The sequence below is a fragment of the Anastrepha ludens genome, chromosome 2, assembly GCF_028408465.1.
Source record: "Anastrepha ludens isolate Willacy chromosome 2, idAnaLude1.1, whole genome shotgun sequence".
Taxonomy (NCBI): domain Eukaryota; kingdom Metazoa; phylum Arthropoda; class Insecta; order Diptera; family Tephritidae; genus Anastrepha; species Anastrepha ludens.
In genome coordinates, this window is record NC_071498.1 from 2271863 (window position 1) to 2343951 (window position 72089).

The following is a 72089-nucleotide window of genomic DNA, read 5'->3' on the forward strand; positions in this document are numbered from 1 at the left end:
TATCCTTGGGGAGGGTTACGAGTTTTCTAAACATTTTTTGGTTGTCCCCCCCAATAAGGATTTCGCCGGGAGTAGCCTCATAGTTTAGTACCAGCTAACCTCCCTTAGCCTTAACTCTTCACACTGAAAGACCCGTGAGGACTAGCAATTCGCTCATTGCTGAGATTCCTGTCGAAATTGATCTCTGGACCTCCGCTTGGAAGATGCTTGGAAAACTACCTATCGGCACAGATCGTTTGGTTCTGGGGCCGTACATTCCAGCGCCTATGTCTTCTGGTGCCTTCGAGCCATTTGTGTACCAATGTAGGGTATATTCGTGGAGTTTTCTTTCAAATCCAGGTGTAATCCAGTTTACTTTGTCGTCCAGTTTGATTCTGAACTTCTTTTGGATGACTTTAGTTATATCATCCCTGGAGAGCCGGGCAATCCACGGTGGGTCTTGACTTTGATTTAACTTATGGTGCCGTCTTAATCTTTTGGATACCATTCCCTAGATACTTTTCACAAATTTTAGTTTTCACTTTTTATTTCTATGTTATTTTTTGGGCTGTAAAAAACTATTTTTATAGACAATAATTGATTAAAGAAATAATAATCAATTCTTCTGGAAACATTTTGTGATAGAAATAGAATTTATTAAAACTTATTTGCTTTAGAAATATATGTTTTCAACATTGATTGTTATACTGACACAGACTAGCAAATACCGTAACCCTTATCTTTCGATAGGGGGATTAGTATGGTTAGAAATTATTCACTAGTTTAAGGCTGAACACACTATCCCAAATCAATGTCCTCGGAAACTTATTTTTTCCACATACTGTATTTCCATATAATTCCATTTATTTATATATACTTACGTATGTACACACTTACATTTGACTGACCACCATGACTTGTTACGCGCGGCAAGTTTTTTTGCGCTTCCGAAACTCACCAGTTTTCCCCCCGGTAGTAGCACTGATGTGCATATAAATATATGTGTTTCTGATCATAGTGGCACCATCTTTAGACGGGTAATTTTTTTCTTTTTATTTCTCTTTGTTAGCGAGCCCCTTGCTTTGTCTATTGGGGGCGTGAAATAGCCAATGATGCCATAAAACGATTTCGATTTTCAAACTCTGTCCAACCGTTTGCTCGATGGTCAATTGACTCTGTAGCCACTGGTGTTTGTATACGTGTGGGATGGTGCATATTTGATGAAGTTACTTTTCCAAATAACTACAATAAATTGAATGAAATAAACTCGAAATTGCTTAAAGTCATTTAAAAGTTTGAAATTGTGAAATGAGACGAAATATGTAAAATTTGTATAATCTACGAGTATTAAAGACTTAAAGGGACGTTTATAGAATTTTTACACAAAGGTTAGATACGGATACAAATGGAGGAAAATTCAGAGGTTGATCTTTCAATTTGAGTTTAAAGCAATACAAAGGGGTGGATGATATGTGGAAAGGCGTAGCAAGAAAAGCTAATTCAGCAAACAACTGCCGGTACACGTGATTTTCCTTCTATGATTACAATGAAATTAAATGTAAAAACTTACAGTAGCTTATTCTACAATACTTTTTTAAAATTTTGTAATAGTTTTCAATGAAATGAAACGGAAGATTTTATTATAATTTTTTTATTTTTTTATTTTAGCACTCGGGGGGCTAAGATGAAGCTCTAACTTGTTTAAATAGGGGTGGGGTAAAAGTAGTACATTTGCCGAAGACTTGGTCCTACTACTATCAGAACCCTTCCCCTAAATTTTTGAAGGAGCATAGGCTGTACTCATCGATGGGCTGCAAGTTGCGGTCCTAAAGTCAACTCTGAAAAAACGGAGTTGATGCTATTCACCAGAAAATACAAACCTCCACCTTTTAGACTTCCCAGATTAACAAACAGTTTCTTACACTCTCGTCAGAGTTATATTGATGTAATACTTGACCTCAAGCCCCATTAAAGCTGCTACACCCCGAAAATAGAGTTAAAGGCCAGCTTACTACTCCTGCTAGTCTATGTTCGACAAAACATGGTATCTCAAACTACGAGTCGCACTCTGGATGTACAACTTAATGGTTCTGCTAATTTTGACATATGGCTGCCTGATGTGTGGGTAGCTCTTCGGAAAGAATATAGCATAACTAAATTAGAGAGAATGCAGAAGACTACATGTACTGGCATCACTAGGCCGTGTAGAAAAAGACCTACTGCCGCTCTTAAGGCTGATATCCAAGTTCAATCCATTGCTGGTCAGAGTGCTATTGAAGTTGAAGGGGGTTGGCCTTTGAAGGCAATCTCCTGTAAGACGTGGTAGCATTTTCCTCTGTACTTCGTACAGATCTCTCCATCCACAAACTGGGTTTTGAGGGTTGTGCGAAGGCTCTCTTTCCAAGCGAGCTGGAATGGAAGGAGAAGAGAGTCTGCACGGACATAGGCACCTCTGTTTTCAGCGACGGATACAAGATGGAATCTGTCGTTGCAGCGAGGGTTTTCTCTAAATCAGCCAAAATTTCAGTCTCCTTTAAACTATCGAAATCTAGTACTGTTTTTCAAATTGAAATTTCTAATGAACTTGCCAAGGAAAGGGAAACTCCACAATTTCTTTCTTAAAAACGCAGAAAAAGACAGATGGAGTTCTATCTTTTCGTGTACTCTCTCAAAAATACTTTGGCTTTACCACGATAGAAACAGGACGCTGAAAGTGCCAAACTCATAGCGTTGTTCCCCAGTCACTAGGTAATCGGAGTTCATGTGGAGAAGCTTGGACTTCCGTACAACACCCATTGCAGAAGCTGTGGATATCCCGCAGAGAAATAGACTGTTGAACACTTTATTTGTAAACATCTGGATTTGGCGGCTAGGCGCTTGAGGTTACGTAATGTACCTTTTGGCGATAGCCTAAGACATTTCTCCAGCCTAAGTAAAAACGCGAACGAAAAATGGCATGGACTACCTACCAACACGAATCTATTAAAGGTGGAATCGGTAAATCCGCCGATTTGTTTTTTTTTCCTTTCGCCGTGTCCACGTGGCTAAAACAAGGCGAATCCATTCTTTGTTTTGTACTTTGTCGTGACAATCAAACCTACAAAACATTGTTGTTGGTCAAGTACTACTACCTTTAATGAATGCGCCTGGGCTACTTAGTTATGTTCCCTCTCTTCTCTTCTCTTGCCATTCTCCAATCATGACTAGCCTACTTTTTCCTTAAAGCTCATGGTGAAAATTTTATCGGCCAATCGGAAAATCTGCCAAAAACTAACTGCACACATACATACATACGTATGCAATAACGTAAGACTTTAAATGAACGATTTGCCATAAAATTCTCTACTCAAAAATATGCTATCGCTCATAGTGTTATTAGCCGGCGAAAATAGCTAAGCATTCATTATCCTCAGACAAATGAGCCCAAACCCATACATGAACACCAGACCGGACTTTACACAGGCACGCGCACGCACACACACACTCACACATACAAATATTCAGCTAATCCCACACTTTTCTGGCCGTCAACGCAGCCGACGCCATTTGAAAAATTCCAACTCATTTGTTTCAAGGGATTTACTTGTTTGTGATTAGATGAAACACTGGCAATACTGCTAAGACAGACGCTGCTGCTGTTCGAAGTTCAAGGCTGAGCTGCGCATGAAGAAGTGAGCAAAGAATTTATAAATGAAATTTATCACAACACGCAAACAAACGCTGCTCCTTGCAATTTGCCAAAATATCTACTATTATTGTTATTAAATAAATGGATTAGCGCATTTTTGTACACAAATACATGCATGCATACATACATACAAAGGTGTGAAAGTGTTATTGGCTTAGTTAAGAATTATTTCGAATGGTAGAGCTATTTTGATTATCGTCATTGGCTTTACTGCTAATGTTGTTGTAGTTGTATTCGTTGTGTTACGTACCAGATGAGACAATGGACGAGGCCTTATGCACTGCGTTAAGTAACTATAGCAAAAAGTTACTTACAGACGGACGGGTTCCAGGACAACGCGGTGTTCAAGGAAATGAAATTGCCGCTGAATTGGCCAACTGCGGATTAGCGATTACACCACAGGAACCAGAGCCAATTGGAATCAGTTCTGCAGAAATCAAGAAGTACAATAGCGATTATTTGTACAATTTACCTAAAGGGCGATGGTCCAATCGACAAAGCTGCAGTACTGCAAAGGGTTTTGTGACCAGAAAACTGTCGACTTTCTTCAAAAACTTGATAGAAAAGACGTCCGGGGGGTATTATTACAGGGCACAACCCATTGGGTCAGCATATGATCACCATTGGAATCATTGAGGACCCGATTTGCCTGTCTTGCTTAGCCGGTTAGCACTAAGCATTTTCTTTGTGAGTGTCCGGCCTTTGCTAGAACAAGGCTACGAATTTTTGGTTCCGATGTCATGAAAATGAATAAAATTCGTTCTCTCAAACCAGTGGATATTTTTAAATTTGCCAAAGAATCTTGACGGTCGCCGTAGCCGAATGGGTTGGTGCGTGACTACCATTCAGAATTCAGAAGAACTTACATTCGAATCTCGGTGAAAGACCAAAAAGAAAAACATTTTCCTAATAGCGGTCGCCCTCGGCAGGCAATAGCTAACCTCCGACTGCATTTCTGCCATGAAACAGCTCCTCATAAAAATATCTGCCGTTCGGAGTCGGCTTGAAACTGTAGGTCCCTCCATTTGTGGAACAACATCAAGACGCACACCACAAATAGGAGGAGGAGCTCGAACAAATACCCAAAAAGGGTATACGTGCCAATTATATACATATATATATTGCTTATGTGTTTATATACAGCAGCTGTTAAATTCACAAGTGTCAAATATAAAGGGTGATTTTTTATGAGCTATAGGAAAGTTTTTCAAAAAAACACACGTAAAATTCAGAAGCATGCATGAAATTTTTATTTAAATCGCTGTACTATTCTATATAATTCAATGTTTGAAGATTATTTCATGCAAATGTTGACCGCGGCTGCGCTTCGAATGGTCCACCCACTTAGTCCAATTTCGTCATACCCTTTCCAATGTTTCGGCCGGTATCTCACATATAAATGCTTTAATGTTGTCTTCCAACGCGTTTATTGAACAGGCTTGTCTGAATAGACATGAGCTTTAACATAGCCCCACAAAAAATAATCTAAAGGCGTTATACCGCACGATCTGGGTGGCCAATTGACAGGTCCCGAACGTGAAATAAAATGTTCACCGAACTCGCCTTTCAACAAGTTCGACTTGTCATGCAAGTCAAGCTCTTGCATTTTGGGCAAAAAAAAGTTGGAGATCATTTCACGGTAGCGCTCACCATTCACAGTTATGTTACGATTCGCAGCGTCTTTGAAGAAGTACGGTCCAATGACACATCCAACCCTTAACCGCACCAAACTGTGACCTTTTCTGGATACATTGGTAGCTCTTGCAATTCTTCTAGCTGATTTTCACTCTAAAATCGACAATTCTGCTTATTTACGTACCCCGTAATTGATCCAAAAATGAGCTTCGTCGCTGAACACAATTTTTCGATAAAAAAGTGGATCTTAAACTTTCTTAACAGAACACGCATTTTTATAATAAAATTCAATGATTTGCAAGCGTTGTTCGTTTGTAAGACGATTCAGGGTTAAATTATAGACCAAACTGAAGATGTTTGACAGTGAAACAAAACACGAAACGTGCGTCAGCTGTTTAAACCAACTGTTTAAAACGATAATAGCTAAAAAATCACCCTTTATAATAAGAATCTGGAAAATTCTCACAGGACTAGCTATCTCTGCCTCTGTCTCTATTCTATTCTATCCCTTTCTCTCTGTCACTTCTATCCTCTGCCCCTTTTACTTTCCAGAGCTACGAATACAATAGGCATTTTAGCCTGAGTGCTTAAGGACTTACGATTCTCTCGGTGCTTCTTTGATCGCCTTTTTCAAACTAAAGCACAAGAACTTTTTGGCAATACAATCTCATAACCCTCCATGGAGACTTCACTACATTTTCTCCTTAAATGTGATTCTTAGCGCGGAGAAGGTTGATACATCTGGGCGAAGTGCAGCCAGAAGGAAGGCACATATGCTCAGACCAACCCAGTTCTATCTTAAGTTTAATAAGGGAACTGGGTCTGGATGAGATAATGTGATGAGTAGAGCGCACAAAAGCCCATGAGGTCGAAGTGCAAACTTCAATTCAAATCTGATCTAGTCTAGCCTAATAGTACAGGAACTTATTGTTTGTCATTTAATTTTAATATTTTTTTTATGAATATATAGTTCATCCTCCTACAAGAAGCATATAAATTCAAGTTTCAAACTTTAGGTAAATTAAAAAAAATTCCATCACCGACTAAAAGCCATTATTTTCGCTAAAAAATACTGCACGGAGTGTGGCTTCCACTGAAGATGTCATCGTGCCTTATTTTTTCGAAATCGTCGTCTGCCAAACAACTACTATGGTCGGCAAGAGCTGCTCACAGCTCTCTTTTTCCGCAATCGGATGATTTGGGACTGGAAAACACGTGCCTCCAAAGGCGCATACTGCAAGAGCCACAATTGAAATTCTCTAGTTAACATAGAGAAAACGAAATATTTGCACTTTGCAAAGAAAACAAGAGATGATGCGCATATTGAAATCGGCTGAGAGTGCATAGAGAGAGTTGATAAGTTTAAATATTTAAGCCAACATATATTTAATAATACTGACATATTTGCAGCAATAAACGAGCGAGTAAACGCCTCAAATAAAGCTTTCTTCGCTCACTTGAAGCTATTCAAATCTCGATTGCTAGCAAGAGCTCAAAGAATGAAAATGTAGAGTAGAATGGGGTAAGATAGGTCATTTTTTTTAGAGAGCTCTTGCTACGGTGTTTTTGCATTGATTTTGAAAAATAAGCAAGATTTTGAAAGGTTATTTATCTGCTAACATTTTGGTTATACTGACTTATGTTTGGCTAAATATTTTGGAAGCTGCATTCAATAAGACAAAGGTACTTTTTTTTCGATATTTTCAAAATCGGGGGGCACGAAAGGTCACTATATGTGAGGGGAAAAGAACAATGTACATGGCTTGGAAATTAATGTTTTAACTTTTATTTATAGAGTATGAACACTGCACATGTTACAAAAGTTAGGAATTTTTCTTTAATTCATCACGCGAGCACGTAATGTTTTGAACGGAATTTTAAATTGTTTAGAGGCTGATCGAACACTAGCGCCATCTCGGACTGCCGCGATTGCGTTTTTTACGACCTCTTCACTTCGTTTCGGCGTTTTTCGCACATAATTACGCACCATTTTGCTGCAAAAACAATTAAAATTTATTTTATTCAATTAAAAGTAGTGACCTATAATGCCCCCAGACGGCTGACCTATAGTGCCCCCAAGCACATGTTTTATGTTAGTGTCGATATTTTTTTTAAAAACAAAAATATCAAAAAACTAACACATTATTCGTGTTCAGCATTATTTTCTACGTAAAATAAAACTCACCTCACAAATATTTACATACATTAAATGCACTGGACCGTAGAATAAAAAAAATGCTATGTCGGAGAAAAGCTCACAAAAAACTGAACGACGCCAGAACTAGGATAACTAATCAATGGTGACGGCCGAAATGACAGTCGCGAACGTTGTTCCCCACCACGTATTCAATTCACATAAGACGAGTGACCTCTGCAAAAACAGTGCGACGAAAACCACACCTACCTATTGTGCCCCCATAACTATCTTACCCCATTCTACTCTACATATGAAGCGCTAGTGAAGCCCATACCAGAGAATGTTAATGCAACATTCTCTGCTGCGAGGTATGGAAACTTAGGTTAGGTTAGGTCAGAGTTAGGTTAGCCAGATGGCTTTTCTAAGACAAAACACTCGATAGCCCTAAGGCCTATTGTGATACCTGCATTTGATTTCCATGGGTATAGGAAAAAATGTATTTTCGTGCGTCCTCGTAATAATGTTAATTTTCGTCAATTAACAAATTGAAATGCTATTCAAAAAGTGATTTTGCGTCTGACTGTGCACGAACTCGAGCTAACTTAAGGCAAAATTCAGATAGCAAAGTTCGACCGAAGTCCACCGCAAAGAATAATTTAATTCTGAAACGATAATTAATTCAATTTCCCATGAATACTCAATTTTGTCTGTCTCAGATGATGACCGTTTTTTACGCTCTCTGTCATTAGTTGCAGCAAAGTCAAACACCTTTTTGCTTATTTGGCGCAGTTATTCGCTCTACTTCATTTCCACACTTAGATGGCGCTTTGTCGATTCAATTTATTGCCACCGGAAGTTAAACGAACTGTAGAACCAGAAAATATTAATGGACTTACTTCATGCCCACAGCGAAGCGAATGAATTTGAGATTGGGAAAGATAAATAAGCAGTCAATTCATGGCGTAGTTGGTAAAGTCGCCGGTATTGTTTGTATGATGCTTAAGGCTGCGTATTTAGTCCAGGTTCAAGTCCTGAATAGTCACACGTTTTTTCTCGCTTTATTTCTTTTTTACAATTCAGTTTGGTAAAATTGTTGAGTTTAATTTAATTATAATTGCTTGGAAATACTGTTTTAGGTTTGTTAGAATTTGATATTCAGAAATTTTTTTTTCTGTATAAAATAGTTCATACAGGATATGAACTGATTTTATATAAATCAAAAAGGAAATATGTAGATATAAACATGCATATATTTAATCTCTTTAATCAAATCTAAGCTATATTGATGACAAAATATCATTCTAATATCCGTCCAGAAAGCCAAATCCGCATACACACATACATATGTACATATGTATATAAGTACGCATACACACTTTCAACGAACGCAAAATGTGTGCATATAAAACAGCAAATCGAATAAATGACCGATTTAGAAAGTTAAATTAACCATTATAGATTAGGGCAAGCATGAAAGACATGTCTAGGCGTACTACATCGTTCCGTATTTGACTCAGGTTCAAGTCCTGTACACACTTTTTTTTCTTTGTTCGATATTTTTATTTAATTTTTTGTACAGGTTTTTCTAATACCTGTTATTTAGAAATTTATTTTCTATATAAAATTATTCATACTTTTTTGAATTGATTTATATGTAAAACAGCTATAAAGGCAATCATATGAATATGCATTCCTATATTTAATCTCTTCAGTAAAATCTGAACTACTTACATACACATATTGATGACAAAATATTCTAATATCCATGGATGCATCCAGAAAGCCAAACGCGCATACACGCATATGTATATAAATATAAATAAATATATACAAACCTTCAACGAACGCAAAATGTATGCATATAAAAAACAACAAGTGCGACCGCCTTCTTGTCCGTCAGTGAAAAGATGGGATATGTATACCCTATGAGCAAAAAGAACCGGGAAGGTGATGTTGACTGTTTCCTTTGATTGCCAAGGCATAGTCCACCATGAGTATCTTCCATCGGGCCAGACAGTCAATAAAGAATATTATTTATCCGTTTTGAAGCCTTTGAGAGATGCTGTATGTTACAAACGGCCGGAAATGTGAGCAAACAATTCTTGGATTTTGCGTGATGATAACGCGCCATCGCACCGATCAAAAATATCAAAGAGAATACGACGAAGGAGCTGAAGGCCATGTCGGCCTGCCGGGGGTGTTTGGAGGACTGGGTTAAACGTTGACACATGTGTGTTGCTTCAGACGGGTCATATTTTGAAGGAGATAATATAAATTTGCCTTAAATTTAATTCTGTTTTGTTTAATTTAAACATTCCCGGTATTTTTTGATCATAGGGTACATATATGCGGCTTTGCGGACAGAAGTGTGTGATTTGCTGGAATTGTTCAAGGAATCTAAGTCGCATTAACTCGCGACTGTCGAGCAGTTAGAAGACATATTTACATACATATAAGGGTGCATACATACATACGGAGCCGCGGCCACTCGACATGACAAAAATTCAAGATTTATCAAATACATATTGGCAAATAATTCCACGCGAAATATTCCAATATTGACTATTTTCGAATGGTCGCGAAAATTGGCATATGGGCGGCTCGTTTTATGAATGAAATTGAAATATGAGCTCGAACTTATGAATGAACTTTTTGTTTTTGTTCTAAATTGTTCAGCGCCGTCGTTGGTAGAATCATGGCCGCTGCGACTGCGTCTACGAATGTATTTTGTTTTCATAGTCGCTAGGCTTAGATTTTAGCTTTGGGCGACATGCGCATGTGAGGTATGTGTTTTTGTTGTGTTCTAGAACATTTTAGAATGTGCGGTGGCAAAGCAGCCATCGCGTTGCGCTTGCTGTTGCTTTTCCGTCTATCAAAGTATTGTGTTTTTGTAAGTACAATATTAGGAATATCGACTGGTGAAAGTCAAAAGTACACGGAAGCAAGAAGGGAGCGCTGTGCTCGCGCATATATGCATGAATGTATGAACGTGCATGGATGTAGTAACATATGAATACAATTATTTTGTAGGAAGTTTAGAAGGCAAGTAGGTATATATGCTAGGACATAAAGTGGGTATATATACATACATAGAGCAGAATTGTTTTTGCACTTGTTAGGAAGAAACTCGTTCACTAGTGCGTATGTGTATTTGATTTCTTGTAAGAATGTGATGTGCTGTGACATGTGTACATACATAAGTCAAGGTTATTTGGGCATACATGCATATGTACATATGTATGAAAGGATAATTATGTTCTTGCGCTTGTGCATTATGGTTTTTCATATACAAATCGTCCCCTTAGTATTAAAATAGCCTATAAATTTTTTGATGTTTTGAGAAAATGAATTTCAAACTTTTTGTCGAAAGTAGCTCTCACTCAAATCTCGTTATGTCTGTAAATATTTATTATTTTTTGACTGACGTTTTGGCCCACTTTGTGGAACTAGAATTTGACAAAATTTTGACCACATATAAAATGGATGGAGAATCCAAAAATTCAATAAAAAAATAATAGCCTATGAGCACATAGGCTATTGTTATACTAAGGGGACGAAATGTACATACATACATATGTATGTAAATGCTGTCGAATACATAAACTATAAATTGACATACAATATAAAATAAGTGTTGATTTATCTTAAACCGTTCTTTTTTTCTGAATGCAAATACCTCCTATTGACATGTACATACATATTACGTATATTGTCCTATACCATCATTTATAAACATATAGAGTATACGTTCATTTCAGAATTTATTAAAACTTATTCGCGTCGCGCGCATACATATCTACGTAGACATCGCAAACCTTTTGTTCACAACGCAGGCGCAGAAATAAACGCTCTGCGTATTTATCCTCCCCACGTGACTCGCCATCAATTCTCGGCGCAAATTTTTTTTTTTCGTTTTTAAATTTTGTTTTTTTTTAATGTAATCGTAAAAAAATTTGTAATAAATTTTATGTATCCGCTTATCATTTCAAAAGTAACAAAATGGTAAAAAAATAAGCAGTCGAAGAAATATACACACCGCCAAATCTTTCAAATCTCAATTGTACTAAAAATTCTTAACAGCAACATTTGCACCTTCTCATTCCATTAACATTCTCTGCCGAAACTTTGTGCAGGCCTTTTATTGTCGCTTTTGTAACAGTGTAGCTAACCCTATTAATATTATAAAATTTATTATAATAAATAAATTTTCCTTAATATCAATTTGAAACAAATTTTTAAAACCTATTGGAATTCGCTTTTCAATGAAATCCGCGAAATATCTTTTGAATATTTACAATTTTGCATAACAAATTTTTGACAAAATGTAGCTCCGCTCTTTACTTCATAACATGTAAATGGAGCATACAGACTTTTAGTAATTAAACTGCAAACATAAAAACTTAAAGAGCTAGAGCTTCAACGCCTGATGCACGCTTGTACATATTTTTTAAATTTATATTTATGCATTAATTAAAAATATTTCATAAGTTAAATTAATTAATTAAATTTAAAAAGAATTCTTTGCAGTTTAAATCGTGAACATACATTTTCTGCATTCACTTTTTGATACCGTTTAGTGGAATTCCTAATTCCCTCCCTAATATTTATTTACTTGGAACACTGCTTCTGCGATACACGAGAGTCATTCAATTGCTCCCCTCTCAACTCATTGCATTAATTTTTGCTCTGTTCTCCTGTCTCTCTCCTGCGACGTATAGCAGTAGCAGTATAGCAACCCGCCAACAATGCCATCGCTGCCTTCGCCCAGAGGTAGCTGCGGCGCGACGCCGCAGCACCAGCATTGGCGACGACGCAGCGACCAATTTGAAAAAATCGTGATGTGATTTTTTTTGCTGGTAGCGACAGTCAAGTTTTTGCTTTGGCAAAGAACGGACGCGATTTTAAGAGTAATATTAACTTGTGGAACCCCACTGTGCGTGTGTTTGTATGTGCTGTAAGAAAAAAGTTACACCAACAACAAGAAATTGTACTGAAATCAACATTTTGTAACGAATAAAAAAAAGTAAACTACTTTTGCACGTAAACTCATCTATGTTGCAGGAATTTTTCGCACGTGTTTTTGCACAGTTCAAAAAAATCCAAATAGAATTTTATTTTTCGGGAGTTAGTGCCAATAAGCGCGGCCATTTTTTTACTTCGCGTAGTTCTTTTTTTATGGATGGCTAATTGTATGTGAGCGCGTTTTTACGTATTTCATGCGACGGTGTGCCGAAAACAAAGAAAGAATGGTAAAGAGAAAATAGAATTGAAGGAGGAGAAGCAGGAGCAAAAACAACAACACCAACAGTAAAAAGAGTGTCGAGTTTTTTTTTTTTTTCTTTACTCTACTTGCTTCTGTTTTTGTGCGCGTTTGCCGTAGGCGTTGAATGAGCGGGAAGTGGCGTAGTGGAGCTGAAGTTGTAGAAGCAGCTACCAGCTAAAAACATACATACATACACAGGTATTCGCCGCCAAAGCGCAATATTCGTTTTATTGCAAGTGTTGCAAAAATCAACAAACCACAAAATATTGAGAAAAGCAAAAACAAAAAAACCACCAACGCAAAAGCACAATTGATAAAAGGGGCCAGCCACTTGGAAGCAAGAAAATTTTATAAAACGTATAAAAAACGGTATCGCGAAAGCATAACAAAGGAAACTAAAAAGAGCTAAAATATAGGAACATTGAAAGCGCAAGCAATAAAAACTGAGATTCTTTTTATTAGAAAAATGCGTTGGCGTAAGATTATCGAAATTCTGCAGTGAAATTTGTAAGAACAAAAAACCCAATAAACGCTTGGCCGATTTACATTTGTTTGCCTGAGTGAGGAGTAAAAATAAATTTTTGACCGCCGCATAACACGTGCCGTTTGATCAATTAGTGCCGGTGTATTTAAACTGTGTCACTACGAAGCTGGAAGCATCACTCATCGCTTTTCGGCTACTGTGAAATTGTGAAAAAGCGTACCGGGGTTAGTATTTGATTTATTTTATTTCTGATGGGAATTTGTAATTTGATAAAATTTCAAAGTTAACCGAAATTATAAAACAATTAAGAATTCCACATTTAGTGCAACGTTTCCAAATGAACTGATTTTAAGTAGAAATTTGAAATGTATCATGCGAAAAAAATCATCAAGCAACAACCCATTCAGACATTAGTAAAATCTGTGGACTATTGACTAAATAACGAAAATTAACCAACAATAAATGAATTACGGGACTTAAATGCAATATTCATAAAATTTTTTTTTTTCATTTCTTGTTGGCTTACAATCAATTTCAATATTAACTGATTTAAAACATTAAAAAATTAAGGAAACGAGGCGAAATGTACAAATACTGGACAATAAATCCTTCAGGTCGCAGTGCTAAATTACCTCATAATAAAAATAATACTCCCGTATGGCTTGCAAACGAATGGGGAGGTGGCAATGGTACATGATAGCGGGTGTTTTTTCTAAGAGCTAGAGAATTTAAAATGATAATAGAAACCAGAAATATTGTTGAACAACATTTTTTTATTATATTCTGGTAGATAATTTCATGGAATTTTTGTTTGTTTTAACATTTCGGCGATGTTGTTGTTGTAGCGGCATAAACATTCCCTATACATGTACGGGAAATGCTGCTGGAGTGACAGTCAGTCCTTGGCCGTATATAAATCCATTTCGGCGTCTTATTCAACTTTTCGCTTTTTTTTTAAGTAGTTTTTCACAATTTATAAGCGTTGTTCTGGCATTAAGCGATTCATGATGACTTGCCAAACCTTATCGAACAGAGATGTTAACACTGTTTGCCATTCTCAGCGATAATTCTCATGCAGCTAAAAAACACCCGATACTACTCAACCCTCCAACCCCTTGGAAACCAATTGAAGTAGGATGTTTTTTGAGACTACAAAAAAAAACATTATCCCGACTTTTTTAAATTTGTTGTCTAAGAATATTTTAAATAAAGGTAGGATCATGTAGATACAGTGGCTCACACCGCAATTCGAGTAAACGTTTAATGTTGGTATTTTTTGTGGCGAAACTAATTTTTTTTTTTTCCAAGGGAGTGAGTTGTTTTAAAACATCAATTATTAGAGAACGTTTAACAACATGGTTTGCTAGACAGCAATCCAATGAAATTAAAATAAGATTTTCATTAGAAATAATGCATAATTGAATATCAACAAGTATCATTTTCATCATATTTTTTTTTTGTTATTATTTTTTTATTTCTATTATTTTTTTCCAATTTTTTTTTTTTTATTTATTTATTCTTACTTCTTTTATTTATTTGTTATTTATTAATTAATTTAATTATTTATATGTACATATATATATATTTTTTATTTATTAAATTTTTTTTTTTCAATTTTTATTTTATTATTTATTTAATTATTTATTCTTATTTTTTTTATTATCTTATCTTATTTCTTTATTTTTATTTTTTTTTATTATCTTATCTTATTTCTTTATTTTTATTTTTTTTTTTTTGTTAACTTCCTGTAGCCTATTCTGAATGTTTCGCACTGAATTTCGTGACGTAGTTTATCCTGTAAAATGCGCTTAAGCACCTCGTTGTTTCTACACTTTCTATTTCATATAGTCGTGAGGTATTCTTCTCCCATATAGAACTTATCCTATAAATGTTCTATGACCTTAAAACAGGAATTTTTGCTAGGGAATATAAAATTTAAGTCAAAATGATTTTATTCAATTCAGTTATTGTTTTCTGTGCACGTATTGTCACTTGGATTTATATATATATGTATGTATACAGCGGTGTGCACTAAGTTGGAAACGGTGCCCCTAATATGCTAAAAAAGCTGAAAATTCTTATATGTTACATATCAGAAAATTGTATGCCTGTACCGAATTGACAGTGCAGACAACAATCCAATAGGAGCACATAGAAGTATGTATGTGAAAAAGAGAAAAAAGAAAATTACTCACAAGATCATACATTTTTATATAATAAATTCTTTGAATAGACCTTGGAAGCAAGGAAAGCCAGAAGTTTTATTGAAGATTGCCTACAAATATTTTTTTTCAGACAAGAAGCGCTACAAGGTATTATTTTTTTACCTTATAAAAATATACATTTCACATAATCCTTTCTTAAATTTTACCCGACCGTTTTTAGTATTTAAAAAAATAATAATTTTTTTTTTCTGAAAATACAAATATAATTATTGAAGTTTACATTTGATTTATCTTTTCGCTTAAGATTGAAATATGTAAAATAATCTCATTTAAGTTTTACACGGAAAGGCATAGCTCGACTATACTGACGAGATCCCGGACCAGATACTACTGCAACTACTGGATCGAGCAGTTTGCAGGCAGACATTAAACGACATTCATCCAGAGTCTCTTAGAGAGCTGTGACGACGATCGGTGGCTATACCGCTCAACAACAACCACAAAAAACTACAGCGCATCAAGATTTAGACCAATTTTAACTATTTTTTTTCTTTTTTTTGAATGTCCTTTTTGTTTTGTTTTTAAGAATGGCTGAGAAAACCATACAAATCCAAATTTTAATCTATACAAAAAGTAGCACGAAATTTCACAAACTTTTCATCACGGCTTTTAATTAGAATATCTAGAAGAAATTATTGCTTTTTAAATTTTAGTATAATAAATCGCAAATTTTATTTTTTAGCGGGCGATGTACAAAATAATTATATATTATATATAATTGGGGCGTACACCCTTTTTGGGTGTTTGACCCAGCTCCTCCTATTTGTGGCGTGCGTTTTTATGTTGTTCCACAAATTTTTTTTTTTTTTTTTTGTTTTACTTATTTTATTTGCAATCTGTCATGTTAATATTCAGCAAATGTGATAAATTTTTACAAGTAGCAGAATATAAAAATAAATATAAAACATATTTCATTGCAGCATTACTTCAATTCAATTTTTGGTTTTCTTAACAATTATGGCAAATATATCTGGTGTGCATATGTACATATGTATGAGCATAAATACTTAATTTTTAAAAGGCAAATTAAGGACGTGAAACCTTTTAAGTCGTTTTGTTTCTTCACTATCATCTAATAAGCATATTGCAAGAGTATTGCTGTGATCGTTTAGTTTAAAGTTCAAGTATCTATTGGATGCCTCCGCACTTCTTCCTTGACATAGGGAATTTCAAGGTCACTATGTATACTTTCGTTTGTAATAAACTATGGCGCATTTAGTATCATTTTAAGTGTCTTTGATTGGTATCGCGGTAGAATTTCAATATTGGAATTGGCAGCCGTTCCCCACAGCTGTATACCGTATGTCCAGACTGGTTTTAAAATCGCTTTGTATAATCGGATTTTGTTCTCAAGACTTAGTTCAGACTTTGCTGCAAGGAGCCAGTACATTTTGTTTGTCTTTATTTTAAGTTGTTGGCGCTTTGCTTTCCACAAATGGAAAAAATTTGTATATACATAGATATGTATATAATGTGTAATTTGAATTTTTATGACTTTTTTTTCAAGAAGAAAACAATGAATGAAAATGAAAATAATTAAAGCAGATCTAGTAATAACACCTTGTATGAATTCGTCTGCTCCCTTTTCTTCGGCGACTCCCATAGTCCAACTGTACCAGAAACAGTAACATCTTGTTCGGTGTTTTCAAATTTAAGGATCTACAGACCCTCGAATTGCGTTTGGGCAGCAGATATAGTTTTTGGAAATTTGAAGTTATATTCGTTTTTTCCAGTTTAATAATTTTTTCATTATCGCCTGTCGTGCCATCGACAACAATCAAATACCGCGCAGCATCCCACCTCTCTCTCTCTCAAAACCAATCGCAAACGCTAATCAGCTAAAATTAGCAGTTTGCTCTACTACTACCGTCAGTAGCAAAAGCGCAAATCGTTCTACGAACAAAAAAAAAAAACTAATAAATATGCATTAGAAATATAAACGCGCACATAGGCAGAGCGGAAGAAATAGAGTAAAAGTGGTAAAAGTATCTAAAAAACTCAGCGCGTGGCGGCGCCGCGTAGTTTCATTCATTTTCACTCTCGCCTTCTGTTTTTTTTATACTCATGCAAATGCCTCTTCCATAGTTCACAAATCCTTTAACAGATACATCTACATATCCATATGTATGTACATTTGTGTGTAGGCCATGATTCCCCTTACCCACACCCACTTACCGCCCTTCATTCATCATTCAAATGCACGACCAACCGTACCGCGCGTTATCCGCAAACGTTTATAATTTGTGTAACTTTTTTTCTTTCACACATTTTCGTTTTGCATAATTTCATTTGCTTCATTCAATTTTCTTCTAACCGTTTTTTTGTACATTTTATTTGCTGGTCTCTCTGTTGTTCTTTTTACTGCGTCTTTTTTCTCCACGTTTATGTACATTTTCCTTTTTTCGATTCAACTGGCTGAGAGAACGCTGATATAATGCACGTTCTCTGCTGGCTTTTGCGTTGTTTTTTCTCGTCCATCGTCGCACTCATAATACACTCTCCACGCAGTCCACTCGACGCTCCCTCGCACGGTGACTGCGACTGCGAACGTGGACAGCGAGCCAACGCTATCGAGTAGCCGGCCATTCTGCGGTGCTGCTCTCGTCCGCCTCGTGTTTTGTTTACATGTATTTGGCATTTAAGCGCGCAATTCTGTTTTATTGACTAATTCGTTTTTTTGTTCTTTGCTTCTTTCCACTTTTTGGCTGCTCTGCTTGGACGCAACAATGCAGTTAATCAGATGCCGCTGTCACTGCTCGGCGCTGCCGAATGTTTTTTGTGTGTATAACATTTTTTATGAGTCGTGTGGTTTTTAGTGAAGTGTTGGCAGCGTGTTATTGTTGGTTTTGTTTTTTGTTCTACTTGTGAGCAAATAGCAATATTTCTTACCCACTTTTCTTTTTATGTTCTTCTGATGATTTTTTTTTCGTTACGTAGGAGGAAGAAATTATATTTAAAACGTGGAAGTAATGATTTAATTTCGTTGGTGATTTACGAGAACAAAATTTTGGAATTTCGGTTTTATATCCAATGACAGGAGTTACATACAGTATGCAAAATTCGTATTAGTACACCCCCTTATAAATAAAAAAAAACCACGTATATTTTCAAATTAATTTTAAAACAAATGTTTGAAACCGTTTTATTTTACAGATAATTAACTAAAATAAGGCCAAATAACAAAACCGCTCACAAAGTGTATTGAATTGCAAAAAAAATTAAGAAAGAAAAAAATTAACACTTTTCACAGAAGCAAAATTCGTATTAGTACACATGTATTTTTAATGATTTAAAGAGTAAATAAAAGATAGTTCAGAAAATTAATATTTAGTAGGATACTCTCGTTGCCTTAGAACAGCAGACAATCTCTTCGGCATAGATTCCACCCAATTTTTTTGTGAGATTTGGAGAAATATTCTTCCACTCTGATTTGAGGACTTTTTTTAAATGTTCTCGGTTCCTTATTTGATGATGTTTCAGTTGCTTTTTGAAAATCGACCATAAATTTTCTATGGGATTAATATCCGGGCTTTGTGGTGGTGTTTTGAGATAATTTGGACAGTTTTAAAGGATCCATAACCTTGTATCCAACGCCGTGTGCTTAGGGTCGTTATCTTGTTGGAATATAAATTTTTTTTGCAACCCAATTTTATGGCACTTTTGCGTAGATTCTTTTTTAAAATATCAATATATTGCCTCGCAGTCATAATTCCATCAATAAAATGCAACTTTCCTACTCCGTTTGCCCCGAAACATCCCCATACCATCAGAGAACCACCACCGTGCTTGAAAGAAGGCTGCAGATTTCGTTTTTGAAGGCTAGTATTACACTCTCTCCAAATTTTTATGCGTGCTTCGCGAACTTCAACAAATGGCTACTAAAACGCAACTGCCCAAGGTTAAACATTGAATGTTTAACACAATCGTTTCGAAAATAACGGTAAATACCAACAAATTGTTTACAAATTTAACGCATACTAAGTGTACTAATACGAATTTTGCCTGCAGTAGAAATAGCTACACTGCTACTAAAGCTATTTTTTTCAATTCTATGCAAATGTTTCGGAGTTTTTGTTATTATTATATTTTTTTATGAATTATACAATACCGCACTACGATTGAAATCAATTGCTTTAAAGTAAATTTGAAAATATACGTGGTATTTTTATTTGTAAGAGGGTATACTAATACGAACTTTGCATACTGTATATTTTTTGAACTACAGAGAAATTATCTTTTATACTTAGTTTTATTTCATACTTTTAATTAATTTTCTGATGATTTTATATAAATTTATGTATGTATATTTAGTACGATAATATGAAAAAAGAGATTCTCTTTAAATGAGATGAAGCGAATATCCATAAATATATATACATATATACGAGTATACCCGTTTTTTTTTGGGTGTTTGGCAGAGCTCCTCCTCCTATTCGTGGTGTACGTCTCGATGTTGTTTCACAAATCCATAAATATAGCTGTATGTAAAATATATAAACCTATTATTCTATTTAAAATAAATAATAATTTTCTAAAATAAAGCCTGTTAATTTTAAAAGTGATCTTTGTAACTGAGCATCAGTTATTGTAAGCAAAACTTTTCGAATAAGTTTTTGAGAAATTTTGTCAGATATTAATCCGAATATAAGCAGAAGCGGTGATGCCAATTGGCCGCCTATAAGTTGCGCTTGTACATTAAAACATTAAAAACATTATTGAGATAAGTACCGAAAACATACTGAAAAATTAAATAAACTAAGGCTTACCTCTTCCCATAAAAAAATCGTTTGACAATTAAACTGAATTTCAAACGATATATGTATGTACATACCACCTTTTCTATACACTAAGCATATATCGTACATATCTACATGCATAGATATGTATGCGCAAACCAAGGCACGTCAATGAGATAACAGAAGCAGAGCAGCTGATTTGACATTTTTCTAATTTTATGTTTTCTCGAAACTGCGGAACTTTTATTATTTGTTGTTGTTGTTGTAGCAGCATAAACATTCCCCATACTTACATACGGGGAACGCTGCTAGAGTGACAGTCCTTGGCCGGATATAAATCCGGGTCGTTTCGGTAACGCAGAACCGACTGTCGTGGAAACGTGGATTTTGTCTTTTACTTTGATGTTGTCCAGAAAAAAAATTTAGTCACCAATAAAATACACATCACTGATAAATTTGAGATTTCGCGTTTGACGCTCTGGAGAGTTCAGGCAACAACATATCTCCTCTCATATAGCTCCCCTCTTCCGTTGGATCCACCTCATCGAACAGCCTGTTTCTTGGGTTGATGAGATTGAAGACAGTGACCGGTGGTGACTTCACCGTGCCTGGCAGGGCTTGATGAATTCCTACAACAAAGCAATCCGTCGTTGTTGGGTTTGCTCTACTTCTGCTACCTCTTTGAAGTGCCCTGGTATGGCTGTATTAAATAAGGTATGATTAACAACCGGTACAACTCTCCTTTAAGGGACTAGTATAATGTCAAAATAGCAAATAAAGAAAATAACTCTTAGTGGTGCATGTAAATGTCGTTGTTGTTGCTCTGGTGACTTCACCTTGTAAACTGGATTTCCTTTGGTAATCAGATTTTCGGGTTCTGGATGTTCGGCTTTCTGACAGCTAAATAGTGATGTAGAAACTAGTTTTAAGAATAATTTCTTCTATTAACTATGCATTGGTAGCTGCTAATTAATTTCGAGTTAGTATACAAGGTGGTTCATGTAGTGGTTTCTTTTTAAGAATTCTAAAATATAACAAAATCTATTTTTTCGGCAAATCATAAGTTTATTCTAAAGTGTAAATAGTTGAATTATTTATGGAACACTTTCCTTGGCTGCCTCAGCTGTCGTTCTTCCCAGTAGCGTGTCCTGTTAACCCAGTTTTCCAAGATTTGGGTAACGGTTTCTGGCTCTATTTTACAAATGGCTTACTTAATATACGCCTGAATCGCCTGTATTATTACTTAATCCTTTTTAAGGTATTCATTTTTTCCGTCAAGTTCGCGGAAAAATATACAAATAATAAAATATCGCAAATATGTCGAGGGTTTTGTCAAGAAAAAAAATACACATAAAAAATAAAAATATATATAAAAAATCAAAATATACATATATAAAAATAGCAAAAAAAAATATATTTATAAAATGAATATAAAAAAATGAATATAAAAAATTAAAAATAAATAAGTAAATACAAAAAAAAAATGTTAACAAATCGCCTGCATTACGTCACGAGCTCACAAGCTGATTTTATCAAACTCATTCAGAGAAGAATATTGGTCCGTGGAACGTTCAATACTCTGCATTTTTCGAGGCGTTGAGCGCATCTCTTCTCCGCTCCGACATTATGTTTTCAGTAAAGTGACGAAGGCAAAAAAAAAAATTTTGGAATATCCGCTCCATATAGTTGTAGATTTGTATTTACTTACATATTGATTTCTTTCTTGCAGCTGTTTCAAAAATTATTAATATTTATTTATCCCAAAAACAGTCGACAAACCCTCAGAGAAATATTTTACATTTTACTATCAAGGAAATATAGATTTAAATATTCCTTTTGCTTAGCAATGATATATCGGCATTTAGTAAAAAAAAAGTAGTCAAGAATGGATCAGTGCTAAGAGAATCAAAGTTTCAATTCTACAAAAGGGAGTATTTACATAAATAAAAATGTATGATGTTTTCATGCGATGTTTTTTCACGAGAGGCTCATTTGTCAGAGAGCGAAATTAAAAATAACAACAAAATACTGCTTGTACTAAAACACCAACAATGACGTCGGAATGCTTAGAAATTTAAAATTATATCTTTACCTACATTTTTGCGTTGTGCTAATATTTTAAAATTTTACTAATTTATTTTCCGGTTTTTGCAAACCGACATAAATTATTAATAATATTTATTGAACTTTGAACATAAATTCTGCATACAAAAGAAACAAAAAATGAAAACGAGCAATAAACGAGCCGTGATTTTATGTAGCGTGAAGAACGCGAGAGAACTAGGAAAGGAGTGTCAAAAAAAAGACAGCGATAGCAAAAAAAAAAATACCAAAAAAGCATTTTAGGCATATTCATCACGGATATAAATCCGGGTCGTCGTTCCGGTAACGTAGAATCGACTGTCGTGGGAACGAACCAAAACAAATATAAATCCGTGGTGAATAATTTTGTGATTTTCGGAGGTCCAAAGGGGCATTATGTGAGTTAAGATTTGCTCAATGGAGAAACTTACTGCACAATGGATGGCAACTGGTCACGCTTTCCTAGACTCTAAAGCCATTAATCCAAATTTGCTGCCTTTTGCTTGCCCGCTAATGTAGTTTAACCTAGTTGGTTTATATTTTTACGATTTTTATTGTTTTTTTTTTTATTTTTAATTATTTTTTATTTTATTTCATTTATTTTTATTTAATTTTTTTATTTAATTTTTTAATTTAATTTTAGTTTTTTTTTTCTACTTTTACCCCACACCCATTTACGTTGTCCTCTATCATCGCTCATATTTAGATTTATTTTGATAATTGACAGTAGACTCTCACTTATCGCTAATAATTTATAATGACAACAAAAACAAATGATGTAAATAAATAAATAGTAAAAAGGAAGTGAGCCAAAGAAATAAATAAATCGAATGCCGCGTTCAATAGGAATTGGTGGCAGCGGTAGCAACCCTAAATAGCACTTCTATTACTGTTAAAACAACAACAACAACAAGCACTTCGCGCTACCCATTCATATAATTTTAAGTTTTTGCTCTTTCTTTTTGTTGTTGCTCCTTTCCTTCTCTGGTTTTATTATGATTTAAAAAAGAATGAATAGAAAAATAGAACATTGCGGGCGCACGTCAAAAAGTCGAATGCCAGGCGGAAAGGGAAGGTAGGCAGTAGCGGCAACACGCCGATTTGGCATGCGACCAAACAGCGGCAGTTGACCGGAAGAAATACGATGGGGTTGGATAAGAGAGATTGGCTGCCAAAAAAGTGGTAGGTTAGCAGGCTTTAGAATTTTTTTATGGAAGCCCGCGTTGTAAATTTGAAAACCACTTAATTCTTCGAAAAGTGGTTTGGTCACGACGAAAATATGTGATCGCCTTTCTTTTGGGTGCGCAACTCTATTTAGTAATATACATACTTTCGACTGCGGCACACACAAACATCGCAATATTTACTAACTGGCGGCGTGCGTTACTCTATTTTGAATAGAATATGAGCGGGTGTCGTCAACTTGAGTAGCCGCAGCATTTGCAAAAGTTTAGCAGCGCTGCTGTAGCTGCACGTCATGAGTTTTGCATATGTCAACACAAAAAAAAGATACCAACATGAAATGTTCGCATGGTTGCATTTTTTGTGCGCTAAGGTGGTGTAAACAATGGAGTTATTAGAAAACAAAATTTCAAAAATGTTATCTCATTAAAAGACAAGGGACATTTTTTTTTAAGTGAAACTTCTTAGGCGTCGATGGACGAATGCAAATGGAGAGTAAAATTTCAAGGCCATGCAACGTTTTGGGCATTTTCGTTCCGCGAGAGAGAAAAAAGATATAACGTAGAGGAAAAGCGGAGAGAGCGCTATACCTTATATCAATGAATATCAATTATGAGCTCATTTCATTGATGTTGCCACTACTTGGTGCAATCATGAATGCAATCTACTCAAAATATCTACGAATCTCTGATTGTGACTACTGTCAAATTAAATACATAATTTTTTTCAGTATTCAGTATTGACATTTCATCATGGAAATACTTATGCGTCAACAACGTTTACAAATCGTAAAATTGTATTATGAAAATTGAAGCTACGTGGAAAGTGTTCATCGCGCGCTCAGGTCAACTTATGGTGTTCAGCGATGTACCCAAAACCGTTCAAGAAAAGCCATTACACGGATTGAAAACAACCGTTTAGTGAGACCTATGGAATGGAGGATTCATCGGCCTATATATCTTCAAAGACTAGGCTGGCGCCAATGTAACAGTAAATGGCAAACGCTATCGTTCCATGATAAATTACTTTTTAATGCCGAAAATTGAAGCCCGTAAACTCCACAACATTTGGTTCCAACAAGACGATGCTACTTGCCATACAGCCCGTGAAACAATGGATATACTGCGTGGTCGTTTCGGTGAGCAATTTATCGCTCGTCTCGGCCAACATTTAAAAGGGATTATCTATAAAAAATAAAAGTCATGAATAGTTCTACACCAAAATAATAAATATTGACCAATTAATTTGAATTTTCGTTGTTTTATTTCAATTTAAAATCCGATGATTCTGAATTGATCACCCTTGAAAAGAAAACAAGAAAAAATAATACCAAGTTCGCTTCTTTAACATTTTATTTCAAAGTTTGATTTATTGTGTTTTGCGAGTAATACTGCTTTTCTCGGTGGCCACGGTATCAAGAAAACGCAGCTCGGTTGAAAAAACAGCGCAAAGGAACAAAAATGTGAGACATTTTTTGAAGATATATTCGCACTAATGGGCACAAATGGATTGATTTCCCTTCTTACTTGAGTTATTTTTTTTTTTTATTAAATTCTTAAAGTTTTGGTTCAAATAATTTCAAATAACGACTACAAACGTTATTAATTTTTCATTGACAAAGTAGTTATTTAAGCCGGTCCTAGGATTTTTTCAACTACGAAATATCATATATTTTTTCATTGCGGAAATGTAGTCCAATGTTTACCAATTTAGACAATTTGATAGGCTGATGAAGTGCTTGACGCAGATTAAAACAGTGCGCCCAAATATTTTCAGTGGTCTACTTAGACATACGCATGGAAGTTGTTGTTGAATAGATAGGTACCGAAATCCGTAAAAATGTACTCAAAAATTAAAACGACCACGGAAATCATTTGAATTAAATTTTGTTCCATGTATGTATATTGACGGTGCTTAATCTTACCAAGAAAAAATATCGTTTAAGTTATTATTGATTTTATTACTTTAACCAAACTCTTATCTTTAATTGTATCACCCTGTATATAAAAAAACATCCGAGCATGAAGGCTCATACAATTTGTTTGAACAAATTGTAAACACTTTCTTTTTATATTCATGAGGTAACACCTACCAAAAATCAATCAACTCCGTAAATAGACTAATAAATCAGTAAAACAAAAAAAAAAACACGTTTTTTATAGGAAGCATTGCTCTCTCATCCCTACTGCTGTAAACCAACTTGAAAATTTATGCACAAAAAATAGTAAGAATGAAAATAGTAGGTCACGAGTGCCGCGCGCATGCAACAGTGCTTGCTTGCTGAACTCAATTTCGCTCATTGAGCATATTCTCACTCGCGCAAACTCTCTCGCTGGACCAGTGATGCAAAATCAAAACCGTAAATTGTACCTTATTCGCTTGAAAATAGTACCTCATTGAATATCCTTCAAAATAACTTAAACTAAAACGTATGCAGGTATGTGAATAGAAATAGTTTTATTTACACATTTGAACAAGAAAAAGTATGGTATGGAATTTAAATGCACTGAAAGTTTAAAAGAATTACTTTATTCCGGATAAAGCATTTTTAATCTTAAATGGCAAACGTTTTTGATGAATGATAGTTCAATAATAATAATTTTTCAACGATAATTTTTCGAATATATATGAAATGTACGCCTGATTAATACTAGGATATATGTACATTTTCAGGAGTTATTTCTGTTCGCTCACTGCAATACAGTGAATACTTGGTCAAAATGGTAAACGTTTAACTGAGGAATCTCCAATTTCACGCACTGTATCGATGTTTTCTGGTGATTGCACACTCTGTGAGCGACCTGACCTTTCACCGTCACTAATCGCTTTGCTGCCCAATTCCTTTCAGTAGGGCATAGTCAATCATCACCACATGCCTTTGAAGCATGGGGGAGTTTCTTTGTTTCCATGGTGAAAAGATTTTTAGAGATATGGTCTTTAGCAGACCGTTATTCAGCGAATTTGACAGAATCAGCTGATATGCTGACATTACTTGGGATCTGTTTACAAAAAAACTGAGATTGTGTTGCTGATATACGAAAGAAATCAACCAATGACACTTAGTTGCCATCTGAACATTGACTGATTGGACGAGTGTGTGAATAAGTGTGAAATGGTAGTGCGAAATTTCGACTGGCGATATAATTGTGTTAGTGATATATACAATACTATAAGTACGAAAAAAATTAACAGTCTTCGCTCATGTTGCTTCGTTGCATTGAGCAACGACTGATTGGACGAGTGTGTGAATGCATGTGAAATGATCGTGCAGAATTCGGCTGAATCTCTCAAGTGACGTGGTAGCCCCTTACAATTTTCTTTTTCACCATAGTTGAAGAGCAAACCATATAGTTCATTTTTAGAGTGCTCCATTTTACACGGGGAAGTACTCGTAAGGTAAAAAATTATGTGAAAAGTGGCCTTAAAAAACTGACGAGTTTATTTATAAAAGATATTCTGTAGATCAACTTAAACAGTGGGCACTAACTACCATAGTCTTCAGCCTACTGAATTTTATGATTTTAATACATACACATGCGTTCACCCTACAATAACTTTTTAGTGAATGAAACACACAACCGGATTTTATAATTTTTATAAATTTGTATATATTTATATCACTACATATTATAAAACAAAGTCGCTTTTTCTGTCCCTATGTCCCCTTATACGCTTAAATCTTTAAAACTACGCAACGGATTTTGATGCGGTTTTTTTTAAAGATAGATTGATTGAAGAGGAAGGTTTATCACTACATATTATAAAACAAAGTCGCTTTTTCTGTCCCTATGTCCCCTTATACGCTTAAATCTTTAAAACTACGCAACGGATTTTGATGCGGTTTTTTTTTTAAAGATAGATTGATTGAAGAGGAAGGTTTATATCTATATAATGTGAAGAAATATATAAAGGGGGCGTGGCAATCGGTCAAAATGTGGCAAAAAAACATAATTTTTTTGTTTTCACGGCCATAAATCATAAACGAATCAACCAATTAAAATGAAACTTTCTTGAAGTTTAACTTTGAAATATTTACTTTCGTTCTGCATCAAAAAAAATAATTGATTTATTTGTTATTTAACCAAAATTGTTTAAACAAAAGCAGCTCTTTTTCCAAAAAAAGCTGTTTGTGTGTGTGTTCGCTGTCAACCGAATGAAGCAACAGGCGTTAAGCGATAATCTCACCACACCTCATTAATGTTGAATTACATCGTATGGTGACGTATGTATGTATGTATTTACGAATCGCTCGCATTATTTCATTTCGGACATATGTACATATGTATCTATGTATGTACTGAATTCCATGTAATTATATGCACATACAATTTTACAGTGAAATAAAACGCTATTTTCACGTTCTATATTAGTAAATCGCACATAATTAAAATGCAGTTTTTGAATAGTTTTTATTGATTCGGAGCGCGTTTAGTTTGCTATCAATTCCATACAATAACATTTTTTGTCATTTACTTTTTACAACTAATAGCTTATTTTCGAAGCGATTTCAACAAATGGGTACAACATTAATCCTTATCCAATTAAATACCTTAAATACATTGTTGTTTTCATTGTATATGGCTCTTTACAGCATATAATTAAAAACAATATTTTTCAAGATATTACAACAGTAATTAGTAATTGAGATCTACCGGAAAAATTGCGTTAGCTGTTGCGTCATCCGGCATTGCCGCTACTCTTTTGGAAAGAGGCCGAACCACACACTCTACAATGAAGCACCCGCTGAAAATCGCCACCGATGATGATAACAGCGTCTGTAGTGTTTCTAGACAGAGCAATACAGGAAAATTGATGCGTGACTGCTCATTAATAGTCTGGGACGAAGCTACCATGTCAAACAAGACGTCTGTGGAAGCACTGGATAGGACAATGCGCGATTTGCGCAACAAAAATGCACCTATGGGTGGATGTACAATTCTGTTCTCTGGAGATTTCCCGTCAAATCCTACCAGTTGTGACTCGAGGAACACGTGCTGACGAAATAATTGCTTCGCTAAAAAGATCCCACCTTTAGTCGTATGTCAATAAATTAGAGCTTAAAACTAATATGAGGATTTCGTCATCTTCACGTGAGAACAGGCTATTTCCAGAGATGCTGCTAAAAGTTGGCAATGGAGAATTAACACAAAGTGAGGGAAGGATTAACCTAGAAAACCTTTGTGTTTTGATAGACAACATCCAAGAGTTAGTCAACAATGTCTATCCACACATTGATAACATAAGTTATAAGACAATATCTTGGTTTAAAGAAAGAGCTATTCTGTCACCAACTAACGAACAAGTAGATAAAGTAAATAACTTGATTATTTCAAAGATTGATGCGCCGACGAAAATATACTACTCGGTCGATACTGTTCTCGATTTGGAAGAAGCTGTTCAATTTCCTACAGAATTTCTAAATTCTTTGAAACCGTCTGGACTCCCTCCTCACAAAATGGAGCTGAAAATAGGTTGTCCTGTTATTTTATTAAGAAACCTAAGTCCACCTAAACTTTGCAATGGCACGCGTTTGATGGTAAAATCACTGAAAACTTTCATAATAGAGTGCACAATACTCACAGGATGTGGTACCGGAGAAGATGTATTGATTCCCCGAATCCCTCTGATACCATCGGATCTACCATTCCAATTTAAACGCTTACAATTTCCGGTAAAGACATCTTTTGCAATGACCATTAATAAATCTCAGGGTCAAACCTTCAACGTTGCAGGCTTAGATTTGAGTGTTGACTGTTTTTCACATGGCCAACTGTATGTCGCTCTTTCAAGAGTAACCTCTAGAGAAAACATGTTTGTATTCTCTAATGACAAGAAGGCTATGAACGTTGTATATAAAGACATTCTGTAATATAGTAATTGTTGTAAAAATAAAATAAATACATATGTAAAAATGCAAAAAGTTAATATGCAAAAATGTAGGGTATGAATTTAGATATCCCAAAGATAGCAGGAAATCTTCATGCTTAAAAAAGGAGAATTGTTTTACTCCAAATTTAACTCGTGCGGGCCACGGGCAATAATGAATAAGCCAAAACTACTGGATCGATTTTAATCATTTTTTCAGTGAGTGACATAGGGTATATATTTTATACCCGTGCGAAGCTGGGCGGGTTGCTAGTGTTTATTATATGTTTAAGTTTCAAAAACAAAAATAAATTTCAAGATTCCTCACATAAGTTTTTAGATAACGGTGAATAATGGCTGTAACAAGTAAATAAAGCGACCATAAAGTCTGCGTTCAGTCTTAAAGTCTAATACAAAAACATGATATGCTATATGCAAAAATTAAATCTAATATTTAGTTGGATATCCACGTTGCTTCAGGACTTCACTCAGCCTATTTGGCATTGAACTTACTAGTTTCTCTTTTTCCTCTGCTGTTATCTTCCTCCATTCTGCCTGCATGACACTCCGCAAAACCTGTTTACTAGTAATCACTTGCTGACGAATTCTTTTTTCCAATAGATCCCACAGATGCTCGATGGGGTTAAGATCTGGGGACTGTGGCGGTGTTTTAAGCTGGTTTGGGGCGTTGTACAAGAGCCAAAGCTTAACGATCTCGGCTGTGTGCTTCGGGTCGTTGTCTTGTTGAAACCAAAATGTTCTTGATAAGCCGAGATTTTCTGCACTTTGCTTTAAATTCCGTTTTGGTATGTTCAAGTATCCCCATTTATCCATCGTCGAATCAATAAATTCTACCCCATTTGCCGCCATGCAGCCCCAAACCATAACCCCGCCACCTCCGTGCTTAACCGTGCCAACAAGATTTTACTTTCAAGAGCAGTTCCAGGTTTTCGCCAAACAATTTGACGGCCTTTTATTCCAAATATACAACTTTTACTTTCGTCTGAAAATATTACTTTTTTCCAGAACTCGGGAGGCTTAGTTATGTACTCATTAGCAAACTGAATGCGTTTACGTCTGTTCACGAGAGAAATGAAAGGCTTTCTTCGGGCGACTCTACCATGGTATCCAGCTTGACGCAGAACTTTTCTGGCAGTTTCAGCGCAAATACTTTTTTTAAATGTTTGTTTTATGTTTTCAACTAATTTTGAGGATGTAATCCGGAGGTTAACCTTTGCCAAGTTGATTATACAACGGTCTTCTCGGGTCGATAGTTTTTTCGGACGTCCTGACCCGGGCTTAGATGTAAAAATTCCAGTTTGCCGAAAATTTGTTACAACTCGCTAAATAGAGGAATACGTTCTCCCAATAGATTTTCCAATATTTCGGAAACTTTTCCCGTCTTTCCACATTTTTATAATTATTTTCCTCTCAGAAACGCTTATTTCTTTTCCCTTTCCTTCCATGTTCTTTAATTGTCTCCAGTTATAAATAAAATGTTCAACTAAGCTTTGTTAACATTCAGTCGAAGTAATGCGCAATCAAAAATTAATATAAACAAGGAAAAATATCTTAAAATTAACGGTATCATTAAAATAAACAGGCTGAACGCAGACTTTTTGGTGCCACATTTACATGCTGCTGAAATTATTTTCCCGTTATCTAAAAAGTGAAGTGAGGAATCTTGTTTTTTTTGCCCTTAAAAGCTGGGAATATAGGTATAGTAGTGAATAAAAAAATTGTAAAGATTTCAATTTAATCATAATATTCTATATTATTTTGTTTTTAATAAATTTAAAAAGGCTATTCGGGTGAACGCAGACTTTGTGGGGGATGTGTTACATGATTCGTTAAATTTGAAAGTACAAATAATTTTCTTTCAGTATGCTAAGAACGATTGAAATGTTATATAATAGTAATGTTAACTTCCCTTCTTAATATGTTCTTTAGATTATTGTTGCAGTGTCCATTGGTTGTTTTTAGTTTAGTTTTCGTTTAGATGGTCGATTTTTATCGTTTGGTTGCGCCAAAGATGGTTCTGTGTGTTCCAATAGGAGACAAGAATATTTCTGAGTGTGTATACTTTCGCTATTGGCTAGATATGTTGGTGCATAAACATTTGAATTTATTTGTTTATAATAATTATAGAAGTTAAGCCAATTATGCTTCCGTTGATTAGAGAAGAAGTCCTAAATTTTTATTACAAAATCTGATTTGTCGTAAGTTTGTCCAAGTATAACTAGAGCGCTCGATGCAAATTTCGCAGTTTCACCAGCAACGTGGTTTCTCTTATCCCAACACGGCTTGGCATCCACAACTATTTCAATTTGTTTTGGTGGATTTTTTGAAATACTCGAATTTCGATAGTGTACGTTCACGATGGCATTAATTGATGGAAGAGAGTACGTACAAATCATGTGCTTCCTGGTGAAGAGTTGTAGGCTGTGAGGGCGAAAGCGTTTCCTTTAGATTCTACGGTGAAAATTAAAGAATAGTACTTTAGTCACGCAAGATGTATAATATTAAATTCTGCTTTTACTACTGCATAAGCCATACCGGAGAGGGATTTTGAGCCGCCGGTGTAAACTAATGGCCAGCTGTAAGTGTTGAGCGTTTCATTGAAGTACTTACTTTACGTAAACTAAAATTAATAGCTTTTTCCGCAAATATTAGTTTGGAAAAAATAAATCCATTATTTTTGCATAAAATTTTTGCACAAATGGTTTACAACTGTTTTGTGGTGGCTCTTTAGCTTCTGGGGGATGCTACGACTACTTCTATGCCGATCAACATCGATTAGTTCTGTGACTTTATCGACATTTCCTTTAACATTAAAAATGCCTGGACGGACACGACGAAACCAAAGTTTCACGTAATTAGCTGATACAATGTCTGGCTTGTATTTTTAAATTGTTTGATTAATACTTTACGATATATTGATCACTACAGCCATCTACCATCTACATTTTCCCATGTAAGAATAAATGAAATGCGGATAGAACCTGCTGACAAATTGGCTTAGATGACCTAACTTGGGGCTTTTTCCAAACTGAAGTGGATTCGGAGAATTTTCATTATCTACCGCGCGAAAGCTGCTATTATATGTTAAGTAAATTGTATGCTATTATAGGCTTTTCCAAACAGAGGTGTTATTTTGATATTCAAAGAAAAATTTTAATATAAATGATCGGATGTTTATTTCATTATGAAGAGGAAGGTATGCCGTTGATAGTAGAAAATAAGATCAGGTAAATGACCACCACGACCACGATTGCAGGACAATATCCTTTTCATGAAACTTTCCATAGCTGAATTGCAAAGTGGCTGGCCTTATGCCCTCGATAGCCTCACGAATTCCATCTTTGAGGTCTTGAATCGATCCTGAGCTGTTGGCGTAGGCCTTCTCTTTCGCGTGGCCCCAAAGAAAAAAGTCACAAGGTGTTAAATCACAACATCTCGGTAGCCAATTGTGATCACCTTTCCAGAGATAACGCGGTCCGGAAACTTTTCACGCAAAAGATCAATGGTTTCGTTGCTTATGTGGCACGTAGCGCCGTCTTGTTGAAAATAAACGTTGTCCAGATCAATACCATCCAATTCCGGCCATAAAAAATCGTTAATCATTCCTCGATAGCGCAATACATTTACCAATGACACCTGTTATTGGAAAAACCCTTTATATTTATAAATAATTCGTATTGAACTTTGAATCTGTTGCCCTGTATAATCTGAACAACTAAAGGTTTGCACGCTTGTTTTGGTACCCAAAATGGATGGGTATGCGTTTGTACCTTCACCTTCGAGTTTAAAGCATCGGAGAAAAAGGTACAAGTAATTATGTATATTTTCCTCATCACTGTCCAGTGGTGGCTCTCGCGCGCTCTCTGTGTTTGTGACTGCATTTTTCGCACATAGTCGTACACATACACACACAAGTACGCCCTGCTGGCGCCGTCGCATGGCAGCTGCCGTTGTTGCGTCTATCAATTGATTGCTGCTGTTTGCGTTTTTCAATTCGCTCACATACATACATACATTTATATGCACATATGCAGATAATTCGTTTTTTGCCATTTTCGTGATATCAGCAAAAAACTGATGTGTACGTGTTTCTTCCATGCGCCCATGAATTCATTTTGTAGTTTGAGTGTGTAAGTACGAAAGTGTGTTGCACCTTTTTTATTGATTTTCTTTTTTCGGGTGGTTGCCTGTTTGTTGGTTGCTGGTCGCTGGTCGTTTTGAATTTCGGTCGTTTTTTCTGCTCTGCCTTTTCGTCATTCTACCTTTGGTGGTGTAAAGAGAAATTCGCAATGCATTTTTCATTTGTTGTTGTTGTCACTTTTTTCTCTGTTTTTTATTTGTCGGCTTATGTATGTATGCATATGTGTTTTCCTTACATTCTTCTCACTCCCACGTTTTGTCCATTTCTGCATTTTTTTCTTTCGGCTTTTTTGGGTTCATATTTTCCTCGGTGGCGTTTAAGTGTTTTCATATTTAGGTATAATTTTTTTCGCTCGTTATCTGTTATTGTTTTATACCTGCATACATATGTATGTATGTATGTATGTACGAACAATTTTTTTCACATGCTGCCTTGTTGTTGCTACTCATTGACACCATGCGCTTCGTATTTTTTGATGTCGCTACTTTTCGCAAATGCCGTTTTTTCCGCTACTACTATGCGTTTTTTGCGCAACGTGTGTGAATTTCACTTTTTATGTAGCAGGCGCCAATTGCATTCAGCTTTTGTCTGGTCTTGTGTCTTTTTGTTGTTTACATGCTTTTTATTGTTTTAATTAAGCACGCGTTGTTTCATATCGGTATTGTTTTTGTTTTCAAACAGCAACAGTTGATTCATGTAAAATTGAGCAATTAGCCAAGTTAAGTTGCTCAAAAAGTGAAATGAAATGGGCAAAATATCAGCTGTGTAGCAACAGAATTTAAATTCTGTAAAAAATGTACCGGTCAATAAAACAAATATGTAATTTGAATATTTTTTACGCACTGAACAATCGGGTGTTAATGTAGCAGCACAACATTCCCCATGCAAATACGAGGAATGCTGCTGGAGTGAGGGTCCCTGGCCGGTTATAAATCCGGGTCATTCCGGTAACGTAGAACTGATTGTCGTGGGAACTGTGTGCAGGAGTTGATAGCTGTGTACCCATTAGAAAAAACGGTTCCGAGCAACCCGACATACATATAGTATGATTAGCATTATTGTATAAGTATGTACTAGGGTGGCCAATATGAGCAGGGGTTTCGGGATGTTTTTAAAATAATAAAAATTGTTTAATATAAATAAAAATTCTATTACTGCAAGCACTGGATTTAAGAGGCGAATTTTTTGGAACCGTGCAATATCCAACTCGGACTTGCTAAACAAAGCTAACCAGCTTGTTGTGGCGAGTATTGCAGGCGATGGAATAAGTACTAATCGCGACATTCAAGAAGAAGATGAAGAGGCAGTGGATAGGGAACACATTAGAAAAAGTGATGACAACGTTGCTAGGCAAGCCCTGCGTTGGAACCCCTTCCAACAAGTTGGCCGAGGAGTGGATAGGCCAAGTACAACCTGGAGACGCAATGAAATCATCATTAGCACTACAGTCTTGTGAAAGCCATTACTTTCACTGTGGATTCGCGACAATGGTATAATGGTATAAGATTGCCAGCCTTAGGATAACCACTTCTTTTGTTCCACTTGCTTCCACTGAGGTTTTTCACTTTGTGAGGTTCCCAGTCTCTGCTTGGGGTTAACAGTTTAACCGCTTAAGGATTCAAGTTGGGAGATTTATAGTAAGGGGTGATGTACATCATGTTTCAAGATCAGTATTCAAGTTGCACATTACTGTAGATCAACGATTTTCACTCTAGCAGCATTCTCCAAACATGTATGGGTGATTTGTATGCTGTTACAACAACAACAACCGGTCCTTCTTTTCAGAACCAAAAGTCCGAAATGATGATAGGTAAACCATCTCCAAATCATTACGCTACCTTCTGTGTAACAGTTCTTCAAAAGCAATCCTCCGGTAAGTGTTCGGCCGATCTATGGTTCCTATACGCCTCTATCGGATCCAAACAAATTGATTTTGAATTCAATTAAGAAAATCTCCTTTCTGACGCCGTATGACGCAATGATGCAAATTGGATCATTTATCACCCATTTTAAAACTTTTTTTACGCATTTTTCGGTGATAAAAAGTGGCTTTATTACAGGTTTACTGAACCCAATTTTTTTTCTGATATTGGGCATAAGACGGTTAATGACGGACAATTTTTTTAATGGCGGTTGTTCTAAGCCTAAAATTTTTTACAATTGTCATGAAAATTTTTCGCATTACAGAAATGTATCTGCCGTTCGGCGTAGTCACACACCAACTTATTCGGCAACGGTGCGTAAAAATCGGTTAGGTGTAGATTTGATTTAAAGCGATCAATTGAAAAAAATCACAAAAAAATACCAAAACTTATTCTATAATATAATTGGCACACACAAATTGTTGATAACACATAATTTAGTAGAATTTGCTTACCGCAACATTTCACAACTCGACACTTCTTGCAAAGCACCAACTGACCAACTTTTCTTTCCACTTTCAGCTGACGCAACGGATATCGATTTGGCAAAAAAAAAAAGAAACTTTGCTGGCGCCACCAATTAACCTAAAACAGCAACTGACCACAACACACGACGAGTGCAAAGAAGAAATTCCCAGCAGTTTTTTGCTCACCGTCCTCCGTTTAACACTTCGCGGCGTTGGCGCACTGCAACTAACGCCTGCGTAACGTACACATTTCGATAAAATTTAGTAACCTTTGCGGCTGCCACCACAAAAATGGCCGAATTACCCGCACCTACGAGTGATTACCTTCATCGTTCGATCGATCAGCTGCGCTCAATGAACGAACGGAATGTCCTCTCATCGTTGAGCCATCATCTGACGCCGATGGAATTGCGCAATGCCGCACAATTGGCAGCACACGATTACAAGCCTTTCAATATCAATGAGTTTCGCCAGAATGTGGAACGTTTGGATTACTCATTGAAGAATGGCATTATACAACAACAGCAATTGCTTGCTGATCATCAGCAGCAACAGCAACAACATCAGCAGCAGCAAGCGCATGAGCAGCAACAGCAGCAGGTTCATCAACAACAGCAGCAGCAGCAACAACAACAGGCCCAGCAGCAGGTAGCGGCGCATCAACAACAACAGCAACAGCTACAACTGAAGCAATCATACAGTCCGCCAAATTCACCGGCCACACCCACTATGACCGAACAGCCGGAACAGAAGGTGAGTAGTAACGGTGAAGTGGAAATGATTGAAATTGGAGCTATCGCTTAAGAAGTGAATTAATTGTCTTGAGGGGAAAAACACTTTAAAGTCTCAGCTCATAATCGTAACTGCGTACTTCTGTGCAACAATAAAAGTAATATAAATCAAAGTTTCAGACTTTATACAAAATTAAAAAAAATAAAAAATCACCAAAATTTCAAATCTCGTACAAAATTAACACAAAAAAAGCTTCATCAAAATTTAAAATCTTATACAAAACTAGCAAACCCGGCCCGCTTCGCTGGGCACACTAAAATAGAATAGATATGGTTTAGAACAGAAAAGATATGGTTTTCATATTATTTATTTCTTTATTATTTATTCAAGCGCTTTGGCAAAAACAATATTTTTTGTTTTTCTATTTGTTTTTGAGTAAATATAAAATATAAATTGAAAATCAGGAAAAAAGAAGATTGTTTTTAAATTTCAAATCAACGCAAATGAATAACTAAGAAACAATCGTCTTTTTTCCTGATCATCCATGAATTTTTCGTTTCAATTTATATGTTTTATTAAGCATTGGAGCTTTTTTAACCATTATCCATTTATATTTTTCAAAAACAAAAAACGAAACAAATTTTTTTTCCACGAACACATAATTTCATTTGAACATTCGGATTTCACATTAAATTCTCAAATTTCGTAAGAAATTATTCACTGTTCCAAAATCTACTCCAAAAAAATTGACAAACAATTTTTACACTTTGCACTTACATCTTCCCCTTATGGCGTCCAAATCAGAAAGAAATATTGACACATTGTAACTCACACTGTCAATTTGACAGTTCAGTTCCGCCCCAAGCGTTAAAAAAGTAAACGACATTATGGCTGGTTCAAAAGAACGCTGTACCCGTTGCCAGTGTTCCGAATTACAACCAAACTTTACGAAACCCATTTTCAATACTTACTTAACAATGTGTGTAAGTTTGGTTTAATTCGGTGCAAAGACACGGCGGGTCCACGTTTTGGCATATATTTCGAGACCCTAGTCATCAATAGGTATGAAAATTACCCCGTATTAAAGCACTTATCAACAGCTTTCATTTGATACCCATATTGTACATACACAACCAAAGGTTACCCGAGTCCACGCTTTGACCTATATCTCGAGACCCCAGTCACGGAGCGGCATGAAAAATACTCTGTACTAAAGCATTCACCAACAGGTTCCATTTGATACCCATATTGTACATACACATCCGAAGGTTACCCGGTTCCACGTTCTGACCTATATCTCGAACCCTATCCACCAATAGGTATCCAAACTATACGGAAACCATCTTTAATACCTTCTTAATAATGTGTGTAAGTTTGGTTTAATTCGGTGCAAAGACACGGCCGGTTAGCGAACACACACAAAAAGTTGACTTTATTTTATATATAAGATTAAAAATGAAATTTATCAAAATTTAAAATCTCATATAAAATTAAAAAATAAATAAATTTAAAATTTCACATCTTAACAGAATTAAAAAAAAAATTGTATCGAAATTTCAAATCTTATACAAAATTTAAAAAGAAAGTAAAAAATTTTATCAAAATTTCAAATCTTACACAAAATTAAAAAAAGATTATCAAAATTTAAAATCTTATCCAAAATTATAAAAACAAAAATTAATCAAAATTTACGAATCTTATACAAAATAAAAAAATTGATCAAAATTTCGAATCTTACACAAAATTTCAAATCTTAGAAAAAAGTAATAAAAAATTAAAAAAAAAACCATCAAAATTTAAAATCTTATGCAAAATTTAAAAAAAATTTCCTCAAAAATTTAAAATCTTATACAAAATTACAAAACATAGAATTTCATGAAAAGCAAAAAACAAAACAAAAAAATAATATAAATTTCAAATCTTATACAAAATTAAAAAAGAAATCCAAACCTTTTTAGTCAAAATTTTTTGAAAATTTTAGTCAGATAAAATAATAATGATAATTTTATTTGTTGACGGTGTTATGTATTTGCTTCCATGCTTTCCATAGGAAAAAACCAAAAAACTGCCAAGAAGAAAAAAATGCCAAAAATCAATACTAGATCTACTAGAATTACTAGAAATAGAAATAATCAATACAATATCTAAAGGCTCTAGGTCGTCTATTCATAGCGAGTGTCAGTTCGGAAATTGTTTACATTTTTGCAAAAATGGTATTTATGTGCCTTTCTTAAAGGACACATTTTTTCTGTTCTTCTGTTATTAGACAAGAACTTTTCAGAGAAGTTATAACCCTGAAACACTCATCAGCATTTTTTGTTGTTGTTAGATTAGCTCGATATGGGAGATTTCACTAGAGGTATGAGAAAATACAACTCTTTTCGTATGCCATAATTAGCATCTTAAGTACCATGTTGCATTTGAAATTGTGTACTCCGAAGTTAAGTCCTCTTTCGACGGTGGCAAATAATATACCACACGTATCTAATAAAGCCCATCTTGTCATATTCCGCAAAAACTTGAACGATGGCATAATCTGAAGAGGCGTTTTTTGTGGTTTTTGGGGCAAGGGCATTCCGAAAGTCTCATTAGATAGATGGTGGGAGGACTCCGATAACATCATTCGGGGGTCGAGAGCTTAGGAAGGTGGTAAGAGTCTTCAGATGGATGTCGTTTAATGTGTGTTCAATACAGGCTTCTTTATGCTCCAAAAACTCTTATCTAACTTTTTTCCAATTCCATATGTCCTCCCAAAAATGCGATTTTCCTGCATTCCCAAAAATTAGCAGTAATTTTTTAGATTAACTCTTTATTCTATTCTATTCACTTAAATATCTACCCATCGCACATAGGGGTATTTGAACAATCTAAGGGGCCAAAAGTATTTTTTGGGTTTAACGTGTGCTAATGGGTGTTTCTGAATAAAACCAACTAAAATAATGAACTTAAAACATTTATTGAAAGAAATATAATATGAGAATGAAGAAAGATTTACAAGATCAAACATAAAAAAATATAAACAATTAAAAAAAGCATCCAATCAAATGGTATTATCCAGATTTTCTTCATCGCTACGTGAAGAAAATTCTAGGTTTGGATCGGCAGGCATGAGCATTTCCAATGTTTTTGGCAGAAATGATTGGGACTTTCTTCTTTTTATTTGCCTCCTAGAGCTCATTAAGGGGTCCGAACTTAAAAGCAGGCGGTTAAAAATATTCCTGTTGCAATTTTCTCTAGTAAATTTTCGGGCAAATTCTAGCCGGTAAGAGCGGAAATGCTTATTTCGGGCTTCTGCAGCCTCTTCAGAGAGCTGGCCAATTGGTAACAAAGCACTCTTTATTATAACAGCTCCATGAATAAGTATTTTGTGCATTGTGGGTGTCATGGGATGCCACGGATAAAGATCCACATATAATCGAGCAGTTTCTGTTGCATAAATATCATATTTTTCAGGATTAATTTTATGACCACTAGAAATTGTTTCTAGAATAACTTTCAGTCTATATATTAATTCGTAGCTGATGCCTGTTATATCGGATGCTAATTGAGGATTGTCGAAAAATCTTCGGCTTGTGTTACCGTCATTGGTATTACCGAAATTCGCCTTTGGCATATCTATTAACAATCGCGTTTCTTGGCGAAACCTGTCCTGGATCTCTTGTTTTCTGTCTTTCTCGAGGCTTTTTTCAGTTTCTCTTTTTCTTGCTCTATATTTTTTTACTGGCAACTTATAAGCCAAATGGAGAATGCTCTCAAATATTCTTATCCTGGCATGTAGTACCGAAAGGCCGAATTGAATAGCCTCGAAATTAACATCTATTGTTTTATCCAAATTGTTGAAATCCTTTGAGGTTGTGCCGCAAATGTAGCAACGACTGGTTGATGTGGCTCCTTTGGCAGCATTACAGACCTTTCCGTCAACCATTGTCATTATAAACTCGTGTTTCACTGAATAATGTTTGCCACTCAAGTCAAATTCTGTTGCAACCAGACTGTTTATGTGATTATTGACGTGATTAATTTCTTGCTCCGTTACATCAGTAGTCTCTTTGATAAATTTAAATCTTATAGGCCGAAAAAATCGAGGAGAAGATGGTGTTGGATTTTCCCATATAGTCTTTTCCATGTTTTGGCCGCATACTAATTTTACAGGAACAAAGCAGCTGTGAAAAATGTTCGTATCTGAATCCGTATCATTTTCAATCTTTTGTTTGAACTGGGTCTGTTGGGACCCGTCGCAACCCCATTTACAAATTAATTTAAGGGTCTCACATTCTTGGACCTTCAATGTTGTTAGTACCTCTTCCAGTTAGTCCGATAATCGTCTAACGGTAAGGTCGACCAATGGTTGCAATTCGGCTTCCGCACCTGTACTATTTACAGTGCAAGATTCTGGTGGCGGATAACACTTCTTTTTTTCTTTTTGTAAAAGACTATAACAAGGAAAGAATTTCTTATTTGTTCTTCTTATTGTCTCGTATAGGTCTCGTGTTATATCTGCATCGATGAACATTTGCATTGCTTCCTGGACAGATAAGGGGCAAATTTTATCTTTTGATGACTTTGTTCTATAATAGGCCTTTTTATATTTGGTTGCGCGAGTTGGCGAAGTAATGATTTCTTTTAGCACATTCGAAGCTTCTCGTTTTCCTGACTTTCTTAATTCTACTTGCGCAGCATGCACGATAAGGTTTTGATCAAAATTAGAGCGCATTTCCTCAGTTTTTCTTCTTTTACTTCTTTCGCTCAGATCTCCAAAAGATTTACTCGGTCGTCCTGTTCGATTTGAAGGACTGTCAGCAACAACGGGAATGGCGAAGGTTCCGTTCAGCCAAGATTCATTACTTTTTAGGAATACCGCTTCTTTATAATGAGCTTTAGTCCATAGATTTTTAAATTCTGATTTGAAATGTGCAAAATTGCTTTTCTTTAATAGACATAAACTGATCTTTCAAGAAATTTAGCCTTGCCTCTATGTTGGGTAAATTTTCATTGTTCATGAGGTCAAACAAGTATTTTCTAGTCACAATCCTCATTCCCGATGTTCCCATTGAACCTACAACAAATAAATATTTCACTTAATCCCTTGTAATGGAAAATACCTTTTTCATAAAATTTTACCAACAACATTCAAAGTACTAAAATACCGTTTATCCGGACTTATCCGGATCAAATTCTTTGATGAATTGTCAAAACAAGGTACATACTAAACAATTACAATCGAATCTTAACCGGATCTATCTCGATAGTATTACTTATTGACTAACAAATATTATTTAAAAAAAAAAAGAAAGTAGTTTGAGAAGGTGTGTACTTATAGGGTTGAAAAGTTAACTTTAATACTTGAAAATTATAAAGATTCTAATTGATTTCATTCATTACTAACCTGATGCTTCAGAATCCATAACTCTTTACTCCACTGTTGAACACAAAAACATAAAATTTCACTTTTAAAGTTTGGGTTTTGCAAGAGTGCCGAGAACAGATAACGTACACGAGGTGATACGATCGAATTCCGACTGCCGTTGTCGTATGTCAAATGCTTGTAGGGTGCGCGGGAGGGGCTGGCTTTTGTTCTCGGAAGAGCCAGGTACCTCAGGAAGTCATTTTTGTAAATGTATTTATTGTTTTGTTAAATGGACTTTTGACCCCGTAGATCTTTCAAATACCTGTATGTGCATCGTGGCATTTATTTATGTTTGGAAACAGAAAAAAGTCGCAGGGACCAAATTTGGAGATACTCCTAAAAATTGTGTTTCGGAGGTACATAACACGCACCCCAAAAAATTATCGTCACGGTCTTGTTAGCTGGCACATTTATCTTCACCTTCTCCGGCTTTGGATTGAAGATGTTTTGTCGTGATCCATGTTTCGTCCACGATTACGAAACGGCATAAATACTCGTTTGGATTTCAATTGAACATCGCTAACCAGTACTTTGAAGTTGTCAAGCGATTATGAGTGCTGTTAAACGTGACCAAAAGCGGTTCCTTGCGGATAACTTTTTCATATCCAAGTAATTATGCGAAACTGAGATCGCTCACCTTCACACGTCGATTGTTTAGTATCATATCCGAGATTTCTATTTTTGCGAAAATATTCGTAGGCCTAATCAAAGTAAGGCGGGTAGTGAGACCCGAGTCTAAGAAAACGCCTCCCAGAGTTCGTTTATGTGAATCAAAAATAGATAGGACTTAAAAGTTAATTAAAACCTTCCTGCACTATACTTTCTTGAATGTCTTTCTCAGAGACTTACCACTCCCATCTGAGAGCTCGAGTTGCGAAGTACAATTGGGTGGGAGTAGTTTAGCCGGTTAAATTTTGGTGGATTGGGCTTGCACTGCCTCAGAGTGCGCAGTGAAAGGCATCTGATAAAAAAACGTCTGCTAAGCCAAGGTATAATAGAAGTAAGTCTTTACAATTGTGGAGCATGGAGAAGCTTATTCATGTCGCCAGCCACCTTTTCTTATGATTGCTTAAACTATCAACTCACTCTCCTTTTAGTTCAACCCGGCCAAGAGAACCTACGCTTGTCGTTAGATGATCTCTATGACCACACTTGGCTCTCTTATCGATCTCTGACTAAAATCTCTTACGAATATAATTACATACATATATGAATATTTATATACGAGGTATGCACTCCAGATGGCGCTGAGGTCGTTATATTTATAGCTCGATTGGGCTCATACCCGAAAATTATGTGAGCTACATGAAAATAAAAAAAATAAAAAATAAATAAATAATATTCCATAAGGTGTTATCCATCGAGGTTCTCAGGCAGAGCCCACCCGTGTTGAACTTCCAGAGCAAACAGTAAACCTTTTTTTTGGTTAGAATAGATCATGAAATTCGGGAGTTTGTTGATATTTTCCATCTATTAGCTATCAGCTAATTTTTTCTCCTCAACTTATCACACTTTATTACGCTTTTTCTTCATTTGCTCGGAGCATACATCTTTAACAGTATCTCCTTTTCTCATCCTTTTAATTGTAGTATGATCCTCATGCGGCCGCTGTAGAACAGCAGCAGCAACAACAACAACACACCGTCAGTCACAAGCAACAACGCAACCAACAAGGCTCCCCCGATGGTCGTGATGCCAAGCCCTACAAATGCACCCAGTGTACGAAAACCTTTGCCAACTCGTCTTACCTATCGCAGCACACCCGCATCCATCTGGGCATCAAGCCGTACCGCTGCGAGATCTGCCAACGTAAATTCACACAACTATCGCACCTGCAGCAACACATCCGCACCCATACTGGGGACAAGCCCTACAAGTGCCGTCATGCCGGTTGCCCCAAAGCCTTCTCGCAGCTCTCCAATCTGCAATCGCACTCACGCTGCCACCAAACGGACAAACCCTTCAAATGTAATTCCTGCTACAAATGTTTCACCGACGAAATGACGCTGCTGGAGCACATACCCAAGCACAAAGACTCGAAGCACCTGAAGACGCACATCTGCAACCTCTGCGGCAAGTCTTACACGCAGGAGACTTATCTGCAAAAGCACTTGCAAAAGCATGCCGAGAAGGCGGAGAAGCAACAGCAACGTCATGCGAATGCTACAGCTAACCCACAACACCACGTGCCTGCCGGCGGTATCGGCCTAAATTTGCAGCGACAGGTGGTGATGAATGCCGCCGCGGCAGCAGTCACCAGCGATCCCAATTCGTATTGGGCGAAAGTGGGTGCTGATAGTGCGGTAAATGCCGCCACGCTAGCTGAAGCTATACAACAACAACAACAACAAGCTGCTGCTGCTGCAGCAGCAGCCGCAGCGGCTGCACAGCAACAGCAACAACACTCGCAGAATGGCTATAACTTTGCAGCGTTGCAACAGCACCAACAACAACAACAGCAGCAAGAACTGTTGCAACATCATCAGCGGCTGGTGAATGGTGGCGCGGGTAGTGGAGGTGATAGTGCCGGCAGCGGCAGCACACCCAATCACTCACAATCGCCCAACGATGAGGGCGAAGATTTGGTGATGCGCCAAACACCACAACACCACCTGCAACAGCAGCAGCAACAACAACAGCAGCTCCAACATCAACAATCACACTCGCCAAATCCGCTATTAATGGGCAATGCGGCGGCAGCGGCAGCAGCAGCAGCGGCGGCCGCGGCCAACTATGACGTGAAAACAACAAGCGCCTTTACACCAATCAACACGGCGCCACCACACTTGAATGCGCTAGCTGCGCAACAGCGTCCACCCGCCGCCGCAGCGTACCTGTACCAGCAGAATGCCGCCGCGGCAGCCGGTTTTCCGACGCAACTCATCTCATTGCATCAGATACGCAACTATGCGCACCAACCAAGCGCAGCGACAGCAGCAGGGCTGTTGGCCAGCGATCACCTGCTCGGCTTGACTGGTGTGACCGCGGGCGGTGCCGGCAAGGACAAGGGTCAATAGTACGCCGGGCATCACAGCGGTGTTGGCAACAACAACAGCGGATGTGGTGGTAGAAGAAAAAAATGTAAAAAGCGGCAACATGAACGTGCACGTGAACGCAGTTAGTTGAGTTGACTGATGTGAAATGGGGAAGATGCAGAGCATTAAGTGACCAGTCGGCAGGAGGGCGCACAACAGAGCGGTGCGAGACGTGCAACGTGAACAACAAAAGCAACAGCACAAACTCAGGTTCTAAAGATGGCTTCAACAAAAGCAGTAAAAGCAGCAAGGAAGCAAAACGTACAAGAAACAACAAAAGCAAAAAATTAATAAAAACTAAGGTACACGCAGCCGAAGCACTTAGCTGCTGGCAGAAATTTAATTTGCGCGCAAAATACGAATACATCTACTAAAAAAACAGCAAGCAGAGATACTGATAATCTTTGCTCCCACAATTCTTCAACACTACCTACTTACACTGCTTCTTATATTATCTATATGTATGTGTGTATGTATGTAAGTGAGGCCACCTTTGGCCCGTACATTTGCATGCCTGTGCGTTTCTCTACAGAAATCTGGTACCTGTGTCTTTTGCACTTTTCAACGGCAGGTGCCATCTCCCTTTGCTATACGAACAACCACCACCAGGTTTTCTTCTCTCATTTGCAGTGCGCCTGTGCGCATTTACAGTATACAAATTATACAAATTGTAGCATATAATTAATTATAGTAATTACCTGTAATTAGCGATTAGTAACTCGTCTAGTAATTAGGTAATCGTATTGTAGCAAAAGTAGTTTGATAAGCCGAATTTACTTTATGTAGTTTAAGAGTTAGCTAGGATTAGGCGATTCGGAGACAAAAGTATATACCTATGACTTTTGGTTTCACGCTAATTTTTTATAAATTTTATATACATATGTACATATGTATGTATGTGCACCTATTTGTATACGGCATCCACTTCTAACTTCTTTAAGATTTTGTGAAACAAAATTTTATTTGTTTAAATTGTATTTTGGAAATTTATTTTCGTAGCTACATGCATGCATTAAAAATTTTATTAGACTACTTAATCACTTATAAGTAATTACCTACATATTTGTATTACGAATTTATGAATCTCAATAAAAATACTTACTTTTTCTTACAAAAAAATTTTCTATCAAAGTTTTCTAAAAAAAAAACAGCACATGAGTAGCTTCTTCTAGACGCAGTACTCATGAAGTAATAATTAAAGGTGATCTAATAGCCTAGCCATAGATGGTGGCGTTAATCGGGATTAACTACTTAATTCGGAATTATCTGAAGAATTAAGTGCAACTAATGCGGATTGACAACTAGACTTAATTCTCATAATTTAATTAGGGATTTTCGATGGCAACATTGCCGAAAAATTACAGTTAAATTTGTATTGTGAATGAAAAATCATGAAACTTTTAACCCTCCGTTGGACACTTTTTTTGAAAACCTTCGGTTGGGCACGCGGGTCTGGCGGGACCCCTGTGTATTGGGTTGGGGAAAAAGTTCGTAGCGTTTTTACCGTAGACTTTTATTTAAACAAAAAACAATAAGTTAATCAATTATGCATTCGCCATTTATAATTTTTCATCGAAGATTTATAATTTTTACAAATACACACACACTGCCACATAAGTCACGACGGGCAATCCGATAAGGAATTTACCAGCTCAAATGGGGGTCAGCAGTGAGGCACTGCAGATAATTCTACACAGAGGTTTGAGTTGTTTTTCTTACAAGACGGAAATTGCAAGCAAAATAAATGTAGCGGACTTACTACTTTGAATTTCCCCAGAGTAATTTTCGAATGGAAATAATACGAAGCTCGACTTCATTTTTATATCAGCCGTTTCCCATTTTGACATAAACGGCAATTTAAATGAGAAAATTTTCTGAATTCGAAGTTACTCTAGCAACAAAATTCTTCACAAGACGCAATATTATGGAGATTAAAAGGTGACGTGAAATTAATCACCTTCGCGAAACATTTTTGCAAATGGCGTCGTACGTCAATCATATTTGACACTTGTGAATTAGGCTGCTGCAGTTTATAAAAAGACATGCAATGGAGTGCGTAAAGGTCAAAATGAAGACTTCCATCACTCAAAATCATTCTCTTTTATTGGATGATTAATTGACCCCCCTTGTATATGAAAAAAGTAGAGTTTAGAAATTAACCCTCGATCAGTAAAATTAAATTAGTGTTACTCTGTCACTAATCAATCGTCTGACAGACTACAAATTAAAAACAAGTATATTTTTATACTTCCTTTTTGATGTGATAACGTCTTATAATTCGATTTAGCCGGCTGCACGCACGAACAAATGTGTCGTTACCTTGCTCATTAGTGTTACCTTGCTCATTTGTCGTTACCTTGCTCATTGCCGTTACCTTGAATGAACTGCAAGCGAAAGCGCGGAACGAACGGCAACGTTCTTCTACTTAAGTGAGCGTATATATGTATGTATATGCGCATATGTACATATATAAATTCACGTATTTGTATTTGCATATGCCTTCTTATTGATTATTATTAATTTGATTTACTTGAAGAATTTAAAATAAAACCAAGTTTGTTAATAATACCTTTTGTTTTAATGTTATTATTATTAATTTTTTTATTATATATGAAGGAAAAAAATGTATGGTAATATTTACCATATACCTTATAAGATATGTTGTATACTAATATATGTATATAAACATGCATATACATATACAATTTCGCGCAATTTTCAAAAAGAACAAATCTATATGTAAAGATGCATACAAGTCATATGGACATACCAAATATACGAATCTATTTCGTACGCAAGCAAATGTAAGCTAATGTGCTTGAACTGCAAGCGAGAGCGCGGAACGATCGACAAAGAGCACAATCGGTCCTCGCGTTCGGCAACGTTCGACATCTGGCTCTGTCCTACTGTATGTATGTATATGCGCATATGTAGGTATAATATATAAATTCACATACTTGTATTTGCATATGCCTTCTTCCTGTGTGCATGGTAATGAACCATTTCTCTGTTGAGAATAGGACGATGATAGAAAAAGTAGGAAGTGAAAGGGAGTGTAAAGTGTCTTGAAAAAGGCAAATCGATGATGGTGCCTCTTAGTGTTGTTGACTTATTAACGTCTTATGCACAATCGAAATTGAACATATCTTTCATGAATTTGATAAATGTTTCGTCATTTTTCACGTTTTTGTAAATGTAACTTGACCTATTCCATTATAATTCCATTTACCTCCTCCTCTATATCCATACAAAATATCTATCAAACAAATAAAATTAAAATTTTGTTTTGAAAATTGCAACCATTCCATCAATATTTTCTTATGACGTTGTCACGTTAAACTATCGTCAGTAAACCGACTTTACAGACAACCTCTTTTTTATTTCAAACAAATGAGTGTCAATTAAGATAAGTGTTATATTATTTCTATTTAACTGTTTATTAAAGTTCTGTTGAATTTGCTAAACTGCAGGCGTGCGTAGTCTATTAGACGAATGTTTTGTGATCCAGGGGTAATAATGAATAATTAAAAAAAATGAACAACATGAACAAACAGCCAAACTCTTTTTCTCTATCGTGAAATTATTTAAGAAATTATTTTATGATGAAAATAATTCAAGAGTCTTTTTGTAAATAAAGCGTTTTTCAGTAAGAGCGCTTCAACTTTTTTTTTTTGAATAAAACACAAACGGTTTGACTTTTTTAACTAAATTTTTTTTTATTATTGAGTTTGAACATATACATTTAAGTATGAAATTCGATTTCTTTTGCATGACCACCGCGTGCATGTTTTACGAAGTCCAATCGTTGAACCCAATTTTCGACCACTCTTTTGCATAAATCGGCCGAAATTCCAGCAATTTCGCGTTCAATATTGGCTCTGAGCTCACAAATCGTCGTCGGCTTGTTACTGTAGACCAATGATTTCACATAACCCCAAAAAAAATAGTCTAGAGGCGTCAAATCACACGAGCGCGGCGGCCATTCGACCGGTCCATTTCTGGAAATAATGCGCTCATCGAGCTTACTCTTCAACAAATCAATTGTAGCGTGTGCTGTGTGGCTTGTGGCCCCGTCCTGTTGAAACCACATGTCGTCTAAGTCCATACCATTCAATTGCGGCCAAAAATAATCGTTTAATATGGGCCAATTACGCCGCCGGCATGTAAACCGCACCAAACAGTGATTTTTTCGGAATGGAACGGTGCCTCATGAATCACGTGTGGATTGCTTTCTGCCCAGTAACGCATATTTTGCTTGTTGACAAAGCCATTGAGCCAAAAGTGAGCTTCATCACTGAAGATGATTTTTTGGAAAATTTATAAATTTTCATAAAAAATTTGCACGATTTGCAATCGTTGCTCAAGTGTGTAGCGTTCCATGATGAAATGTATACTAATGAAGTTTACAAATGACAAGCGAAAAATAAAAAATATTGCGTCGTTCGCCCTCCCTATCGGAAAAAAGTTGAAGCGCACCTATTGAAAAACGCCTTATTTTGTACATTTTCCTTTATAAATAAAAATTCGCATTGGATTTTTGATGTATTCCACACGGAGTGCAGCAGCAAATATTTCATCAATGCCAATTAGTTGATTTGTTCAAGTGCTGGTTAACAAAATTCCCATGGATTCATATTTTTCTGTTGTTCAATACAATAAAATATTTATGCTTGTTGTTGTACCGGGGTAGTCACCGATTTTTATCGTCTAACTCATATAACGGCGGGCCCAAGAAACGTGCTGTTTCGAGAGCTTGGGCCCAGAGGGAGAGGAGGGTTAGGTGAGTTAGATGTGAATAGGTAGTATTGCGCGGCCGGATGTAACACATGTACTGAAAAGTCCCGGGCCTAACGAAGAAAACACGTGCTTTTGTTTTTTTGTCCAAAATAAGCTTCATTCATCGACGTAATTTCCATCACTACCACGCTGCTCTAACATTTCCATGCCAGTTTTTTAGAACGATTTATCTTTTGCCTCAAAAAGGGCCTCATTTTCAGCGATAACCTCTTTATTCGAGCGAAATTTGTTACCGACGAGCATTTTTTTAGGTGTGCCAACAGCCAGAAGTCACTGGGAGTCAAATTTGGTGAGTACGGTGGATGTGGCAGCAATTCGAAGTTTAGTTCATGTAGTTTGGCCATTGTTTTGATTGACTTGTGATGTTCTTGGTTGTGGTCAACAGTGAGCAAACGCAGCACCCACTTTGAGCAGATCTTTCTCATAGTGAAATGCTCTTTTTCTGACGATTCAAAACGTTTTTGTGGAGTTTTTTAATGTTTTCTAGTGCTACCGCCTCATTTGGACATCCACTGCTTTGTGCAACATTGGTGTCTCTACGACCACTTTTGGTGTCAGTAAACCATCCTTTTATTGTTGTTTCTGGTGGAGCGGAGTCCCCCTATCACTTTTCGAGCCATTGCTTCGCTTGAACGCTTTGTTATATTACATTAAAGCAGGAAATTCTGTTTGATCCATTGTTTTAAAAATAACAAAAGTAGCGTCACCCTTAGGACAATAACTCACAAACTAAAGAGTAAAATATCACAGCTATCTTTTTAAATTTAACTCTAACTGAAAAAGCGGTGATGCAATAAAACTAATCTATGTGTTAGGCCCGGGACTTTTTAGCCCATGTGTTATATGTATGTTAAAAAAGAAAAAAAAAATCAAGTAAGCAGTTTTATAGCCCATTGAATTTTGCAAGTTTCAAGTGGCTCAAAAACCGCGTGGTTTTTTGAGAATATTTTTTTGCTGCCGATCTTTTGCATTTTCTTTATATATTTTAATGGTTGCTCAATATTTTTTTATACGAGTATATAATATAAACAGCACTGAGTTGAACAATTCAGTAAAACTGACAAGTTTTGCCAATTTATTTGTTTCTTAATAAATTTTGATAACTTTTTTATGAAAACATAGTCCATTCTCTTACAAAATCCATATAGAGCTTGTCAAGAAAATGTTTTGACATACCAAAATATTCAAGTCATTTTGCATGACCGAAATCGTATATAAGCTCTCGCAGTTTTTTTAAATCATCCAGTTTTCCCCCCTGGGGAAATCAGCGTACGCGGGCTATGCCTGTCAATGTAGGTTAAGGGGTTACCTAAAACCATCGCTTCTTATTGAATTTGGAGAGCCTTTCAAAATTATTTCATTAACTTACATAGTTACCACATCTTCCTAACGGTAAACCTTTTTAAATCCACCAAAGCAAGCAAAAACAAAACAATAGCTTCTCTCAGCTGTCGAGAAAGTGTTTATATATATTTATTTAAGATGAGATGCCACACATGCGTTACTCACCAATCAGTCATGAAATGAGCGTAAGACTGATTTATTGATCAAAATATCTAATCGTACAACACCAGGCCACACGTTGCTAAATCGGTCCTGATAAGTTTAGAGGGACTGAATTGGGAAATCTTGTCCCACACGCCGTATTCTCCAGACATTACACCTCCGGATTTCCATCTGTTCCGATCAATGCAGTCAGGCCTATTGGAGAGCCATTCACTTCTTATGAGAGCTTCGCAAACTGGCTCAATGAATGAATCAAGTCAAAAGATCTCGAATTTTTCGTCAAAGGAATCCGTAGGTTCTTTGAAAGATGGAGTAAAGTTGTAGCTTCCTATGACCAATACTTCACATTAATTGTTTAAATAATTCGTTACTTTGGCTAGGAACGAACGGAAACTTATTCCCATACCCAATACAATAGGAAAAAGTGTGCAACTGTTGTTGTTTTATTTAACACGACAAACAATTCACAATATAATAAATTGCGCAAAGAATGAAAATAGGTTGGTGGACCCCGAAGAAGAGGACCACGGAAAATAACTGACCGCGCCGAATGTATTTTGTTGAGAAAAGTTGCCGTACACTCCCAGATTTCGACCCGATTGCTCGTGAGCTTAGAGATGAGATGAAACAGTCCGCCAAGTTTTGCAAAAGCACAATTATACTTCACGAGATGTTCGAAAGGAGCTTTTACTCTCTGCTCAGCACTCTGCCATCTTTCACTAGAACTATGTAGCTCAGCCAGCTCTCTGTGAGTGGGATAATGTGATATTCTGCGATGAGACTAAAATCATGTTGCATTACAACAATTAAAAGCACTGGAAAGGCGGAATATCATAACGTTAGGGAAATTTGGCAAACGTTCAGTCATGTTGTGGGCATGCATATCCAGCAAAGGAATGGGTTCTTTTGTGTTTATAGAAGATAAGATGGATGCACGAAAATACGTTAGTACCATTTGACAAATAGTGCAATAAAATTTGGTTTCATTGTCGATAACAAACAAACCTCAGCCTAAATTCTACCAGAGCTACCAACCAAAACACAAAGGTGATGTGGTCAGATTGTGACTTATTTTTAATTGCAGTCAATCATTGGATATATCAGCCCAAACCTCCATAGAACATTTGTGAACATATTTAAAGAAACAGTTGAAAAAAGAAACAGTGAAATAGACGAGCAGAACTCAAAAATGTTATTTTAGAAGAAAGCCACACAAAACTGATTCACTAAAAGCTTCTAAGCTAAAAGCTAACTACAACGTAAAACGACTCTCTTGACAGCTGTATTTGAAGTGCATATAGTTTTTGCTTTTTATTTTTTTGCTACTTTTATACGAAATAACTTTATTTTCTAAAGGATGATCAATTTAGAGGTACTGGATTTTGAATTGCATTAAAACGACAAAAATCAAATTAATTCGGCAATCTTTATTATTTTTGTGTAGAACCATTCATGACATTTATTTTTTAAAGATAATCCCTTTCAAATGTTGGCCGCAACTGCGCCGTAATTCTGCACTCCGTAAACACGAATTTTGAATGACTCGCTGGGGAACTTCGGTCGGCATCTCGTGAATAACTTTAGTAATGTTGGCTTCCAATGCCTCAATCGACGTTGGTTTATCCACTAAGCTTTTAGACTTTACATTGGGTGTTTGACCGAGCTTTTCCTCCTATTTGTGGTGTGCATCTTGATGTTAGCATATATTTTTTATGAGGAGGTTTCTCATGGCAGAAATACACCCGGAGGTTTGCCATTGCCTGCCGAGGGGCGACCGCTATTAGAAAAATTTCTTTCTTCATTTTGGTATTTCACGGAGATTCGAACTTACGTTCTCTCCGAATGGTAGTCACGCACCAACCCATTCACAAATAAAAGTCCAAAGGATGATATCTCACGATCTTGGTGGCCAATCCACTGGTCCGAGACGAGAGATGAATTGCTCACCGAAACGACGACGCAGTAAATCCATAGTTTGCCGGGTTGTGTGGCAAGTAGCGCCGTCTTGTTGGAACCAAATGCTGTGCGATCACGGGCTTCAATTTCCGGCAACCGGCATCAAAAAGTCGTGTATCATGCCGCGACAGCGATCGCCATTCACTGTTACATTGACGCCAGTCTCGTCTTTGAAGAAATATGGGCCGATGATTCCTCCAGCGCATAGAAAACGGTTGTTTTCAGTGGATATATTGGCTTTTCTTAAATGGTTTCGGGTTGCTCTTTAGCCCAAATACGGCAATTTTGCTTATTAACATAGCCATTAGCCAAAAATGGGTCTCGTCGCTGAACACCATAAGTTGGTCTGAGCGCGCGATGAACACTTTTCACAGAGCGTCGATTTTTGTTGAGGCGTAAGTATTTCCATTATGAAATGTCATAAAAAAAATTATGTATTTAGTTTGACAGTAATCACGCGTGATCTGTCAAAAAACCCCTATTGGGAAAACGTACCTCTAATCGGATCACCCTTTACTTATGATTTATTTATTATTAGTCAAATAAAATCAAAGATTGAAAGAGAAGCACGAAATAATACGTATTTTCTTGTGCAATATATCTGAATTTCACTAGCGTAGTCGATGTTGAAACATTTCCTTGACAAACTGTAAATTCAAGTTTAGAAATTCGTGCAAATTAATAACAATCAACAAAATGTCTCACTTTTTAATCAGAATTTCAGAATCTGTAACCTCGAAACGCTAAATTATGAAAAAACAGTTCCCTGGAGTGACAGGCGAACTAACTTTCCATGAGCGCATGACATGACAGAGTAAGTCAGTTGAGAATTGCAGCCGGTTGAGCATCTCAGTCATTGGTGAATGAAATGGAGAGCATATACATACATATAAAGCAATTTACGACCGTAGAAAAAGCCAGTTTAGCACCAAGTTTAAACTCAGTTCACGCGCTCCATTCACACCAATCACTTTAGCGCTTGAGAAGCGTGGGCAAAAATACAAATACACAAGCGCTTGCGCTTAAAAATTAATTTGGAAAATAAACTTAAGTAAACTTTTGAAAAAAGCCATTAAATGGAAGTTTTATTGCACAACTGATTGACAACTACAACATAAAAACAGCTAATCAGCTGTCAAATTTGCTCAGTTCTTCTCGCTTTAATTATCTAATGGAAAATATCATTTAAATACTACGAGTATTTATTTCTTTTTAACCTAACATTAAACTTTTCTAGGTACATACGTTTTAATAAGAGATATATGTGTATGTATGTGTGATTTTTAATGAACCAATAAGCACCCATTTCTAAAAGGAAAATCCATACCTGCTGTATACGCCCATTACTTTTAAATTAATTTTAAACGTTGATAATATTAATAATCATTTATTATAATAAGCCAACACGAATTGTACATTCACTTTTGCTAAGATACAAAAAAAAAAAGAAAACAAAAATAAAAACTTCAATAACAAATAGAGTTTAAGGTAAATTAATTAAACTAAAACCATAACTAAGCAATTCTATTTAAATACAATAAGTATGCACAAACGAATAAAAAATATGCAACGGTAATTTAAAGCAATAAACCCACACCATTGGCAATCACTGTTTTCTAGTGTACAACAATTAATGAACGGTAAAAGTGTAGTAGAAAATTAAAAATTAAAAATGGATACTAAACAAAAAATGAGTTAGTACACAAAAAAAGGTTAATTACAAAAACACGAGCAAGAATTATTATAACTATGATTCATATTGAACAAAGTGCGAAGTAGCTAAAATAGTAGGGACGCAAGCCATTAGAACTATTGGAAAGTGTTCGCATTAACAATGGGTGCTTCGCCATTGCAAGAGCCAATTAGCAGTACTTGGCAGTCAGCTGACTGACGCATACACAGGCAGTTACAGGCACACCCTTACATCCAATAAGTTACTTATTTTTGAGAAAATTGTTAGAAAAGCGAACACAACTGCTAAACGCACACAGAATCTCTGCTAAGCCAAATAAACACAGCCTTGTCAGACTGATTTCCGTAATAACGGTGCACTACCTAATAAGCAGACGCGCCCACAGGATGGACGAGCAGACACATGACTGCTGCAGAAGCTGTCTAAATGAGGAATAGGAAGAGGCAATTTTGCAGCTTCTGTGTTTTAGGTAGCTAATTTTTCAATGATTTGGAAATCAGGGTATTTCCAAAGTTTCTGCACAGTTCAGATTACTTTTAGAAGAGATAAGGACAATTCCCCACGCAGCATCACAATGGGCTATGAGCCTGAGTGAGTCCCATAGTGCAAAACCGCTACAACCTAATCCTTTCCTAACTTTTTTACTTCTAATTTTTGCTCACTGCAAATTTTAACGGCCCGATTTTAACGAAATACAAAAAAAAACTAACTTCCATTTAATTTTAGTTATTTACTCTATTTTTAAAAAAACTTGTATTTTTATAGCAAACAACTAATTTTAAAATTGTAAAAATAAAAATTATATTAATTTTTAATTAGAATATCTTTAAGTTGAATGCTCAAATGAAACTGCACTAATAAAAAATATATCTTTCATTTTATTATGTTGAAGGAAAATTATAAATGCATAAGAAAACGAAAGAAAAATATTTAAAATATCAGATATTGATGACAAAATTGTAAAAATTAAGCTATAAGTATTATATAAACAGTAAACGAAATTTAAGAAGAAATATAAAAAAATATTTGCTTAGAAAATAGTTGTAACGAGACTTTTTTCTTTAGTTGAGTTAATTGGAACCTCAGTAGGTGAAAGTACTTTTTAATACTTTCGTAAAACTTCTTCTGTGATGGCGCTGTGGGCGTCCAAAGAACTTCTTCGAGTCAATAAATGACTTCGAGTCCATATTTTTCCCATTGGCGGACAACTGACAAAAAGCCAAAAAGGCACCCATTACTGTAGTTCGGCATATTTTATAAAATAGGATGCCCAGACTACTCTTATCACACCTAAACTCTTACCTAGAGAACGTACCTAAAGCCAAAAGATTCTACCTTGTAGGTGCGGAGTGTGTAGGGAGGAAGAGGAAACAATCTTCCTCTTCTTGATTAGCGCAATAACCGCTTAAGCGATGTTGGCTGAGTTTAACAAAGCGCGCCAATTGTTTTTTTTTTCGTGCTCCTTGTTGCTATTTTATTGTTGGTTGTTGTTGTACTGCCCACTTTGAAGCTAGGTATACTGCTAAGAGCAATGTTGCTAGTTGCTTCAAAGTGTTCCTTCCATATGCGGGTCTGGTCATCATTGGAAGTCAGCAAAGCACCATTCAGATCTCTGATCGGCTGGTTGCTGTTACTCCGCTGGTTGGTTAGGTGGCCAACTATGCGGTACAGATGTCTCATGTTGTTTACTCCTGCTGACGCTTCGGATTCGCTAGCAAGGTCTTCAACGAACTTTCTCCTATCATTTCTGGCTGATTTTTTTACTTGCTTCGCCACCTCTCTGTAGGCTGGCCGAAAGGAGCCATTACTGTGTCTATGTCATCGTAAAGTTCAAAAAATAAAGATCGAAAAATCTTCGGCAGAATCCACGAGGAACATGGAACATTTTAGGAACATTTCATGTGCCGAAGTCACGGAACTGGGTAAAGTATCTGATCGCCATTCACTTGGTAATTGCCAGGAACTTTCGAACTTCGCCCAAGCATCCTCAGGGTAACTTCCGAACATCCGTTCTAGAGCGAGATAATGCGAGAAAACAAAACAACCCAGAATATCTGGTTGTGCACTGCGGCTTGGGACCCGCCACGTAAAAATCCTCCCCATTGAAAAATCAATAGGAAACAATATAGAATATTTAAAAGGCTATGCTAGGCCCACTAGAACTCATATTCGATGATTAAAGAAATCTTACCTTCTGACTGAAGACGTACATATGCACTTAAAAAAATAGACGTGGCTTCAAAGTTGACAGCAGTGGTAATCCAATTCTTACAGGTTTTAATTAAAAACATTGTTATAATTGTAGAATAAATTACACCTGGACCTGGACTAACGTAGAAAACAGATAACATCCAACGCTGAGAACTCAGAAATTTTAAGCTGGGGATGGCCATATCTAATGAAAAAATAAACTGTACAAGTTGAAATTTAGTACAAAATCTGCCGAAACGATTGGCAATCAGGCATTTGAAAACAAGCTTAAATACGAGTATATTATTTTCTCAATGAAATCGCTGGAACTTTTTTGGCAATCTGGCCGTAGTACAGTATATCAACTCTCTATGATGAGACTATCTAATCTTATATCCTTATTACTGATACTCTCGCGAATATTAGAAAATATGTGTATGTACTTATAGACACATGTGGCTCGATTTCACAGTTATACTAATTGGTCATGGATACTTAAAATCGGATAATAAAGGGATTCAGCACACCCAGTAAGTACTAAGGGTTTAGAAAATCGAATGGTTGTCTTCGCGTTGATAATTAGAAAGTAGTGATCCTGCTGTGCAAAGCCGTAAACCAGAGGTAAAAGAGAAGCGCAAACAGCGATGCTAATGAGCTCGAGGCGAATTATGTAACATAAAATCCTTCGCACTCGGTAAGAGAACAAAGGGGGAGGTAATGTATAAAAATTGGCATGTGCGTGCAAGTATGTATTTGCGCATGTGCCACTACGTCACTATATGCTGAGGGTCAGCAGCTGAAAATATTTAAAACTGAATAGAAAAATTAGAAAGAAAAAAAACAAATGTGAATTAGGATATTTAGCTGAGATGAAAATTTAACATTTGTCAAGTATTAAATGATATTTTATTTTATTTTTCAACTATTGTACACAAAAGTTTAATTTCTTATGTACACTCAGACCACAAAAAGTGTGTTACCACGTCACGATAACGTTCACCGATGACCGGCATCATTCTCGAACAAATACGGACCGATGACTCCGACAGCTTAAAAATTACACCAAACAGTGAATTGTTGCGGGTAGTTTTTTCTCGTACAAATGAGGCAGTATTTTTGTTAACTGCAGAACGAACATTTTCATAATATTTGGATCACTTTTATGCGTTCTTCAACTGAGTATCTCTCCATGACGAAATTTGTCAAAGCCTGTTTGAATTATCTGAAAAAAAATACATAAAAAACATTTACTTATCACACATAATTATTGCCAAAGGACTCAGCTTAGGCGTCCACTGGACTTCGCAATTTGTGTTCACTGTAATCTGAATCTGAATCCCTCCATTTGTGGAGCAACATCAGGACGCACACCACAAATAGAAGATCAGCTTGGCCAAACACCCAAGAGAAGCGTACGCGCCAATCATTCTTTTTTTTTTAAGTGTTGGGTGGGGCAGAATCGAATCAACCAGCACATTGAAGTAATTATTTTTATCAATCCTATTAGCGCTGGGTTTCAATCCTTGGTTAAGAATACCTGCACAACTAGCTAATCGCTGATATACTTTCCAAATTAAATCTTAGTAGAGCTTGTTGAAGTCAATATTCAGGCATCAGAAAATTTCTGTATTACTTAACGTCTTTGTTTACTTGTAAAATATGTATATCAGAGCCAAAGGAACAACCCTGGCTGTACAGCCTGTCTTAAAACATGGGGCGCGTCATGAATGTGCCGTGACTTACTACGATCCAAAATGTGGAAGCGTTATCTTTTGCATGGGTAGCACGTGCAGAATCAGAAAAATGGATATCGTAGCTCAACCCCACGATGTGTAAGTCTTGGTTCCAGGTAGATAATTTTTAATGTAACGCAGTCGCAGCAGGGAACACATTTATGTGTACTTGGTGAAAAAACTTCAAAAAGTGTGGCCAATATCAGACCGTGAATTTGAAAGATTCAGCTGATTGGCTGACATAACTGGGGCCATAACAGCGATTGGTTTACGAAAAACCTGAGATTGTATTGGTGATATACGAAAAATATCAACGCAGTTTTTCCTCGTGTTGCTCCGTGTGAAATGAGCGGGCAGAATTTTGTTGCCGAGTATCTGGTGATGTGGCAGTCGAATTACTCGCTCAATTTCGTTTTTACCATAGCTGATGGCCAAACCTGGTAATCTATCACCCTAGATACTCACTTATAGTTGTTGTTGCTGTTGCAGCGTAATCCGCTGCATCTCTTAAGTGAGCCTTTAACCGATATCTTAGTTGGGACCCAAAAAGGGATTTGGTTGTTATCTGTTGTTGTGGGTAAATAACAGAGGTCTGAAGTTGTAAGCTGCTTTAACCGGATGGGCCAGTTGAATGACAGCCAAAAGTTTTCTCTACTTGCATGGACTATACACGGGACTATACTCCTTTAGTCTCGGCCCAATCTACAAAGGCCTATAGAGCCCGAAAAGAAGAATAAAAGGATTCGAAGTGAAAATGGTGCAGGCTGCAAAGCAAAACAATCTATGTAACGAGATCGACAGAGCTGAGAACAGGGTCTCTCAAGAGTATCAAAAATATTTTTTTCATAAAATCTCAAATGTCTTGTTCAAAAAGTTGTTTAGCTCGTCAAGTTTCAAGTGAAGAAGTTCCAAAGGAATTCGCTTCGAGGCCAACGGAATTAATTATTTCGCAGCTCTTTTTTTGTTGTTTTGTCATACGCGAAATGGGAATTTTGGTAATTAAATAAAGCAAATTACAGGTATAAGCTTTCAAATTTACATGCGAACCTCCAAATAAACAAGTATGCATACACATGTACTTGTATGTATGTATAGACTCTCATGTATTAATGAAAAACAAGTTTTCTACTTGACAATCTGAGGCAAATTAATCAATGTCGGATTTGTGTGTGGAATCAAATGGTCATAAATTGACAATGAAAAGGCAAAAAGGCAGAAGAGTACAACTAAAAATAAATGTTATTCGGGAATTATGTAGACATAAGAGCATCAAATGAAAACGAACGAAGTTCGAGTAATGGCTTGGGATGGAAGGAATGTCATCTAATCAATGGAAGCAGTGTTTAGAGAAAGTTGAATAGGCGGATTTAAAATATTTATTTACTAAGGTTTTGCCGGTTATGATTCATGATTCTATGAGTATCGCATACAAAATAGTGCAGGCTAGTGAATTACTGCTTGAAGAGTCGCGCAAGGTACGAGCTCAAAAGCTTCTAGTTCAAGAAGTAAGATATCATTGGTACCGCGCGATTTAAAACTTTCGAAAAACCAACAGCATAACTTATGCTATGTTCATTCCAATTCGTCTAAGGTTTTGTTTTCAGGTTTCAATTGAGTAATGATCTCGTTCAAGAGCCATGTCTCTACCACGCAATCGTTTATTGCCTTCGGTGAATACAATAAAACCACTCCTGCGAACATTTGTACTGGGAGGTGCTTCTAAGGTACTTGAATTGCCCAACTGACCGATAGCAAGCCAAGATTACCGATTTTTTCCAGACATTCATTAGCATTCGCCTCCGGGCAGGCAATGAACCTCCAAGTGTATTTCTGCCATGGAGAAGATTATCTTAAAAATCCTCTACCGATCAGAGTCGGCTTTAAACAGTAGGTCTCTTTCCATTTTTAGAATAACATCAAGACGTACACCTTAAGTAGGATAAGGAGCTCGGCCAAACACCCAAAAAGGGTGTACGCGCCAATTATGTACATAATCTTCCCTCGGCGGCTCATCTCCAAAAATGGTTTGCTCCCTCGCCCAATTTAAATTTTGATCGAATTTTTTATATGTGGCGACTTAAAGTAAAAGATGTGCACTAATAACATCATGCACTCGATTCTTTGAAGTGCAATATCCGCTGCAAACTATTATGAAAAATCTAGACGAAATAGCCCAAATGTTCGCCACTGTTGGTTTCATCGACCCACTAAATTGTATTGAATCAAACTATATTTTGACTGTAAGAAATTTGAGGTATATTTCAACACTCTGTAAAATATCATATCTTTGGGACTTTTTAGTCTTGGCTTATAGGCTAATATGTAATCCCAAAATGGATATGAAAGACCGAAATGCTGCTCGACGGGCAATGAAAATTTACCTCACATTTGAAATTTCTGTAAAAAAATTTGATTTCGCTTCTCCTAAAATGGAAAAAATATATTTTGCTTCCAGAAGATACCACCTCAAATTGTAAGTAAATGAGTTGTTGAACTAAATTCTGAATATTACATAATATTATTTCTCTCTAATTATAAGAAATATTATATTTTCTTTCATTCATTACAATGAAACAGTAAATTATAAGTTTAATTTATTTTTAATTGAATTGCTTAGGTTTAATCTGTTAGTCTGTTAGAAATACTACATTTTTAGTTCAATAAATAAATACATAAATAAATAAATAAAATGGGCTGAATAGAATTTGCTACTGTAAAGCCAGATGGGGTAGGCAAATAAGAGTACCTAAAGTTACGATCAACCAAAAAAAAACACACAAAACAAATATTCACGTTTCAGTTCATTTGATTTTTAAAACGAAACTCCTCTTTTGTTGTATGAATAATGAAAAAATTAATGCATATCGAAAATGCTGTTGTGATAAAGGAAATATTTTTGTTTTGATTTTTGTAAATCGTAGTTGCTCGAAACAGTAGCCGTTTTAAAAGTTTCACCGCCAGCCCAAATGATCGATTCCTATGTATGTCGGCATATCTTTCCAAAAATTTACAAAGTAGATATGTACATCTGCATACATAAAATACATAGCGTGACATAAGTACATTAATTGAAAAAAAAACAGAAAAGAAACAAACAACGCATTAATTTGTTAAAAACTTTCGATAGCCAAAGAAAGAGAGATAGAAAAGTGATAAAGTGGAGTAAAGGGAAACACTTCAGCCACACTTACAGTCGCCAAGTAATGCGGTGCCGCTTCAGCTGCGGGTGCGGCTAAGTCTACGGCTACCAAGCTTGGCTTTTGTTGAAAACATAGAAGTAGGGAAGAGCTTAAGTTAAGCGCGGTACAGAAATCATAGTCAACACAAGTACACAAAATATTGTATACACAAACATATGTATTTGTGTGTTTAATGTAAAGGGTTTTCCAATAACAGTTGTTATTTTGAATAGCCCGCTATTTCGGTAGATGTCACTTTTGAAGCTGTCATTTTTTGATATTTGACAAGTAGAAACTACGCCATTAATAAAAATGGAACGATACACGCTTAACAACGCATTGAAATTACTAAAATTCACTATAAAAGTTGTGAAAGTGTGGCAGAGGCGGTTCGTAAAGCTCGATCATTTTTGAGTCATCGTGAAGCACCTTGTCGGACCGCAATACAGAAATTGGTGAAAAAATTTCGAGCTGTTGGGACAAGTTAGTGATGTGAAGAATAAAACCCGTGCACGTTGCTCAAGAACAGCCGAAAACATTGCTGTTGTAGCCAAAAGGATTGAAGAAAACCCAGGTTTGTCCATTCCGTCGTTCTTTGGAATTAGGCATTCCACAAACGTTATTACACCGTATTTTGCGTAAAGATTTGGGTCTTAAGGCTTATAAAATCCAGTTAACAAAAGAACTCAAGGCAGCTGACCATCAACAACGTCGCGTCTTTGCTGATTGGGTCGTTGAAATGCATGAAAATGATCCGGAACTCCATCGAAAAATCATCTTGAGTGATGACTCCGATTTCCACCTCGATGGCTTTGTCAACAAGCAAAGAAAATCCAAGAGTTATTGTTGAAAAGCCTCTCTATCCTCAACGTGTGACTGTTTGGTGCGGTTTGTGGTCCGGCGGAGTCATTGGACCTTCCCTTTCTTACCTTTCGAAAATGAATGGATGAATGGATGAAACGGTGAATGGATTGCGCTATCAAGAAATGATTAACGATTTTTTATGGCCGGAATTGGATGATTCTGATCTGGACAACGTTTATTTTCAACAAGACGGCGCTACGTGCCACACAAGCAACGAAACCATTGATCTTTTACGGGAATAACACCTCTTATTGGAAAACCCTATATCTATATGCATGGGCATAAATCGTTGTGGGGGTCTGTTGTAGCTAAATAACGCAGCTGGCACCACACACACATTCACACATTTGAACAAATAATCCCAACAGCTCCAGCGCACAAGCAATCAAATCTTCTAAGCAATTTTCGTAAGCCGAGAATGACTACAAGCGTAAGCTACTGCTGCGGCCAAAAAAACAACAAAAACAAGCCAAAAAATTAACAAAAAAAAAAAAATAGAAACAATAATGAATAAAAAAGCGAATGACTTGAAGCTGGAAACGTCATCGTAAAGACCTTGAGAATTGAATTCGCGGGCGCGGTGTGGTAGCAACGCGTTGGCCAACGGAGAAACGGGTAGTGCGACCGGAGCGACGGTTGGTGTTTATGAAGAGTACGGCTTTAAGTACATACGTACATACATAACAATGAGTGTGAGTACTTAGTGGCGTGGGCATCAATCTTGCGGCGGATTCAACATGCGCGGTAAAGGAATACATACATACATACATATACGTATGAGCATACATAAGTAAGTATTAAATACAAATGTACAGAAGGGTGTAAGAGCACTGGCTGCTTGCTATGCATCTAATTTACAAACATACATATGTACATACGTAAATACATACATACAAACATACATGCATACTCAAATACATATATACACACGTTCGCATACATACATCCACATACAAATTTGAGTAGTTTTTAGTTACCTTAATGAAGCTATTAAAATTAAATGCAACAGAAAATACAGTTAACCACTTTTTGGCAAAATATTTTCAAATATTACAAATTATAAGTTAGGCAAATAGTATCTGGTCGACCGAACTGCGCTCGGAGTATTTCGAGTTGGCCGAGCGAATGTGAGAACTTCCTGCTGGAAAAGTAACTTCTGTACGTGTTTTTTATTTTATTAATTTTCTAATTATAAAAATCTAAATTTCAAAATGTCGACCAAATGGACTGGATTTTTCTGATGCCATACATGCATATAAAGTATTTATATACTAGGTTGTTCAATAAGTTTTGCGGTTGGAAAAGACAATTTTGAAATTTTGAAAATAGTTTGAAATACACTTTATTATTCAGTATAGTCTTTCTGAACATAAATGTTCCAACGAGATTCCCAATTTTGAATTCCATCCCTGAAGTGAGAATCTGGAAGGGCTGCATAAATACATAAAAAACAAAAAATATTCTAGTACCAAAGAAAGTGTACACCATATACTGAGACGTATTGACTATTTACTTATTTAATTTTGTTGTATACAAAAATAAAAGTTCATGCTACAACAAAAACCATATAAAGTAAAGTTTCAAACTCTGCATAAAATTTATAAAAATTCGGCAAATTTTCATAAAAATTTCAAACTTTTCAATTGGAACTTCTGAAAAAATTTTAAGTATGCAATTTTATTAAATTTTTAAGAAAATTTCTGGTATACAGCTTTATAGCTGATTCAATTTTGTGATCTGTTTAAATAAAGCGTAAGTGTGGGAAAAAACACCCAACACCGTCAGCGGATAAAATTATCAAAAATTAACGCGATTTTTTAACCACTTGAACCTTGCACTTCACATTTTTCTAAAAATTCTGAGTAAAAAGTTTGAAACTTTGATGAAAATTTGCCGAATTCTTACAACTTTTTTTCAAAGTTCTAAACATTATTTTATATGATTCTTCTTCTTGTAGTATGAACTATATTTTAAGAAAAATATAATTAAAATTAATAAATAAATAGTCAAAACTTATCAATATGTGGGGTACACTTTCTTTTGATGGTGACAGTATCTGTAGATTTTTGACAAAACCACTTACATATGGATGTGTGTGACTTTAAGAGGTTTTGCTTTGAGGTCAATAAATTATGATTTAATATTTATTTTAATTCAGTAGTTTACTGCACTTTCATAAATGGTTAGAGAAAAGCAAGCAATTTACTGGCTGATAAAAAATGCAACGTCAAGCCGGCTTAAGTTGTTTTATCAAAAGTATATAAATATATATTACCAAAATAGCTTCTTTAAAGGTATAGAATATAGTTAAACATTTGCACGAGAACAAGGTGTGACTACACAAGGCTCCTTTAGAAGAAGAATACTTACGCCAAATGCCAGTGAGCGCTCTCTCTTGTAAGCAGATCAGTATCCAAGTCAGTCATAGTCTTCAAGTAAATTTTTGTTACGCTAGTAAATACCAGCTGATTCCGCATTGTCTATCAAGGAAAGCATCCCTGCATTAGACCATCCGTATCCTCTTATTCGCCGGTTCTGGCGCCATGTGACTTTTAATTGTTTCCTAGCATAAAATCTGTTGACAGCTGAAACAGAGAAAGCTAGTCCTCAAGCACCTGGCAATATTTCCAACAACAAAACATTCGCATGGAGTAAACCTTTTTTTTATTTTTCGACATGATTCCCTTTTAGGCGTATACACTTCGTTCCACGCTGTTCTAATTTCTTGATCCCTTCCGAATAATAGGATTTGTCCAAGTCTGAAAATAACCATTCGTGTCTGCAATCACCTCCCGCCAGCCATTTCTTCAAATTGGGGAACAAATAGTAGTCCAAGGAACCAAGTCTGCAGAATAGAGGGGATGTGAAACGAGTTGGAACCCTATTTCTATTAATTGTGGGACCACAGCTGCTGAGGGGGATCTGGTGAAAAGAAAAACCACTCGACTTCCTCGTTTCAAACAAAGGCCAAACACAAAGAAATATACCCATCTGGCTGAAACTTGGTGTGTGTTCTTCCAAGATATTACAACTATACATAACCGCGATGCGCGCAAGTAGTGACATCTCTCTGACTGTGCAGGGACTTTCCAACCTACCCTCGTAATTATGAGTAAATATGCATAAATAAAAATAAAATATCAGTAATTGTCTCAATACAGCGTCACATCTTACTTAATTTTTCTTTTTAATTTCTAGTAGATAGTAGTAAACAGTAAATAGGGTACTGTTCTATTGAATAGTGTACTAAAATAATTATAATATATTATAATATTTTTTTAAATAAAAATAGGTGGCAGCTCGTTTATTATTTTTTTTAATTAGAACTTACCAAAGCATCTAATTTGATATTCCTTTTATGATATTAAAATATTTTTGTTATAAAAATAGGTGGCAACTCTTTGTTTTCAAATTAAAACTTTTCAAAGCAATTCATGTGATAGAGATATAATATTATAATTCGGCGTCTTCTGCAACCCCTCGCTCTTCTTCGCAAGCAGATTTTATTTAAGTATTGTATTTAAATTTCCACAATTTAGAAGCGTTTTTCTGGCGTGAAGAGATTCATGATGACCTGAATTCAAACCTTACTGAGCAGAAATGTCAACACAGTTTGCCATTCTCACCTGTCAAAACGTAGTTATCGATATCGATGTAGTTAAAAATACACCCGATATATAGGTGCATATATTTTTTTAATATTTAAAGGTAGAATTTATTGCAAATTTTTATTTTCTTACCCTTTAACCCTTTGATGGGCATTTAATCTTCTTCGATCTCATAAGAAAAGATTTAAGATGGCTTAGTTTTTTAAGAGGATTACAAGGATATCCCGCACACATACAGAGGCACTCGAATGAATAAAAAACAAAACAAATTGCAAAATATAAAAATAACCTCCCCTGGATTTTGCAAAAGTGAAATATAATAGACGCACAGTCAAGCGATTTTGGTATTATTAGTGGATTAAGATGGAAGCAAGTTGCACCGAGGTGTATTAAAGTGAATACAAGAATAAATTTGTTGAAAGTTACACTGCAGAAATATACTCTGTGACACTTGAAGTATTGCTCAGCTCATCATTTTGATATCCTCGGCATTTCTTCTTACGATTATCATTTATCTCAACCGCAGACTGAATTAAAATTCCATTCTAGATAAGATGAAAAACTGAATACATGAGGAGAAGCTCAGAAGAAAAGCAGCTATTCCAATATGACATTTTCATTCTGCTAAATGAATGGAAGCCGTCCAAAGGTAGCAACTCTCTTTTTCCATTCTTTCTACGTCATATCTCTTACTATTACTTTTGAGTATAGAATTTTAAATATTACGAAGAACTATCGCCTACGAGTATTTATTCAAACCTTCAATAGCTTTAAAATAATATTAAATCTTGCTGTGAAAGAAATTTCGGGAATAAAGCAGACCGTTCAACACTGGCTCAAAATCGATCGTCTATTGCCTGCGCTCCAGTTGGCTTTGGACAAGCTCCCTTTGACGCCAAGTCAAAACCTGGAACATAAAATTAAAAAACCCATACCTGTTTTTAATAAAACTCAATTAATTTCAAATAAAACTACTAAATATTGAAGATTCTGCCAGCCACAGCTATAAATCATAGAGATCACTGATCTGAAAATGAGATAGTAATCTCTAATAAAAATTTACATACTTACCTACACACTTATACTTATATATTGTCAAGTGTACCATATAAATATTCATATAATGAGCACTGGAATAAACAACAATTCAAGGCGAAATAAAATAGCCTATTTGCAAAAATTTTGTGTGCTAAGTTTCCCATCACAAAAAAACTCAAATTGTGTTAGAACTAAAATTTAAGTATCCATATACATATATACAAATATACATATGTATGTACGAATGTATGAACAGGCGCGCAATCAGGGGGCTGATTTTTTACGCTTATTAAATTTCGAAATTGTTTTTTTTTTTATTGTTGTTTAACTCCATTAATATTACGTTTAATTACATAGATATTCCATTTTTTAGCATCATTGGCGCTCTCGTATGTTAAATGAAACGCTGAAACTCTCAAACACTCAGCATACCTTTGGCATAACGGGGATCCAACATTGGAGTCATATGAACCCCAAAAGCCCCCTTTGAGTGAGCGCATTTGTGTGAGTATGTGATGATAATACGATGAACCAGTTGAGTGGCTAAAAATGAGTTACGAGCTTATTTGCTGAAACATTCAAAAAACGATATTTACATACTATATGTACATATGTTAGTGTACATACATACATACATATGTCTGGGTGAGTATACACATTTAATACGCTAACTTGACTTCTGTTCAAAAAGTACCCGAAATTCTCAAGTAGCACAAAAACGGTTCAATTATTCATAACTATTAATTTGGTGCACTTGAAAGTACTCGTCATGCGAACCAATAACTTGAAAACTCTTTGTTGTTGAAACTCTAAGTTGTTTCTTCACTATTCCGGCTTCTCGCCGCGAATATTATCCCTGAAATGCTGTAGAACGCTGAAAGGAGAATCGACACACAACATCTTTTCGCCGACTTCAAAGCTGCATTCGACAGTACGAAAAGGAGTTACCTATATGCCCCGATGTCTGAATTTTTACCAACATCCGATAAAGCGACGCTTGGAGTGCTTAAGAGAAAGATTCTGCGCAAGATTTGTGGACATTTGCACTGTATGAACTTTACGACGACATAGACATAGGTAAGAGAATAAAGATCCAGCGGCCACGTTGGCTGGGTCATGTCGTCCGAATGGATACAAAGCTGGTGGTAGCAGAGGAAGAGGAAGGCCTCCTGTGCGTTGGAAAGATCAGGTGGAGAAGGACTTGGCTTCACGTAGTGTGTCCAACTGGCGCCGGTTAGCACGAGAAAGAAACGACTGGCGCGCTTTGTTAAACTCAGCCAAAATCACGTAAGCGGTTATCGTGCCAATTAAGAAGAAGAAGAATGCGTCGCTTAATTAACGTATTAAAACGCTCATCCAATCAGTTGTCGTTCAGACGGCAAACGTTTATTTTTTCCTATACCACCAACATAATCACAGTTTTTGCCGTCCTCTATTGTAAATAAGCCGCTGTCATGTCCCTTATTACGTCAACAAACCAGCTAATTTCTTCAAATTTGCGTGTAGTCGATTAACGGTTTGATGTTATCGACCCCTGTGTATTCCTTCACCGTGACGTGATGCATAATGCACTGCACAGATCCAAACTAGGCATCAGTATAGGCAGTTACCTCCTTAATACTGCCACGAAGATCCTCAAATATAATTTTCATTATTTTTTTCTTGCTCTTGTCACTTGCAAAGGTGGATGAACCTCCGAACAAACCGGAGACAAATCATGGCAGTTTTAAGCAAAACTTCTACGCAAATAATGTAATTAAATCTTCTTTATATTTTTGGGTGTTGATTTGTTAAAAAATTACCTGCTTCTGAGGCAATGCCCATAAATTTGACGTTTGCTCTCATTCGACAATCACTGTTGCTAGCAACATTTTAGGTTTGTTCATGTAAAAATGATGCAGTAACTTGCCAGTAAATTAGACAAAATGCAAAATAACGAGCTTCCGAATCACGTGATTTCATAAGGTCAACAAATTTTTGAAGTTAGTTCTAGTCTTAATATAGAAAAATCTGTTTTCGGAAATATTTTAGGATTAATTTACATGAAGAATTCTGGGACTTTTGGATCATAAGATATAAACATATATTTATATATTATATATTTATATTTTACACAACGAACACACGCGCGCTATATTAAATTTACGATTAGTAAAAAAGGAAAGATGTCTAAAAATAAATATATACAAAATTTTTCTAACGAGCCTGCTATGGTGGTCCGAGACTTTACACGCGTAGAATGCGATTGTTATCAAAAATGTATGTGCTTGATTAAAATTCCTGTCCATATAGTATGTATAGAGGAACCTATTTTAAGATTTTTCCAATACATAGGCTCAGAGTTGTTGGTGATAAATTTGTTAAATAAATTTCCCGGCCCAGAATCGTTTCTATATTCAAAATACTCGTTTTATTAAAAAAATGTTCCTGCTATTCTTCTAGGGAGTTTAATAAAGTTGAATACTAACTTAGTGCATACAGTCTTGTAGAAAATAATAGGGGCATGTAGGTAAATTCTTTTTCTGCTAGCTCAATTATGACTGTAGTGGTCCTACTTTAAAAAATAAACTGTAAACTAATATTGTCGAACGGTAGTTCATTTCGCATTTTTGAAAACGCGTGATTTGAAGTGTTTCAAGGCGAGTCTATAAAAGGTGGTGTTGTTTGATCAGCCGACTGGTGCTTGATTATCAAAGTGAGAGTATTTGTATTAGCTTCCCTGATAATAGCTTAGTGAATATTTGCTTTGTTTTGTTAAAATTTGTTAAAATAAGATAAATAAAAAATAATTAAAAAACCGAATTAGCATTCAAACCAAATATTTAAACAAAATGAGTTTCGCAAAAAATTAATACAAAATAACCTCTACGGTGGTAGTCACTTTGACCCCTACACCACGGGTTTTGCCATGTTTCACGAAAGGGCTGGCACATGTGGCACGAAAGACGGTGTCAAGGGCTAGCTCGCAAACTAAAAACTACCTACAACTGAAAGTAGACTTTCTTCGATTGATGGTCAGTCGTTAGACTTGCTAGTAGTAGTAATGACGCCAGCAAATTGGTCAGCCCTTCGGGGTAGCGCGGCTATCAGTATGACCAATGATCTCTGCTCTTTTGCCGATAGCCGGGCGGGTAAGAAGAGAAACGTTTTGGGTAGATGTTGCCTCCACTTCTCATTTTCAAGGCTTGGTCTTGGAGGGGAGGTTAAAATCATTACCTCGAGAAAACCCCCAAAACTCACGGTGGAACAGCTATGCCGGTGAGAGACAAGTCTAATAGCGAACTCCGTACAAGGTCTGGCTAACCTACGGTTTCAATTAGCCTTTCCAAGGAGGCCTCCCATATGGGGGATTTTGGAAACAAACAAAAAATGTACATATGGTAAAACATGTTGTCTGCGGCCAAAGATGATGGCATTGTCTTATAAGACAATAATAGTGCCAATGATCACCTACGTCTCTATGATATGGCGGCCAAAAGTGGACCACTTACAGGTCACAAAGTAATATTCCGGAGCCTAGGGCTACGTTTTGCATGCATCAGCTGAGCACTCAGATGAATTGGTCAAAGTTCAAATGGACTGTCCGTCTTCTTCTAAGAGTTTAATGTGCCGATTGGTGACTAATTTATTTATTTTTAAAACATACTTAAGCAAGGAGAAGAAGCTAATTGCGGTCTAGGAGGCTACTAAAAACGCTAAGGTATCGAGTTAGGCTTAGTGTTTGGTGCAGAGCTACGATTTGAATCCCTTAAACTTTGTGGGGTTCCCTGCCAGATCAATACTATGGGGATAATCCGGAAAGAAAGCAGGGGAATTATTTGTAAGATAGAGCCAGATACGTGAGCCAATAAGTGGTTTCAGCAATGCAAAGGTAGGCGATACAGTAAGATAAATGAAATCGAATTCCATAAAAGGCGGATACTTGGTCGTTTTAAAAAAGTCGGGTGAAATGGAAAAATTTGTAGGTTGAGTCTCTTTTCCAATAAGAGGTGTGCAATTTACTGTTGTCTAACAAACATATTTTGGCTTGCCGAGCGGTGAATTTTATTAAGAACAATAGATCAGTTCACATTTAAGTGTCTATAACCTGTCATTGTGGGATTTGAAGAAGATTACCCTGACCAAACAACAACAAAATGTATATATTTAATTGTGGTTTATCCTAATATTTTTTCTATCACTTGCTGTTTACATATTATATATCTACAGTGGGCATCAAACCCGACACAAACGAATGTTAGCTCTGCAAAAGCACACGCGACTTCTTGTTCTTCTTCTTAATTGGCGCGATAAGGGGAGGATGGTTCCATGTGTAAAAGTCCACGCAGGTGGAAAAAGTTCCTGATTGCTATTCCCTTGGTAGTGGCCAGAACGATTATTCTGCGTATGGCACAAACAGCTCACAACTTCAGGGCCTCAACCAAGTATCCTCTGGGTAGTTTCCGGACATCCTTTTGAGAACGAGCTAATGACAGGAGGCGAATAAGCCCAGGATATCTGGTTGAGCATTGGGTTTGGAACCCA

General features: G+C 36.2%; 1 protein-coding gene across 2 annotated transcripts; it reads left to right on the forward strand.

Annotated features, from left to right (window-relative positions):
• The first annotated feature begins 12315 nt into the window (after positions 1-12315).
• Positions 12316-46103, forward strand: LOC128861624 (zinc finger protein squeeze). Of its 2 annotated transcripts, none has more exons than XM_054099895.1 (3): positions 12316-13410; positions 35883-36580; positions 43556-46103. In XM_054099895.1, the coding sequence occupies exons 2-3, from the start codon at positions 36119-36121 to the stop codon at positions 44981-44983; spliced, it is 1890 nt and encodes a 629-aa protein (XP_053955870.1). In that variant the 5' UTR covers positions 12316-13410; positions 35883-36118; the 3' UTR covers positions 44984-46103. The 2 variants fall into 2 exon arrangements, with proteins under 2 accessions (XP_053955870.1, XP_053955880.1); XM_054099905.1 differs by lacking the exon at positions 12316-13410 and adding an exon at positions 35224-35311.
• Positions 46104-72089: the final 25986 nt, after the last annotated feature.

Coding starts and splice junctions, on each gene's coding strand:
- LOC128861624 (XM_054099895.1), top strand. CDS start 36,119: ATGGCCGAATTACCCGCACCTACGAGTGATTACCTTCATCGTTCGATC. Junction 36,581..43,555: donor CCGAACAGCCGGAACAGAAG/GTGAGTAGTAAC, acceptor TTTTAATTGTAG/TATGATCCTCATGCGGCCGC.